At 49.5% G+C, this 69142-nt stretch overlaps 2 protein-coding genes across 3 annotated transcripts; both read right to left on the bottom strand.

The window, feature by feature from the left end:
* Positions 1-16632: 16632 nt before the first annotated feature.
* Positions 16633-22638, bottom strand: RGS21 (regulator of G protein signaling 21). The gene is made up of 4 exons (XM_054165006.1): positions 22628-22638; positions 18462-18538; positions 17461-17627; positions 16633-16836 (listed from the first exon to the last, which is right to left on the bottom strand). The coding sequence occupies exons 1-4, from the start codon at positions 22636-22638 to the stop codon at positions 16633-16635; spliced, it is 459 nt and encodes a 152-aa protein (XP_054020981.1).
* A 13880-nt stretch (positions 22639-36518) lies between these two features.
* RGS18 (regulator of G protein signaling 18) lies at positions 36519-46653 on the bottom strand. Of its 2 annotated transcripts, none has more exons than XM_009909104.2 (5): positions 46501-46653; positions 44839-44940; positions 40359-40423; positions 37714-37880; positions 36519-36883 (listed from the first exon to the last, which is right to left on the bottom strand). In XM_009909104.2, exons 1-5 carry the CDS (start codon positions 46617-46619, stop codon positions 36629-36631), a joined length of 708 nt encoding a protein of 235 aa, XP_009907406.1. In that variant the 5' UTR covers positions 46620-46653; the 3' UTR covers positions 36519-36628. The 2 variants fall into 2 exon arrangements, with proteins under 2 accessions (XP_009907406.1, XP_009907407.1); XM_009909105.2 differs by having other exon boundaries at positions 40359-40420.
* Between the last annotated feature and the right edge of the window lie 22489 nt (positions 46654-69142).

The raw sequence follows: 69142 nt of genomic DNA, 5'->3' as shown, positions 1-69142 counted from the left end.
CAAGAGCCTCTGTTTACATTTGCTGTTGCTTTATATTTTAGCTTCATGCAAGCTCTTCAGTTTGGCCTATTTTGCATTTTCATGTCCTTGCCAACCTTAATCAATTGGTGCAATGCATAACCTCCACAGTGTCACAGGGTATTAGAGGCTGGAAGGGACCTCCAGAGCTCACCCAGTCCACCCCTCTGCCAGAGCAGCATCACCCAGGGCAGGCTGCACAGGAATGCAGCCAGGTGGGGTTGGAAAGGCTCCCCAGAAGGAGACTCCACAGCCCCCCTGGGCAGCCTGCTCCAGGGCTCTGGCACCCTCACACCAAAGAAGTTTCTCCTCATGTTGAGCTGAAACCTTCTCTGTTCAAGCTTGAACCCTTTGTTTCCTGTCTTATTGCTGTGCAGCACCCAAGAGAGCTTGGCCCCCTCCCTTTGCCCCCACCCCTCAGCTATTGATAGGCATTGATCAGATCCCCTCTCAGCCTTCTTCTCTCAAGGCTAAACAGCCCCAGGGCTCTCAGTCTCTCTTCACAGGGGGGATGCTCAAGTCCCCTAAGCATCATGCTATTTCCTTTGGGGTACAGCCAGAAACTAGAAAGTGAGACACTGGAACTCAGTCCTCTCAGAGCCAAAAGCCTTTGCTTCAGACTGTCTCCTCCATGCCCCCTTTCTGTGCCACTTTTACATCTTTTTCACCCTGAACCGCTGCTTGCAGTTAGTGAACAGAACAGGAGCACTTCTGAGCTCAAGCTGGAATGCAGCAAGCTGCTTCAGACCTCAGACATTAATCTGAAGAAACCCAGAGCCTTCCTTGTACACACAATAAACCCCCTGCTAACTACCACTGTCAAACAAGAGAAGCTCTTCTTCCTGCTCTGTGTTTTCAAATCAGTCAAGGCTGCGAGAGATAAATTTGTGCCTGAACTTCAATGCTCTGAGATGGACCTGAACCAAAACACAAAGTCTAAACAGAAGGTACATCTTGTTTAGGAGCACAAAGCTCATTTCCTGCGCTGATGTGGAAAGGAGGATGAGGAAGGCTGCGGGAGAAGCAGAGCAAAAGGTCCTTGAAGCAGCCCTGTTTGTTATACTTCATGTCTCTATGAAGAGATTCCAGACCAGAAGGGTAGAGAGGGGCTAATTAGCTCTTGGCCCAGCTAGGCCACCTAGAGTAAGTGCTTTTCCAGCCTGATTTCTCCAGCTCACTTAGCACTATCTGGATTGCTGTGGGGCTTTTTTCCTTTCCAAAAGCTGATCTTCACCTTCTGGAGTTTTCCATGCCTTCCTCTAATCTTGACATCATGACAGCAGAAGCTGCTGGCTTCCATCTGTCACCTCTCTAGGTACCTCTTGGTGGCTTCCATTTCTTTGCAGACCTGTTGAGGCAACACAGACAACCTGGGCTCTTGCATGGCTGTTAGTTCCCTCTTGTGTTGCTGCTGGCAGCCTGCTCAGCAGCCTCCTGGGCTTGCACAGACAGGAATGCAGCTGCAGGAGCTGTCAGTCAGAACCACTGGAAGATCTGCCCTGGTGGCTTCTCCCATCAGTGTGCCTCCAGTGAAGTTTGGTTTTGTCTCTGGAGCCCCGTTGGGAATGCAGCCATTGATCCCTCAGCCTTGATGGCAGCAGGAAATTCCCTTGTTCCTGGGGTATTTGCTTCCTAGATTTGGCAGTATTTGAATACATGCATAGCTCCAGGCCTAGAATATGCAGCTGAGTTCTTACATGTGTGTGTGTGTAAATGTGGAGATGGTGGAGGAGGAGAGGAGGAAAGGAGTGGAGAGAGGAGGGGAGAGGAGGAAAGGAGAGGAGAGAGGAGGGGAGAGGAGGAAAGGAGAGGAGAGAGGAGGGGAGAGGAGGAAAGGAGAGGAGAGAGGAGGGGAGAGGAGGAAAGGAGAGGGGAGAGGAGGAAAGGAGAGGAGAGAGGAGGAGAGGAGAGAGGAGGGGAGAGGAAGAGAGGAGAGAGGAGGGGAGAGGAGGAGAGGAGAGAGGAGGGGAGGAGAGAGGAGGGGAGGAGAGAGGAGGGGAGAGGAGGAGAGGAGAGAGGAGGGGAGAGGAGGAAAGGAGAGGGGAGAGGAGGGGAGAGGAGGAAAGGAGAGGGGAGAGGAGGAGAGGAGAGAGGAGGGGAGAGGAAGAGAGGAGAGAGGAGGGGAGAGGAGAGAGGAGGGGAGAGGAGGAGAGGAGAGAGGAGGGGAGAGGAGGAGAGGGGAGAGGAGGGGAGAGGAGAGAGGAGGGGAGAGGAGAGAGGAGGGGAGAGGAGAAAGGAGGAGAGAGGAGAGAGGAGGAGAGGAGAGGGGAAAGGAGAGGAGGGGAGAGGGGAGAGGAGGAAAGGAGGGGAGAGGGGAGAGAAGGAAAGGAGGGGAGAGGAGGGGAAAGAGATATAGACCATTAAGTGGCTTTCTAATAACGCTGGAGCACTGAAATGCCACCTCCGGTGAAACACATTTGAACTTCACTTGGACTGTTCTGCAGCACAGACACCTATAAATCCACAAAGTGCTTTAGCTGTTGGGAGGATGCAAATGGTTCTGAACGTAGCTGGAAACTTTAATCAGAGCAAGTGCTCCTTGTTCTCCTTGTTCTTCACTTCTGGAGCAGCCATTGGGTCTGAATGCCAACTGTGCTATCTAAAAAGCTGCCACGAGGTGGTACCACAGCTTTTTGTAAGGTCTCGAGGTGGTAATGTCAAGACAGCGATTTTCTTAGTATGTGTGCCATGCAAAATAAGCTTGGACACAAAGCAGCACCTTTCTTTGAAGGTAATGCCCTTTGGTGCTGCCGAGGAGCCCTCTGCAGGGCTGTGAGCTGCTCCTGTAGCTGCACTAGCAGCTGGATCCCTCTGCCGAGGTTGATCCGACAGCACCCCACTGTTTGGGATGTGCTGACAGCACCCCACTGTTTGGGATGTGCTTCCAGGCCCGTTGTTACTCAGGATTGTTTCAGTGCTGCAAGGACAGCAGATCAAATGTTTTCATGAATTACTAAGTAAGCAAATTAATCTTGAATGCCTCTGTTGACTTCTCACCCTCCTTCTCCCCTCCTTCTCCCACCGTACCACAGTTAGCTGCTGTAATCTTTTCCAGTTCTTGGGTACAGCCTACTGTGTCTGCACTGTGCGAAGGAGATTCCTTCAGAGGTCCTTAGGGGTTAAGGGAACAAGAAGCCTGGGCTGCTCTGCTGTGTGGGAACTGAGCACCAGCTTTGTGTTTGGTGGCTGCTGCAGTGGTGGGATCGAACATCCAGGTGGAGTGAACTATGGGCAGAAAAGAATTCAGTGGTGGAACTCTTCTGCTGTGTCAGTGAAGGTTTCTTCTCTGCTCCATTATTTGTTAGTGCAGTGAGTATCCAATTTCATGGGAATTCTGTCCTTTTCCTTGGGACACACAAGGGAAAATTCCTACCCTATTTAATGGGAATGCTGTCCCTGGGACAGGTGGTGACTCCACCACCTCCCTGGGCAGCACATCCCAATGGCCAATCTCTCTTGCTGGGAAGAATTTCTTCCTAACATTTCCCCTGGCACAGCTTGAGACTGTGTCCTCTTGTTCTAGTGCTGCTTGCCTGCAAGAAGAGACCAACCCCCACCTGGCTACAACCTCCCTGCAGGGAGCTGGAGAGAGCAAGAAGGTCTCCCCTGAGCCTCCTCTTCTGCAGGCTAAGCAACCCCAGCTCCCTCAGCCTCTCCTCCCAGGGCTGTGCTCCAGACCCCTCCCCAGCTTTCTTGCCCTTCTCTGGACACCTTCCAGCAGCTCAACATCTTTCCTAACCTGAGGAGCCCAGAACTGCACACAGGATTCCAGGTGTGGCCTGAGCAGTGCTGAGCACAGGGCAGGATGACTTCCCTGCTGCTGCTGGCCACACTGTTCCTGCTGCAGGCCAGGATGCCCTTGGCCTTCTTGGCCACCTGGGCACACTTCTTTACTATCCCCATTGTAGCCAAAGCCTAAAGGGACATTGTATAAACATTATTTATTAGTTTAGCCCTTTGAGAGTTAGTTTTCATAAGAGTTATCTGAGTAATCAAGCTCTTAGTGGCACTCAGCTGATTGGATAGGGCTGGGTGATAGGTTGGATCTTGGAGGTCTCTTCCAACCTGGCTGATTCTGTGATTCTATTGTACCAAGGTGCAAAATGTCCTTCAACACTCCTGCTAGATCTCACCTGTCCAATGGGCTGCATTTCAAGCTGCCTTCCCTTCAATATGCATTAGGTTAGCACTTATGAAGCTGAGTCTCCTTGCCCTTTCCCCCTGTCATCGCTCTGCTGCCTCTGCGCGGTTTCTCTGCCATTCTGTTGTGCCACCTCCTGTTGTAATGCCTGCAGACTTCATTTGCATATGAATTTCACTCGCTCTTAGATAATTGAAGAGCTTACAGGCGCTCACTAATGGGCTGTAATTACTTTTGTCCTTTCTCCTTCTTCGCGTGGACTGCCAACAAAGGATCAGTCCCGGGGCTAATGTTAAGTGCACAATTAACGTTAGAACGAACAATAACGCCGAGTTTACTACAAACCTATTATGTGGGAGACAATTGGCTTTAAAGAACTAGAACCAGATGATTTTGTGGCACAGATGGCAGCGCTTCCATAAGCACTCTGGTAAGCAACAACTCACAAGGAATCGTCTGATGAACTTCATTTCCCAATGTCTAAAAGCCTGTTTTCATGGAGTGTGCTGAAGGATGAATTCATTCATGCTTCCATCCATTCCAAAAGGAGAGGCTGAGGGAGCTGGGGTTGCTTAGCCTGGAGAACAGGAGGCTCAGGGGAGACCTTCTTGCTCTCTCCAACTCCCTGAAGGGAGGTTGGAGCCAGCTGGGGGTTGGGCTCTTCTCCCAGGCAAGCAGCACTAGAACAAGAGGACACAGTCTCAAGCTGTGCCAGGGGAGGTTTGGGCTGGATGTGAGGATGAAATTCTTCCCAGCAAGAGAGATTGGCCATTGGGATGTGCTGCACAGGGAGGTGGTGGAGTCCCCATCCCTGGAGGTGTTCAACAAAGGCTTGGATGTGGCACTTGGAGCCAGGAGGTGTTAGGTGATAGGTTGGACCTGATGATGTCTGAGGTCTTTTCCAACTTGCTTGGTTCTATGATTCCATGAAAACAAACAACCACAACCTCCCCTTGGTTTAAGAAACGAACCAAAAAGGGTTCATTGTATTAATTGTGAAGTCCATAGATCTGTTTGGCCTGGAACTGCATTTTTAGAGGATCACAGCATCACAGAAAGCATCCAGTTGGAAGAGACCTCAAAGATCATCCAGTCACAGGGTAAAGTGCTTAATGGTGGTAGGCATTTTCTATTGGTTCACTCCAGGGGACTAGACAAAGACCTTTTAGAAGTGGAATCCCCTTTAGCATTCCTCTAACTCTAATTTCAGGCCATAAACCAGACTTCTATTACCTAGTCATGTGTGGCAAAAAAAACCCCCAACCAAAAACACAACCAAAAGAAACAAACCAACCACAGAACCAAACAAACAAAACCCCCAAACAAGCCAACAAAAACCACAACAAAAAACCCCACAGAACAAAACCACAACCCCCCCAAAGTGTTCTGCCTAATAAAAATGTTAGAACAGGATTGGGAGGATATTGTAGAGAGGCTGCTGCTGGTCTCTTCTCACAGGCAATTAGTGATAGAACAAGAGGGAATGGCCTCAAGTTATGACTGGAGCCAGGGCAGAGCAGGGCAAGGAAGCTGGGAAGGGCCTGGAGGATAAATCTGATGAGGAGAGACTGAAGGAGCTGGGGATGGTTAGTGTGGAAAAGAGGAGGCTGAGGGAGACCTCATTGCTGTCTACAGCTCCCTGCAAGGACCTTGTGGAGAGGCTGCTGCTGGTCTCTGCTCACAGGGAATCAGTGACAGAACAGAGGGAATGGCCTCAAGCTGCCACTGGGGAGGTTCAGACTGGACAGGAGGAAGAATTTTGTGATGGCAAGAGTGGTCAGGGACTGGAATGTGCTGCCCAGGGAGGTGGTGGAGTGCCCAAGCCTGGAGGTGTTGGAAGGTGGTTTGGCTGTGGTGCTTGGGGCTCTGGTTTAGGATTGAGCCTTGTAGAGCAGGGTTCTGGGTTGGACTTGGTGATGCTGAGGCTCTGTTCCAGCCTGAGTGTTGCTGTGACTCTGTGATAAAGAGACTGCAACCAGCCAGCATAGTTTAAAAATATCTGATTTTCCTGGGTTAGAAATTATGCAACAGCTCTCAGAAAACAACTGTGCTCCTGGCAGCAGAATGCAGCTCCAACTTGGCACATGATTGTCACTGCAGAGAGATGCACATGAAGTGTGGGAGCTCCTGAAAGATGACAGAAACCCTGGAAAGTATGGATCCAAATCCAATTGACTCTAATAATTCTTGTCTCAGAATATAGAATTGCCAACAGGGGCTCATTATCAACAGTGGGGGAAAAAAACCCACTTAAGGCTGTAGAAGATGTCAGTATTAATGAGCCTGTCTAGTCTGGAATATGTCACAGCATTTGACATGAAAAAAGATCTGTCTCAAAACCCCTTTTTAAGCCATTTAACAAGCCACATTTTTCACTTTATTCTCCTAAAAGGCTCAGCTCTGGTAAGGAATTCAGTAAATGAAAGGGCTTTCCTCTGCTGCCTTTTGATCTCATTACAACAGGCAAAATGATTGCCTTTGGATCAAAACCCTGTCCATTTGTTCTGGAAATGAAATTCAAATCAGTTTGAAACTCAAATCAGTTAGAAACTCTTCCTGTTGTAGAGCTGCTGGTGGCACTCCAAGGGAAGGGGTAGCACAATGCAAGCTTAGAACAGGCATGAAGCAGCACAAGTCCCTTCAGACAATCATAGAATCAACCAGGTTGGAAAAGACCTCAGAGATGATCAAGTCCAACCTAGCACCCAGCACCTCCTGACAACTAAACCATGGCTCCAAGTGCCACATCCAAGCCTTCCTTGAACACCTCCAGGGATGGGGACTCCACCACCTCCCTGGGCAGCACATCCCAATACCAATTACTCTTTCTGGGAAGAACTTTCTCCTCACCTCCAGCCTAAACCTCCCCTGGCACAGCTTGAGACTGTGTCCTCTTGTTCTGGGTGCCTGGGAGAAGAGACCAACCCCCATCTGGCTACAACCTCCCTTCAGTTGTGGACAGGAAGAAGGTCTCCCTTGAGCCTCCTCTTGGGTAAAAGACAAAGCAGAATGCAGAGCTTAGGAAAATGTTAGCAATAAACCCTTAGTGACATAGTGCCTGCCCATGGCATTTTGTCTGGCAGCTCCCACTTTGTGTCAGTGTCATTTTGCAGTGTTTGGAGCATTTCAGAGGTTTTCTGATGCCAGCCCAGTTGTCCTGAATTTGCCTATGCAACTTGTCTACTGAATGGGATGTTTTAAATAACAAACTAGTTCAGCCTTCCAAAGGAGCTTCCCCTCTTTCAAGGTGTGAAGAATGAGCTTTCTTGAGTTCCTGGGATTTATACTCATCTACATTCTTTGTCTTTTATCTGTTTACAAGAAAATAGCCCTTGAGCCCTGGATGCTGGGTGTTTGTTTAGGGTGGTTGCAGAAATGCTCTACCTAGATCAGAATTGTTAATAACCTTGCTTGTGTGTGATGGCAGAACCACAGAACTGCCAGGGTTGGAAGGGACCTCAAGGCTCAGCCAGTCCCAACCCCCCTGCCATGGCCAGGGACACCTCACACTGCAGCAGGTTGCTCACAGCCACCTCCAGCCTGGCTGCAAACACCTCCAGGCAGGAGGCTGCCACCACCTCCCTGGGCAGCCTGTGCCAGGCTCTCACCACCCTCCTGGGCAACAACTTCTTCCTCACATCCAATCTCAATCTCCCCATTTCTAGTTTTGCTCCATCCCCCCCAGTCCTATCCCTCCCTGACACCCTCAAAAGTCCCTCCCCAGCTTTCTTGGAGCCCCCTTCAGACACTGCAAGGCCACAATGAGGTCTCCTGGGAGCCTTCTCCTCTCCAGCCTGCACAGCCCCAACTCCCTCATTCTGTGCTCACAGCAGAGCAGCTCCAGCCCTCTGCTCCTCCTTGTGGCCCTTCTCTGGACACCTTCCAGCACCTCCACATCCAATGCAACTTAATTTCCAACAGAACAAGAGGACACCGTCTCAAGCTGTGCCAGGGGAGGTTTAGGCTGGAGGTGAGGAAGAAATTCTTCCCAGCCAGAGAGATTGGCCCTTGGGATGTGCTGCCCAGGGAGGTGGTGGAGTCCCCATCCCTGGAGGTGTTTAAGAAGAGCCTGGCTGAGGCACTTGATGCCATGGTTGAGTTGATCAGATGGTGTTGGGTGAGAGGTTGGACTCAGAGATCTCTGAGGTCTTTTCCAACTTGGTTAATTCTAAGTCAGAATCATTTGATTTTTTTCCCTTTCTTTGGAGGGTTAAAGACCTTGAAGTTTTAACCATTGTACTAGGAAAAAAACCCCAACAAACCAAACCCAAAGCCCCAGCCTGGTTTCCCTACAGTTTTTACTGTACTTCTTTTGTTTGTCTTTCCAGGCCTGTTATGCATAGTAGGGAAACTATTGGTAGAAGTAAAAATAGCCTGCATGCAAAACTCCCTGGAAACAGATAGGAATTGAGAGACAAATCCAGCTCTACTCATTTTACATGCAAATAGCTAAACCCATGCAATAGAGAAACAAAAACCAACAAAAAGAAAATGAACAGCAACCACCAAACCCAACAGGAAAAAAAACCCCCACAAGATAATGTCTCATTTAAGACAGAGAAATTCTAACTCAGGAGCTGGAAACAAAGGCAATAATAGTAACAAGAAAGGCAGGGGATTGTTTCCTCTAGTTTTGTCTCATTTTTCTTACTAAAGATCAAAGCATCCAGGGCCTCTCTGCCTCTCTGACAATGCACTGAGTCCAATTTCCAAGCCCTAATATTGTAGAAGTTGAAAACTGGGGGGGAAGGAATAGAAAAAAAACTTTTCTAGGGGGTGTTGTTTCTCAGAATGAACAGCTTAGGAATACTTCAGGTGGAGGGGTTAGAAATCATTTGAGGGTCATTTGTCCATTTCCTGCAGCTGGGGAGGAAGAATAACCTGCAGCAGGACAGGCTGGGAGGGGATCTGCTGGAGAGAGCCCTGTGGAGAGGCACCTGGCAGTGCTGGTGGATCACAAGTTATCCATGGGACACCAATGTGCCCTGGGGGCCAAGGAGGCCAAGGGCATCCTGGGGGGCATTAAGAGAAGTGTGTCCAGCAGAGCCAGGGAGGTTCTCCTCCCCCTCTGCTCTGCCCTGCTGAGACCTCATCTTGAGTGCTGTGTTCAGTTCTGGGCTCCCCAGCTCAGGAGGGACAGGGATCTGCTGGAGAGGCTCCAGGGGAGGCTACCAGGATGCTTAGGGGACTGCAGCACTGCCTGGGGAGGAGAGGCTGAGGCGCCTGGGGCTCTTTAGTCTGGAGAAGAAAAGACTGAGAGGGGATTTAATCAATGTCTATCAATAGCTGAGGGCTGGGGGTCAGGAGGGAGGGGACAGGCTCTGCTCACTTGCACCCTGGGATGGGACAAGGAGCAATGGATGGAAGCTGCAGCGCAGGAGGTTCCACCTCAACACAAGGGGGAACTTCTTTCCTGTGAGGGTCCCAGAGCCCTGGAGCAGGCTGCCCAGAGAGGTTGTGGAGTCTCCTTCTCTGGAGCCTTTCCAGCCCCATCTGGATGTGCTCTGTGTGACCTGTGCTGGGTTGTATGGTCCTGTTCTAGCAGGGGGCTTGGACTGGATGATCTCTCTGGGTCCCTTCCAACCCCTGACATCCTGTGAGCCTGTGATGCATTGTTCCAGTCACTTTTGATCACTAAATGAGTATTTCAAATTAAAAGTATTAAATTACAGTTCCTAGCTTGAACAGTTCCTAGCTTCAGTTCCTAGCTTGGGGACTCCACCACCTCCCTGGGCAGCACATTCCCATGGCCAATCTCTCTCACTGGGAAGAACTTTCTCCTCACCTCCAGCCTAAACTTCCCCTGGCACAGCTTGAGACTGTGTCCTCTTGTTCTGGTGCTGCTTGCCTGGGAGAAGAGCCCAACCCCCACCTGGCTACAACCTCCCTTCAGGGAAAATAATTACAATAATTCTTCTCATAATGGATATTTTGGCATTTCTTGGACTTATAAAAGGGGGGTGGGGGATGACACCACCACCACAACAAAGCTTTTCTTTGTTTTCTTTTCTTTGCTTTCTTTTCTTTGCTTTCTTTTCTTTGCTTTCTTTTCTTTGCTTTCTTTTCTTTGCTTTCTTTGCTTTCTTTTCTTTGCTTTCTTTTCTTTGCTTTCTTTGCTTTCTTTTCTTTGCTTTCTTTTCTTTGCTTTCTTTGCTTTCTTTTCTTTGCTTTCTTTTCTTTGCTTTCTTTTCTTTCTTTTCTTTGCTTTCTTTTCTTTGCTTTCTTTTCTTTTTTTATTTTGGAGGGCTTTTTTTTGTTTTCCTTTGAAAGCAAATGGGAAGGTTCAAGTACAAAAGTGGTTTCTAAGGAGTGCTTTCTGTTTAGTTTACAACAGGTTTTTCTTCCTCTTTTTATTGTGGGCTAAGAAAAAAAAACCCGCCACCCCCAAAAACAGACAAACAAACCCCCAAACAAAAATACCCCCCCAACCACCAGCACTCTAAAAGCTCCCTACAAATCCCACCATGACTCCTGCACGTGATGTTCGACATCCAAGGTGCTGCCCTGCGCTTCCATCATCACCCAGAGCTCTCAGTAGGGTAAACAGTTCTGCTCCTGTGTTAGTGCTTGGGGCTGACAGGAACAGGTGGTGCACAGACTTACAAGAGCAGTTGTGTACAGCCTGGTAAGAGCAGTTGTGACTTACCAGAATAGCTGTGATGGCTTCTCTACAAAGTTTATATCCAGGGTTGGGGTTTTTGTTTCCAACCTCAGTGGTTTTGACAATGAAAAAGCTGCTCTGGTGTTAGGTGGCTTTGTCTGAGGCATTGCTCTGAAGCCTCAGCAAAGAGCCTGCCTTCTGAGGGGGTCTCTATGCTCCCAAAATATTAAAGGCCATGAGTTCATTACAGCTTGATGGAAGATGGAGTGAATTCTCTAATGCTGGAGCAGGTGCAGAGAAGGGCCACAAGGATGAGCAGAGAGAGGGCTGGAGCACCTCTCCTGTGGAGACAGACTGAGGGAGTTGGGGCTGATGCTTACATGTGATAACTTACATGAAATTTAAGCAACTCTCACCATCCCTGGAGGTGTTCAAGGGGGGATTGGATGTGGCACTTGGTGCCATGGTTTAGTCATGAGGTCTGTGGACAGGTTGGACTTGATGATCTTTGAGGTTTCTTCCAACCTTGGTGATTCTATGTAGATTTCTTCCTGAGTAGGGCATGAGGCTGAGAATGTGGGATTCTATTTGGTAACTGAGGTGCATAGTCTTGAATTGAAAAGGCAGATAACTTACAAAGGCAGAAGACTTTGGGGGGGGGGGGGGTGTCCTCAGAACAAGTGAGATCTGGAGGTGCTGGAAGGTGTCCAGAGAAGGGCCACGAGGAGGAGCAGAGGGCTGGAGCTGCTCTGCTGTGAGCACAGACTGAGGGAGTTGGGGTTGTGCAGGCTGGAGAGGAGAAGGCTCCCAGGAGACCTCATTGTGGCCTTCCAGGATCTGCAGGGGGCTCCAAGAAAGCTGGGGAGGGACTTTTGAGGGTGTCAGGGAGGGATAGAAATCGGGGGGATGGAGCAAAACTAGAAGTGGGGAGATTAAGATTGGATGTGAGGAAGAAGTTGTTCCCCATGAGGGTGGTGAGAGCCTGGCACAGGCTGCCCAGGGAGGTGGTGGCAGCCTCCTGCCTGGAGGTGTTTGCAGCCAGGCTGGAGGTGGCTGTGAGCAACCTGCTGTGGTGTGAGGTGTCCCTACCTGTTGCAGTTTGAAGGGGGAACTTCAGCCTAGTTCCTGACTGCAAAGACTGAAAGTCAGGTGAGTTGCCATTGGATTCAAAAGGAAACTAATGATAGGCTCTATATAATTCCTTGGCTTGCTACAGGACATACAGAGGAGAGTCATATTCCTTGCATTTCACATTTCTGGACTGTAGTTTTGCTTGTAAATAGCTAGCTTCATTTGCTCCCACCCCAAACTGAGCTGGCAATTTTATTTTGGGGGTTGCTTCTCCAAATTAGCTGGGGGGGGGGGGGGGTTCCTTTCACCCCACCACACTGCCCCTGGCACAGGGGTTGGAGCTGGGTGATCTTTGAGGTCCCTTCCAGCCCTGACAAGTCGGTGTGATTCTGTGTGCATTTCCCAAGTGCTGCACAGCAGGGTACACAACTGAGCTGAACTGGCTCTGGAAGCCCTTGGTAAAGCTCTGGGATTTTAGCAAAGTTCAGTCTAAATCTTCTGAGTCACGCTGCAGTGCCTGGCCTTTCCCTCTCAGATTATCAGAGCTTGAATGTTAGGCCATAACCTTTGTTTCTCTTTTGGTGGTGTTGGTGGATGAAGCATCAGCTTTAGATGTAGAAAATGAAGGGCAATAAAGACTGCTGGCTCCCATCCTTCACACCTGGCTGTTTCCAGATGCTGTCTGAAGTGGATCTTTAATACCACTTAACAATCAGTTGTGTTATGGGAATGTACAGAAGTGTGGTAGTTAAGCTCCCAAACAACTTCAGTGTGCTGTAGATTCTTTTGTTGGATTTCATAGGAGGTACAGAATACAGAATTAACCAGCTTGGAAAAGACCTCTGAGATCATCCAGTCCAACCTCTCACCCAACACCATCTGATCAACTAATCCATGGCACCAAGTGCCTCAGCCAGGCTCTTCCTAAACACTTCTAGTGATAGGGAAATTTAGGCTGAAGGAGGTGAGGAGAAAGCTCTTCCCAGAAAGAGTAATTTGCCATTTGAATGTGCTGCCCAGTGAGGTGGTGGAGTCCCCATCCCTGGAGGTGTTCAAGAAAGGCTTGGATGGGGCCCTTGGAGCCATGGTTTAGTTGTCAGGAGGTGTTAGGTCATAGGTTGGACTTGATGCTCCCTGAGGTCTTTTCCAACCTGGCTGATTGTCTGATTCTCTGCTATGAAGGATGAGATGATCTCACTTACTCCTGCCCTGGGAATTTTCTCTACTGAAAATGAGAATTGGGTTTGTAAGAAGAGAAAATGCCTGGCTGCATTTTGGGGTGAGTGAGGTAACGTGAGCAGTCCTGGCTGCTGCCGCTGCTGTGAGCTGCAGCAGCAGAAATCCCCCGGGGCAGGCAGGACACCGAGGCTGCCCTGCAGGAGGAAGCTGCAATTTTCCACTGAAGCATCGTTGCCAAATGAGTGGTAGCTGTGGGGCTGCAGAGCAAACCCACATCCTCCTTCTAGCTCAGCCTCAGTGGTGGTGCTCATCTCTCTGCCAACCACTAGGGCTGGGGAAGGAAGAAAAGAGTAAGAAATGCTGGCAGCAAGAAGGAAACAGCCAGGTGGTAGGATAGATGATGGCTATCAAAGAATTGATTATTATCAGCCTACCTAGCTGCTTAAGCTGTAGCAGGACTGCAATTGATGTACACAAGCAGCTTTCAGACTGCTTAACATTATTTGTTGTCTAAATGGATTAGTTCCTTGATGTAGTTTGATGAAACAGAGAGGACCTCTTGCAGAGGGTGTGATGGTAGGTCGAAGGCATCAACAGAGTTCCAAGCAAGGAGAGGTTCCTGGAAACCCAGAGCAGCTTAAAGGCAAAAGAATTAACAGGATCAAATTCATCTGAAATGAAAAGATTGGGGTTTTTAATCTTATTGCTGTTTCTTACATGTAGAATTATTTTCCATGGTGAACATTCTTCCTGCACAATATAGCTTACAATATTACTTGCTTCTCTGCTATGCCACAGCTCCTTCCTTCACATAAATATGCATCAAATCCTCTAATAGCAAGGAGCAAGATCCATGTGTGCATTTGGAGGTGCCTGAAGCTTGCTCTGGAACCTGTGGCAGTCTGAGGCTAGGTGTCTTTAAGAAATCACAAAGCTGCAGATCTCCAGAGTCTCCAGGAGGTAGACCAGAAGACATGTTTCATGCCCATAAGTCCTGCACCCCTATCAATTTGGCTGCAAAATCAATTTTCTGCCCTTTTCCCTCCCTCTCTCATCCCAGGAAGGACACCCAGGCTCTTATCTCCCTTGGTGGGGAAATGAGACCTGGTGGCAGCCTTGGCAATGCTGCCAATTAGGCTCTACAGGCTGGGGACAGAGTGGCTGGAGAGCAGCCAGGCAGAAAGGGACCTAGGGGTACTAGTTGACAGTAGGCTGAACATGAGCCAGCAGTGTGCCCAGGGGGCCAAGAAGGCCAATGGCATCCTGGCCTGCATCAGGAAGAATGTGGCCAGCAGGAGCAGGGAGGTCATCCTGCCCTGTGCACAGCACTGCTCAGGCCACACCTTGAGTCCTGTGTCCAGTTCTGGACCAGTTTCCTTTGTTTAGGAAAGAGGTTGAGCTGCTGGAAGGTGTCCAGAGAAGGGCAAGAAAGCTGGGGAGGGGTCTGGAGCACAGCCCTGGGAGGAGAGGCTGAGGGAGCTGGGGTTGCTTAGCCTGCAGAAGAGGAGGCTCAGGGGAGACCTTCTTGCTCTCTACAACTGCCTGAAGGGAGGTTGGAGCCAGCTGGGGGTTGGTCTCTTCTCCCAGGCAAGCAGCACCAGAACAAGAGGACACAGTCTCAAGCTGTGCCAGGGGAGGTTTAGGCTGGAGGTGAGGAAGAAATTCTTCCCAGCAAGAGAGATTGGCCCTTGGGATGTGCTGCCCAGGGAGGTGGTGGAGTCCCCATCCCTGGAGGTGTTCAGGAAGAGCCTGGCTGAGGCACTTGGTGCCATGGTTGCGTTGATCAGATGGTGTTGGTGATAGGTTGGACTTGGTGATCTCTGAGGTCTTTTCCAGCCTGGTTTATTCTGTAGCTGCCTGATTGGGGTGTGGAGTTGCCAAGCTGGATTTGTGCAGTGTCACACTGGTGTGGTATGGAGGGTAGAGAGGCTTGGTGGAGAGGGGGCAGGAAGGCTTCTGTTTGTTAGCCTGGTTTAAAGGGAGTTTTGTGTGAAGCTTTGGCTTAACGAGCTCCTGTGTCAAGCCCAGCCTAAGGATTTTGGTGTATTTTAGATGCTTTGTGCTGTTGCATAGAGTTGTGAACAGCCTTTCCATTTAAGCTTTGCAGCCCTATCCAATCCCCTGGGTGAGCAATTTTCTTTTGCCCCTTTGGAAGGGGCAGAAGAGCAAATCTGTCCTGCTTTAGAATACATAGAATACATAGAATAAACCAGGTTGGAAGAGACCTTCAAGATCATCGTGTCCAACCCATCAACCAATCCAACACCGCCCAAGCAACTAACCCACAGCACCAAGTACCCCGTCAAGTCTTCTCCTAAAAACCTCCAGTGATGGTGACTCCACCACCTCCCCAGGCAGCCCATTCCAATGGGCAATCACTCTTTCTGTATAGAACTTTTTTCTAACATCCAGCCTGTATCTCCCCTGGCGCAGCCTGAGACTGTGTCCTCTTGTTCTGGTACTGCTTGCCTGGGAGAAGAGACCAACATCCGTCTGTCTACAACCTCCCTTCAGGTAGTTGTAGAGAGTAATAAGGTCACCCCTGAGTCTCCTCTTCTCCAGGCTAAGCAACCCCAGCTCCCTCAGCCTCTCCTCGTAGGGCTTATGTTCCAAACCCCTCACCAACTTTGTTGCTCTTCTCTGGACTCGTTCCAGCAAGTCAACATCCTTCCTAAACTGAGGGGCCCTTTAAACCACAGCAGAGCCCTATCATATTTTGCTTGCTTAAAAAACAACCCTCTGACCAAATGCTGATTCACCTGCTTGTTTGCCTGAAGTTGTCTCCCTGCTGCTTGCTGATCTGTATTTCATTGGAAAAATGGTAATAATTATTGACATGTGGTGAGTGCAGAGGAACACTGTCCCTGGTGCACTTGGAAGAGCTAAGAAAACCAGCTATTAATTGCCAAGGCACAGAGGAAGAGTCCCCTCTTTTGTTTTTATTCCCCAAATGCCTCCACAGTTAATAAATGAGCCTTTTCAATTAAGAAGAATTAATAATCAATTAAATAAACACAAAGCAATGTGAAGCTCATCAGATGGGAGCCAGCTGTGTTGTGAAACATTCAGGTGCTGGGAGTGCCAGGAAGCTTTCTCATAAAGCAGCTGCCTAGTAATTAAATATTAGCACAACCTGCTCTCAGCCATATTGCTGCTTTTCCTGCTTGAATTGCTCCCAAAGCAGGGCTGAAAGGGGGGGTGGGGGTGGGGGGTATCCATGGCTTTGTTACCAATAAGATGATGAATGGATTGAGCAGATGCATGCAGGTGGCCTGGAAGGAATTCAGGTTAGAGGAAAAATCAGCAGCAACCCAGAAAGGCCAAAACATTCTGCTGGGAAAGGTGTAAACACTTTGAGAAATAAAGCAAGCACTGGGGGGTGGGGGTGGGGTGTGTGGAATGTCAGTGGCAAACTTCTTCACTCAAAAGGTAGCTCAAACACCCTGGCATGTTCCAACCTGCTCCTGGAACCTTCCTCCCTTCTTATTTGAAAGTATAACGTGCACCTAGCACTCAAGAATAAGGTGGCAAAGGCAACTCTTAGATCTGGTTTGTTCAACCACTTTGCAGCTCAGCACAGATGATGTTTCCTCAGTGGGAACCCTCCCCCTCAGATGTTTGCTTACAAGAAGGGGAGCCACCTCCTCTGGTTCCTGCTCTTTTGCTTCTTTACCAGGTCTTTGTACTCCTCCGACCTCAGAAACCTGGGGAAAGAGTCCTTTGCCATGAGGCTGTAGATCAGCCTCTGAGCATCATCGAAGCAGCTGAGAGTGGGCTCAGATATATTCTGAGAGATGTCGTTTTTGGTGTGGAAGTCAATGTTAATCTGTAGGGAGAAAGGAAGCATGAAGCCAGTGTCAGTTTGATTGGAAGGCTGAGGTCTGTTCAGGTGCAGGACATAGCCCACATTTGAATTTCCTCCCAAGTAACCTGGCTGATGCAAAGCAGCAGGAAGGCCTTCCCTTCCTTTGCTAGCGTACTCTGGAGAGGAGAAGGCTCCCAGGAGACCTCATTGTGGCCTGCCAGGATCTGAAGGATGCTACAAGAAAGCTGGGGAGGGACTTCTGAGGGTGTCAGGGAGGGATAGGACTGGGGGGGATGGAGCAAAACTAGAAATGGGGAGATTGAGATTGGATGTGAGGAAGAAGTTGTTGCCCAGGAGGGTGGTGAGAGCCTGGCACAGGCTGCCCAGGGAGGTGGTGGCAGCCTCCTGCCTGGAGGTGTTTGCAGCCAGGCTGGAGGTGGCTGTGAGCAACCTGCTGTGGTGTGAGGTGTCCCTGCCCATGGCAGGGAGTTGGGACTGGCTGAGCCTTGAGGTCCCTTCCAAGCCTAACAATTCTATGATTCTATGACATAAAAATGCAAGCACAGCAACATTCAATTGCATTTTCTGTACCCCCCCTGGACTCCCATCCTCATTAAGCAAAGCACAAGCCAAAAAGCTGCTTACCTCCTTTGGAGCATCAGCTTGTATAAATTCAGAATAAATCTTCTGGGCTTTTGCAGCCATCTTGGTAGAGGACCTGGTTCTCTTGAAGTCTTCACAGGCCAACCAGAACTCCACATTCTCCTCACTAAACTCTGACTTCAGAAATGTCCTAAAAGCAGCCAAACCGTCTGGGGGGAAATGCATGAGATGATAGGTAAACTGAAAGAGCAGTGCAGATTATATGTATGCATACACTTGTGTCCATGTCTGAGTTTGAGGAGTGGACAGAACATTATATTTTACACACACACCCCCAAAGGAAGTAAAATAAAATCACTTTCACACAGGGTTGGAAACAGCTGGAAGAAAAATGGAAGTGCTGTTCCCAACTATATACAGAAATTACACAGGTTGGAAAAGACCTCAGAGATCATCAAGTCCAAGCTGTCACCCAACACCTCCTGGCAGCTAAACCATGGCTCCAAGTGCCACATCCAAGCCTTTTTTGAACTTCTCCAGGGATGGGGACTCCACCACCTCCCTGGGCAGCACATCCCAATGGCCAGTTACTCTTTCTGGGAAGAACTTTCTCCTCACCTCCAGCCTAAACCTCCCCTGGCACAGCTTGAGACTGTGTCCTCTTGTTCTGGTGCTGGGTGCCTGGGAGAAGAGACCAACCCCCACCTGGCTCCAACCTCCCTTCAGGCAGTTGGAGAGAGCAAGAAGGTCTCCCCTGAGCCTCCTCTTCTGCAGGCTCAGCAACCCCAGCTCCCTCAGCCTCTCCTCCCAGGGCTGTGCTCCAGACCCCTCCCCAGCTTTGTTGCCCTTCTCTGGACACCTTCCAGCATCTCAACATCTTCCCTAACCTGAGGAGCCCAGAACTGGACACAGGACTCCAGGTGTGCCCTAACTAATGCTGAGCACAGGGCAGGATGACTTCCCTGCTCCTGCTGGCCACACTGCTCCTGCTGCAGGCCAGGATGCCAGTTGGCAAGTTTTTAAAGCAGTTTTCAGCTTCTTACCTTTGTTAGCTAGCAGCTTGTCCACAGACTCGGAGCAGGCCATAGCTTCACCAGCTCTTGACCTGTGGAAACAACATCTACCCTTGAAAATAGCATTGTGGTCTTCTGCCTGTGCAGTCTGTGGTAGCTAGTCTGTTACCTGGCTCTCCCCTTGGAGGAGCAGGGTGGGTAATTCCAGGTTACCCTCTGCACTGAACAAAGGGAAGGCAACAAAAAGTGTGGCATGGAGTTTTTAGAGTGTAGAGAACCACACTGATCACGTACAGCATTACTTCACAGAATCACAGAGTGTTAGGGGCTGTAAGGGACCTGGAAAGCTCATCCAGTCCAAGCCCCCTGCCAGAGCAGGTCACACAAGAATGCATCCAGGTGGGTTTTTAATGTCTCCACAGAGGGAGCCTCCACAGCCCCCCTGGGCAGCCTGTTCCAGGGCTCTGCCACCCTCACAGGGAAATAATCTTCCTCCTGTTTCCATGGCACTTCCTCTGCCTCAGCTTCCACCACTGCCCCTGGTGCTGGCATTGGGCATCCCCCAGCAGAGCCTGGCTCCAGCCTCTGGGCACTTACCCTGCACATCTTTATCAACATGAATGTGGTCACCCCTCAGTTTCCTTTTCTCCAGGCTACAGAGTCCTCAGCTCCCTCAGGCTCTCCTTGTGAGACCTTGGCAATTTGAGGCAGCAGTAATGCTTGCCAGTGGTTGAACTATAATTAAAGCATAGCAGCTGTGTAATGAATTTCCTCTTGAGATCGATTGGATTGACCTCTGTTTTACATGACACTTTCTGCTTGGAATGAGCAGGATTATCTGCAGTGTTATCATGCCAGCAGTGGTAGGAGGCATGGGTGTTATTCCAGCTTGCCAGGGGTATAAAAACTGCAGTAAAGTCCTAGTTTTGGTTCTTCCTTTGTAACCTGCTGTAGGTTTCTGTTAGAAGTGAGACATGGAGCAAAAAGGGCTCTTGCTCTTACAGATCCTGGCTGCTCTGAAGCTGTTCCAGCAGGTTCTGAAGCAAGGCTAAGTGTGCAGGCTGCAGTAGAGTCCTAGTTTTGGTTCTTCCTTTGTAACATGCTGAAGGTTTCTGTTAGAAACCATGGTGTAGTAGTCATGGTGCCATGGTTTAGTAGTCATGAGGTCTTGGGTGACAGGTTGGACTTGATGATCTTTGAGGTCTTTTCCAACCATATTGATTCTGTGATTCCAAGTGAGACATGGAGCAAAATGAGCTCTTGCTCTTACAAATCCTGGGTGTTCTGAAGTTGCTCCAGCTGGCTCAGAAGCAAGGCTTAGTGTGCAGGCTAGCAGAGGACAGCCACATGGGTTGGACAGGCAGGAGGATGTCAGATCAGGGAACTGCAGGCAAAGTGTGTGGAGTATTTTATTCCTGTAGCTGGGGTGGGATGCTCTTGCTGAATCCAGTTCACAGACACAGAGATAAAAGAAACCTGTCTCTTATTCCTGCAAAAATTATGCTTTGATTAAAAACCACTGTTGTATGAGTTGTTTTAATGGAAACATCCAGCAGAGAGCAAGAAGCTCCTTTACCAGCACTGCTGGCAGTGCTTGCACTTTCTCTCAGGAAACCTTGGCAGGATATGAATACTTGGAAATGCAACACCTTGTGGAAGCAGCAGAGCACATCCAGGAGTCAGGATGTGCTGCTCTGCTCTCCTGCAGGGCAGCTTTTCTGTTGGGTTTTTCCTCAGGGTTCTTGGCAGTTGGCCAGTTTGCAGCATCCCCAAATAAACCTCAGTCTTACATCTGCTGGGTCCACTTCTGGAGCCTCTGTGCCAGGAAGGATCTGGAGGTGCTGGGAGGTGTCCAGAGAAGGGCCACGAGGATGAGCAGAGGGCTGGAGCTGCTCTGAGGACAGACTGAGGGAGCTGGGGTTGTGCAGTCTGGAGAGGAGAAGGCTCTGAGGTGACCTCATTGTGGCCTTCCAGGATCTGCAGGGGGCTGCAAGAAAGCTGGGGAGGGACTTTTGGGGATATCAGGGAGGGAAAGGACTGGGGGGGATGGAGCAAGACTAGAAATGGGGAGATTGAGATTGGCTGTGAGGAAGAAGTTGTTGCCCATGAGGGTGGTGAGAGCCTGGCACAGGTTGCCCAGGGAGGTGGTGGCAGCCTCCTGCCTGGAGGTGTTTGCAGCCAGGCTGGAGGTGGCTGTGAGCAACCTGCTGTGGTGTGAGGTGTCCCTGGCCATGGCAGGGGGGTTGGAACTGGCTGAGCCTTGAGGTCCCTTCCAGCCCTGGCAGCTCTATGATTCTATGATGTACTGTTTGACAGTAAGCAGGAATAAATCTGGTCATTTTAGCTCAGATTTTGGTTTAGAATAAGGAGCCTATTTTTTTTCCCAATAAGCCTCAGCTCAGGGGGCCTGTAACTTTGGGGAGTTATTATTATTTTTTAAGGGAAAATTTTGAAAGCAAAATGCAAACCTTACAAAATTATGAAGCAGCCAAAATGATTGAGTTAGAACTTTCAAGGGTTTATCAGTTCTTGTTGTAACCTCTGAAGACAGGCAGTAAAAGATGAGGCATGTGAGCTGGTACCCTATTATTTACTGACAAGAGAGGCAGTGGAAGGTTTTATCCTCAGTTATTTGAAGTTTTAGTAAATTTAGTTTAATTTTTAAAACCATAAAAGTTTCAAGAGAATGAAGACTGTTATGGTAGCTTCTGGCACTTGTGGAAGGTCTTGAGAGAAAACAAACACATCAAAGTGCGAAGCCAGAGTAACTGATTTTTCTTTCCTTCTCTTTCTTTCCCTCCCTCTCTTTCTTTCCCTCCCTCTCTTTCTTTCCCTCCCTTTCTTTCCCTTCCTCTCCTTCTTTCCCTCCTTCTCCTTCTCCTTCTTTCCCTCCTTCTCCTTCTCCTTCCTTTCCCTCCTTCTCCTGCTCCTTCTTTCCCTCCTTCTCCTGCTCCTTCTTTCCCTCCTTCTCCTGCTCCTTCTTTCCCTCCTGCTCCTTCTTTCCCTCCTGCTCCTTCTTTCCCTCCTTCTCCTTCTTTCCCTCCTTCTCCTTCTTTCCCTCCTTCTCCTGCTCCTTCTTTCCCTCCTTCTCCTTCTTTCCCTCCTTCTCCTTCTTTCCCTCCTCCCTCCTTCCCTCCTTCTTTCCCTCCCCCCTCCTTCCCTCCTTCTTTCCCTCCCCCCTTCTTCCCTCCTTCTTTCCCTCCCCCCTCCTTCCCTCCTTCTTTCCCTCCCCCCTCCTTCCCTCCTTCTTTCCCTCCCCCCTCCTTCCCTCCTTCTTTCCCTCCCCCCTCCTTCCCTCCTTCTTTCCCTCCCCCCTCCTTCCCTCCTTCTTTCCCTCCTCCCTCCTTCCCTCCTTCTTTCCCTCCTCCCTCCTTCCCTCCTTCTTTCCCTCCTCCCTCCTTCCCTCCTTCTTTCCCTCCTCCCTCCTTCCCTCCTTCTTTCCCTCCTCCCTCCTTCCCTCCTTCTTTCCCTCCTCCCTCCTTCCCTCCTTCTTTCCCTCCTTCTCTACCCATCCTGTACTTTCTCTCTTCCCCTTCCCTTCTCTCTTTCCTCTTCTTCCTCATGGCCCTTCTCTGGCCACACTCCAGCAGTGAGAGCTGTTCTCCACAGCCATTTCTCAGCACCACCAGTTGCAGTATTTTCCAACTGTGAATTTATGAAAGAGAATCTCTGCTAGTGTCAGCACATAGCACACCTGGAGTTTTCATTGTTTCAGCAAACTCTGCCATTGCCACCTTTAGCAAGCAAACTGCTTTCTACCTGTCATTTAACTCGTACTCAGACTGCACAAAGCTGTATTTAAAGAGTCAAGATTAGCTATATATATATATATATATATATATATGCACAGGGGGAACTGGAGTGCAAATATAGTCAGTCTGCATTGAAACCACAGAGGAAAACTTCAACACAGCATTATGTGGCAGCGTGTGAGCCAAGGTGTGTGGATGGAATTAGCAGAGGATGTACTCCCTGTAAATATTTGCTAGTGAAATTGAAGACCAGGATAAACCAGGCAGCGTGAACCTAACGCTGCTTCTCTTCCTTCTGGCTAATATTACTTGGTTTGGTACTTACTTGCAATGGGAAAGGCAAGCAGAAGTGACAAGAATCAAAATGGCCATATCCCTCTGAAGGGGAAGGAAGAGAGAAGCTGATCATCCTATGCATGATTAAAATAGCCATAAACCACTCACTTCACTGGCATTTTGTTTGTTCCACTGTCACAGGTAGGGCAGAATTTCCTTGCTCTGACTGATCTTCAAAGCTGAAGGCAATGTGACAGCAGGGAACGGTACGATTAGCACGTGAATTCACCGAGCAGCACAATGCAAACCGACAAACTCCCTCGCTCGAGAGACGTTTTGCATTCCTTAAGCGTGCCTATTCTAACTCGATGTACCCACAGTCGTTTGAAGTGAAAACAATTCACATGCAAATAGCTCTTAAGGCATATCTGTGTTTTGAACGACATCCTAACAGAGAAACAATCCTGTGACTGTTGTTTTTATCTCCTTGACCATTTGGCTGACCGGCTGTGGAAAATCAAAGAGGAACATGGGCTCAGTGCACAGAACTGACAGGAAAATCCTTCACTCAAATCCTTTGCTCTCACCTTGTGTCTGCAAAGCTTATCCATCACCTTGTATGCCCTGAAGTTCTGAGGCCCTCCAGCCATCCTGCTTTGTGCTTACCCACACAAGACTACCACAACAGGACCAAAAAGTACCAGGGTGACCATCATTTGCACATTGATGTTTGTACAGACCAGGGCCTCGTGCAGTATTTGATCATTTCAACACAGGGATATTTTTTTACCCCTACTCATTGAGATTTCCCTCTGGGTGCCATCTTCTGGGAGCATCACTCTCCCCCAGAAATATTTTCATGTGGTCTTGCTTTTTGCTTTAGATAATTATTCTTTCCTCCCCAGCTCTCTTCTTTCTCTGTGTGCTCCTTGCTGCCCCTCTCTCTCTCTGTACAAGCAGGCTTACAGACTGGCCTCTTGCCTTCCTCCAAATCTTGTCCTGCTGCCTAATCCTTTGCTTAGCTTCCTGGTTCTCAGTGTCTCCACCTGATATAAACAAACTTCCAGTGGTTCAGGAACTGGGATCCAGCTGTCCCAACCTGTAGAATAAAAGATTTTGTCTTCTCAGTTAAAATGTTTTGCCCTAAGTAGAGCAGCTTCAAGAGTTTAGGTCCAATTTGAAGTTCCTGTGTGGTATAGTTTCATACAAAGCTGCCTCCCATCTGACTGAGGGCAGAGTCTTTCTTATTTTAGCTGCTTCTGTCATCTAAGGAAGGAAAACCTGAGCACCACACACCAGATTTTGGCCTCAGCAGTGTGAAGGGGTTGTTCTTTATCCTCACCTTTTGTTGGATCTGTAAAGTAAGCTTCAGGCCAGACTATGTGGGGAACTTCACATTGGACAAAAAGGAGTGAATCTGGTCAAAAGTGCTTCAGAAAGGTGAGATCAGATGGGAGCAGGGAGAGAGAAGTGGGTTCCTGGGATGATCAGGAGTACTGAACTGTCCTGTAGGATAGTGAAAGACTTCAGTTTGCCTGTAAAATGAAAGCAAAGAGGAGCTATGATTGCCAGCTGAGAATACAGAGGGGTCACCCACACAAGCTGCAACAATTCTTTTTTCCTAATGATCATATTGGCAAAAGAAAGGAAAAAACATTACATAAACAGCCACTGAATGCCATTTAGGCTGAAAATCAAAAGAAAGCTTCAGAAAAGGGGTGGTTTTCACAGTCTCCCAGTAGAATATTGCCCTCTCTACCCCTCTGTACTTCAGAGATAGAGCTTGAAAGGAAAAGAAAGGAAAAGAGAAGGGAAGAGAAGAAAAAAAGAGAAGAAAAGAAAAGAGAGAAGGAAAGAAAGAAGAGAGAAGAGAAGGAAAGAAAGAAGAGAAGGAAAGAAAGAAGAGAGAAGAGAAGGAAAGAAAGAAGAGAAGGAAAGGAAGAAGAGAGAAGGGAAGGAAAGGAAGAAGAGAGAAGGGAAGGAAAGGAAGAAGAGAGAAGGGAAGGAAAGGAAGAAGAGAGAAGGGAAGGAAAGAAAGAAGAGAGAAGAGAAGGAAAGAAAGAAGAGAGAAGAGAAGAGAAGGAAATAAAGAAGAGAGAAGAGAAGGAAAGAAAGAAGAGAGAAGAGAAGGAAAGAAAGAAGAGAGAAGAGAAGGAAAGAAAGAAGAGAGAAGAGATGGAAAGAAAGAAGAGAAGGAAAGAAAGAAGAGAAGGAAAGAAAGAAGAGAGAAGAGAAGGAAAGAAAGAAGAGAAGGAAAGAAAGAAGAGAGAAGAGAAGGAAAGAAAGAATAGAAGGAAAGAAGAGAGAAGAGAAGGAAAGAAAGAAGAGAAGGAAAGAAAGAAGAGAGAAGGAAAAAGAAGAGAGAAGGAAAGAAAGAAGAGGGAAGAGAAGGAAAGAAAGAAGAGAGAAGAGAAGGAAAGAAAGGAGAGAGAAGAGAAGGAAAGAAAGAAGAGAGAAGAGAAGGAAAGAAAGGAGAGAGAAGAGAAGGAAAGAAAGGAGAGAGAAGAGAAGGAAAGAAAGGAGAGAGAAGAAGAGACAATTACTCTCCTCTGGCTTTACACTTTGAACTGCTTGTTGTATCTCAAGATCTTCTACACAGGACTGAAAGGAGTGTCTTGGGTCATTATTCCTAGTCTGCTGTTCTCAAAGGCAGCAAGGCAAAAGCACATGAAAATATCATATTCTAAAAAAGTTCAGTTCCCTCCAGATTCCTCGGCGTGATGCCAGGAAAGTGAGGGCAGTCATGAGCACAGAGGTGACACCAAGTTAGCAACAAATCCTTCTTGGGTGGCTCCACTCCTCTCTCAGTTTAACTTGTGTCTAATGCCAATGATGCTGCTGTTCATCCACCTTAGAACTGCCATTAGAAAGGGTCTTATCTGAATTTTCCTGAGGAGGTAACATCATTCTTGCTGTGTAATCAAGTTGTAGCAAATGTATTTATTTCTTTAAACATAATAGTTTAAAGGGAATGGAGAATATTATGCTAGCTTTAGGCATGTGTGAAAGAGCTTGAGATGTAACAAGCAGTTCAAAGTGCAAGGCCAGAGCAATTGATTCTCCTCTCCTTCTTCCCCCCTCTCCTTCTTCTTCCCCCCTCTCCTTCTTCTTCCCCCCTCTCCTTCTTCTTCCCCCCTCTCCTTCTTCTTCCCCCCTCTCCTTCTTCTTCCCCCCTCTCCTTCTTCTTCCCCCCTCTCCTTCTTCTTCCCCCCTCTCCTTCTTCTTCCCCCCTCTCCTTCTTCTTCCCCCCTCTCCTTCTTCTTCCCCCCTCTCCTTCTTCTTCCCCCCTCTCCTTCTTCTTCCCCCCTCTCCTTCTTCTTCCCCCCTCTCCTTCTTCTTCCCCCCTCTCCTTCTTTTCTTTCCCTTTTTCCCCATTTTGCAAACAGATTATGTTTAATAAGGAGGCCAGGGGACACCAACTCTGGGATACCTGCAAGGATAGCTGGAGAGGTAAGTAGTAGTTCAATAGAGGGGTGTCTCGTGCTGCTATAGTGGAAACTTGTGTTTTATACAAAGAGCAGAGAGGTATTAACCAGACAAAGAAAGAGGAAAGCAACTTTCTGATTCTGTGCTTGTGTGTCAGCAGGATTTGAGGTGGAATTTACACTCTACATGATCAGAGCAGTGACCTGGATTCCTGGCAGCTCTGCAATGATTCCTATGCATCTTCTCTCTCATTTGCTGGCAAGGAAGGGGAAACTGGAAGTGTTGGAAGCATTTTGTTTTGTTTCAGTGACAAATCCAAACCAGCTCCAGGAGCTTTGGATGGAAACAGAAACCCTTTTTTCTTTCATCCCTGACTTGGACCTTGGTTTTGTTCCAAACCTCAGCACTTTATTTTCCTTCTGTACTGAAAGGCTTTTCTCACTCTTTCTTGCTTCAGACAAGCAAATTCTGAAGAGACAACATCATTCTTGTTACATTCTTGTTCCTGCAGCAGGAGCAGTGTGGCCAGCAGGAGCAGGGAGCTCATCCTGCCCTGTGCTCAGCACTGCTTAGGCCACACCTTGAGTCCTGTGTCCAGTTCTGGGCCCCTCAGGTTAGGAAAGATGTTGAGATGCTGGAAGGTGTCCAGAGAAGGGCAAGAAAGCTGGGGAGGGGTCTGGAGCACAGCCCTGGGAGGAGAGGCTGAGGGAGCTGGGGTTGCTTAGCCTGCAGAAGAGGAGGCTCAGGGGAGACCTTCTTGCTCTCTCCAACTCCCTGAAGGGAGGTTGTAGCCAGGGGTTGGTCTCTTCTGCCAGGCCCCCAGCACCAGAACAAGAGGACACAGTCTCAAGCTGTGCCAGGGGAGGTTTAGACTGAAGGTGAGGAGAAAGCTCTTTCTAGAAAGAGTAACTGGCCCTTGGGATGTGCTGCCCAGGGAGGTGGTGGAGTCCCCATCCCTGGAGGTGTTCAAAAAAGGCTTGGCTGTGGCACTTGGAGCCATGGTTTAGTTGTCAGCAGGTGTTGGGTGACAGCTTGGACTTGGTGATCTCTGAGGTCTTTTCCAACCGTATTGACTCTATGATTCTATTTTACTGACACTTCATGAGCAAAGGAGAACTGTCTTAGTATTCAAACAAATGCATCAGCTGCTAGTGCAGATGTGTTGGGCACTCACAATAAATAGCAGCAAGCAAGCAAAAGGAAATCTGAACATGTGCAAGAGATGGCTGGAAATTGCATGTAGAATTATCTCTAAACCTTTTTGAAGGTCTGGATCCTGCAGGCACTGCTGCAGTCTGCTGCCTCAGCTGACTGATAACCCAGGCTAGGCTTGCAGTGTAAGTCAGGCCCTTATCTGCTCAGCTAACTTCAGAGTATTTTAAAAGCTCTGTCTGTGAGGCCTCTGATTTAACATTTCTGTAGCTCTGAGGATTCTGCTGTGGGTTTTTGGTTTGATTCCTCCTCCTCTGACAAGGAATATGAGAGCTAGAACTGTCAGAAAGGAAACATGGATCTGTTGATTGGCTGTTTCCACCTTTGCCAATACCACTTGCTAAGGACTACCGTTTATGAAATATTTTAACCTCCTGGTCCTGCTTCCTGCTTGACTTTTCATGGCACTTATCTTTTATTCTTTAGCTACCCTCCATCATTGCTTTCACTGAGTTGCCTTCCTTTATGAAAAGATATTGGCTCTTTAGGGGGGAATAAGGCATGTCCTTTGTAGCTAGTGTCCCACATCTGAGCTAGATACTTCACAGGCAGCATGGAACAACTCTTTGTGTTCAAACTATTGGTGCTTTAACCTGAGAAATCCCTTTGCTTTCTATATGTCCCTAAAAGGGTTGCCTTGTACTCACCTGAGTGCAGTGTGAGGAAAGGCTCACACTCTCCAACAGCTGGTTCGGTGTCCTGCTGTTTCCCCTGGGTCAGGTTCAGTATGTTACTGCCCTTCAGCACTTGAGCTCTGTTAAATCCATTCCATACCCAGCTTTGCTTGGATAGTGCTGTCTTGGATAGTGCTGTCTTGGATAGTGCAACCTCATCAGGAAAGAAAAGTTAATGTTCTGCTGCTCCAAACTATTCCAGCAAACAGAGACTTGAGTGAGCTGCTTGCGCTGGGAGAGGCCAAGATGAGCTGAGCGCTGCTGGCATCTCAGTACCGTGGAGGGGCCTGCCATATGGGATGCAAATACATTTTAATCACAGCACTATGTAAATGCCTGCTTCCAACAACGCTGCACAGCCTGGTCAGCCCAAAAAGAGCATCTTTTTTGTTTCCATATGAGCAGCTCCATGTGCCTCCAGCGGGCCACGGAGCTGGTTTGCGTAAGAAAATGAGCTGCTATTTTCTACCTGAGCAGAGGATGCCCCCCAGGAGAAAGGCTTTGATTTCAAGGACAAGCTGCCCAGCACTCTGGCCTCCTCACACACAGGATTTGCAAGCACTGTGCAGACACAAACCTACGTCAGAAGAGAAATGGAAAGAATTCCCCCCCCCAAAATATGCAACTTGTAGATTCTCCTTTAGCAGCAACCAGCAGGGAATTTGGCACTGCTCATGCCACAGTGTCACAGGACATAAGAGATTGGAAGGGACCTCCAGAGTTCACCCAGTCCAACCCCCTGCCAGAGCAGCATCACCCAGGGCAGGCTGCACAGGAATGCAGCCAGGTGGGGTTGGAAAGGCTCCAGAGGAGACTCCACAGCCCCCCTGGGCAGCCTGCTCCAGGGCTCTGGCACCCTCACACCAAAGAAGTTTCTCCTCATGTTGAGCTGAAACCTTCTCTGTTCCACTTTGTCTCCATTGGTCCTTGGCTTATTGCTGTGCAGCACCCAAGAGAGCTTGGCCCCCTCCCCTGGCCCCCCAGCCCTCAGCTATTGATAGGCATTGATCAGATCCCTCTCAGCCTTCTCCTCTCCAGACTAAACAGCCCCAGGGCTCTCAGTCTCTCTTCAGAGGCCAGATGCTCAAGCCCCCTAAGCATCCTCCTGATTCTCCCTTAGACTCTCTCCAGCAGGTCTCTGTCTCTCTTGGATGCATGCACTGCCATTTATGCAGCATCAGCCTTCACACAGCTTCCTACAAGCAGCCTGCATAGCACAAGCTCGTGGAACCTATTATGACCTTGTGCCTGGAGAGAGCTGTAAATCACTCCAGTGTTGAATAGTGCCTTCTGGGTGCTCTGTCCCAAGCCAAGCTGTCCTAGAAAAGGAAAACCAACAGACCATGTTCTTGGTTACCTCTCTTTTGTAAATGACTGCTGGACTCTGGCTTCTCCAGTGTGCCCACACCCAAGTAACCCAGGCAAAACACATGTATAATGTGGGAGAGCTCCTGCTGAGTCCTCCTGGGGGGCACAAATCCACGTGAGGGTTTAATTCTTGTTTTCTTGAGGGGAAGAAAACTGGAGTAGCATTAAGTGCTGCTCTGGTAAATGGGGAAGGCATGAGGCTTTCTGAAATGCAAGCAAATTGCCTGGAGATGGAACAGCAGTTCAGGGCTGTCCTTCTGTTAGGCTTCAGCTTAATCTTCTTCCCTGTTTGGAAGCTAAACTGAGTGCCATGGAATTGTATTTCACGCTAGTTAGTTTTAGTTCCATTTCACAGAGAAGGCAATGACAGAGGCTAGGCTGCAAGTCTTGGCCTCTGGATGGTCTCTTGTAAAGAGAGTTGTGAGGAGGTTAGAAAATAGATGCCATTGAGGAAAGAATCATAGAATCAACAAGGTTGCAAAAGACCTCAAAGGTCATCGAGTCCAACCTGTCACCCAACACCTCCTGACTTACTAGACCATGGCTTCAGTGCCACATCCAATCCTTTTTTGAACACCTCCAGGGATGGGGACTCCACCACCTCCCTGGGCAGCACATCCCAATGGCCAATTACTGTATCTGGGAAGAACTTTCTCCTCACCTCCAGCCTAAACTTCTCCTGGCACAGCTTGAGACTGTGTCCTCTTGTTCTGGTGCTGGGTGCCTGGGAGAAGAGCCCAACCCCCACCTGGCTACAACCTCCCTTCAGGTAGCTGTGGAGAGCAATAAGATCTCCCCTGAGCCTCCTCTTCTCCAGGCTAAAAAGCACAGATAAAAGCTTTGGTGTAGAAGCACAGGGAGCTTTCATGAGGTGAGCCCTAAACGATCAGGGTGGGAGATGACAACAAAACATTAGCAGGAAAGCAAAGCAGGGATGGAGGCAAGCCGGGTGATGTACAGAGGAAACAGAGAGCCAGGCAGCAGCTTGAAGGCCATTTGATTTGGTCATTTGACTAAAATGCAAAACACACAGAGTGAGGTCTAGGCCAGGCATCTGAGGAAGGCTCAAGTTTGTGAGCACATGAATCACTGGAGAGAGGAAGCTGATTTCATGCTGTTTTGTTGTTTGTTTGTGGAGTTTCTTTTGAGAGTGTGTGTGGAAAGGAGAGGGAACTGCATTCAGAGCAGTGGTTAATTAAGGCAAGATGAGCAGCTGGGGCCAGAATGGAGAGGAAAATGCTCTGCCTTTTGTGATTCATTTAAAAGCTGGGGTGTGTAAAGCTATGTAAGAGCCCTAGCACCCATCACCTACCCTAGTGGAAGATGGAAATCTGTTTGAGATTCCTCCTCTTAGATTTCATTCCTCTTGTTTCTCTTCAGTACAAAAATTAATCAGGCTGCTTTATTCACAGTGCCAAATGTCAAAAGTCAAGGAGAACACACACATGCCTGGCTCCATCTCCTTCAAACTAGACAGGAACAGCCAATAATAATTCAGTTAATTTAAAGCCTCTAATTTGACCTAGGTATTGAAACAAGAGACAAATCCTTGTACTTTACAAGTCAGTAGAATAATTCCCTTGCACTACAGGTCTGGAGACTTTCATATGTAAGGAGTAAAGCAGTAGAGTGAATTGTTTGTGTAGGTTTGGGAGCTCTTGCTGAGAGCTGAATGGCACTTACAGATCCAAAAAAACCTGCTCCATAAAGTCATAGAGTCACAGAACTGTCAGGGTTGGAAGGGACCTCAAGGCTCAGCCAGTCCCAACCCCCTGCCATGGCCAGGGACACCTCACACCACAGCAGGTTGCTCACAGCCACCTCCAGCCTGGCTGCAAACACCTCCAGGCAGGAGGCTTCCACCACCTCCCTGGGCAGCCTGTGCCAGGCTCTCACCACCCTCCTGGGGAACAACTTCTTCCTCACAGCCAATCTCAATCTCCCCATTTCTAGTTTTGCTCCATCCCCCCCAGTCCTATCCCTCCCTGACACCCTCAGAAGTCCCTCCCCAGCTTTCTTGGAGCCCCCTGCAGATCCTGGCAGGCCACAATGAGGTCTCCTCAGAGCTTTCTCTTCTCCAGCAGAGCAGCTCCAGCCCTCTGCTCATCCTCATGGACCTTCTCTGGACACCTTCCAGCACCTCCAGATCCTTCCTGGCACAGAGGCTCCAGAACTGGCCCCAGAGCTCCAGCTGTGGTCTCAGCAGAGTGGAGCAGAGGGGCAGAATCCCTTCTCTGGCCCTGCTGGCCACACTTCTCTGTCTGCAGCCCAGGCTCTGCTTGGCTCTCTGGGCTGCAAGTGCTCACTGCTGGCTCCTTCTGAGCTTCTCCTCCCCCAGCACCCCCAAGTCCTTTTCTTCAAGTCCCTGCCCAGCTTATCAGTGCAAAATAATCCTGAAGAGAAAGCCTTGTTCAGTAGGCTTTGCACATGCACTGGTTGCACTAGCTCAGCTAAACAGGGGGCTTCACATAATTATGGCATAGATTCTGTCAAAGCTGGAGAAGCACAGCTGTGTTCTCTGGCACTGCTCTAGGGTGCAGGGTTAGTCTGATCAACCCTGTCTAACTCATCCCTCGCACAGCATGGCAGGCTTGTACTAAGTCCATGTTTAGTTCATCTGCAGAATTAGAGCACTGAATAGTAGAGCACTCATTTTCCTCTGCTGAAAGGGGAAAAATGCTTTGCCAGCTCATTATGTCATTTTGGGTTTATCTTTGTGTCCTTTGCCTTCCTTTCCCTGCATTTATCTTGACTTTATTTTTGCAGTAGTTCCCATGGCATTAGTCTGCTGCAAATTCAGCTGTGCTTCATAATTATCTTTGAGAAACAAACATGCATAAATAGCTACCAGGAATATCTCCCTGGTTTGTTTTCATTAGAGAACTCCTAAGAGGGACTAGCACTGTCAGTACCACAGCCTGATGGTTTTGAGGGAGGCCTCCCTGGAGATAAGCAAAATTTTCCATGTGTCTGTGAAATGAAACAGTGGCAGCCTGCTGACTTGTACTTGTCATTACAGACCCTTTGGATGAACAGCTGGGGTATTGCTGAGGAGGAAATGTCTTACTCAAGGAACTAAATTTGGCATTTGTTTGGATTTCAGAACAGGGTTAAATATACTTTTTTCTACCCCTCCTTTCTTCTCCTCCTCTCCTTTCTTCTTTTTCTCCTCTTCTTCTTCTCTCCTCCTCTTCTCCTCCTCCTCTTCTTCTCCTCCTCTTCTTCTCCTCCTCCTCTTCTTCTCCTCCTCCTCTTCTTCTCCTCCTCCTCTTCTTCTCCTCCTCCTCCTCTTCTCCTCCTCCTCCTCTTCTTCTCCTCCTCCTCTTCTTCTCCTCCTCCTCTTCTTCTCCTCCTCCTCTTCTTCTCCTCCTCCTCTTCTTCTCCTCCTCCTCTTCTTCTCCTCCTCCTCTTCTTCTCCTCCTCCTCTTCTTCTCCTCCTCTTCTTCTCCTCCTCTCCCTTCTCCTCCTCTCCCTTCTCCTCCTCTCCCTTCTTCTCCTCTCTCCTCCTCTCTTCTCCCTCCCCCTCATCTCCCCTTATTTATTTCATACATGGCTTTATTAAGAGTGCAGATTCCCAGCTAGTATGAAGGAGCATCATCACATCAGGGCACAACCTAGCTGCAAATATGTAGGTCTTTTGCCTGTGTTGCAGCAGCCCCACAGGTAGCACTCAGGTGGAGCTGTTCTCAGATCTGTTCTCTTTCTCTAACAGAATCAGTAATGCAAAACATAGGGACGTGCACACTTGGGATACCTGGCAGCTCCTGCATCCAGACACTGCTGGTGACATTAGAGATTCCCTAATCAGAAACAGGACTGCTGCTGGCAGAATTGCCTCCTGGTGAAGGGACAGACAGGGTAAACAACCTATCCAGAAAAAACCTGTGCTGTCTTCAGCAATGAAGTTAGGTTAGAAAGTTGAGAGACTTGTCTTTCACTGCATGCACTCCTGCCTGTCACACCTGTGACAGTGGCAGTAGGAGCCTGTAAAACACGAGGCTGGCAAGTTCCATAGCATTAGATAGTCAGAAAGAGAACAAAATGCAGCATCAGTGCTCCTGAAAACACTTGATTTATTCCTGAGTCACTGTGCCCAGGCTCTCTCAGTCAGAAATAGTCTGTGCTTGTAACTTTGGGGATCAGGAGAGGCTAATGGAATAAACCAGTGAGAATCATACTCTTCATAGTTAGAAAGGAGTTCTCTGTCTGTTCCACAAGATGGTTCCCAGCTCATTGCAGCTCAGCAGTGTTTGCTGGGTGACTTCAGGTCGCTCTGCACAGCAATGCTCTGATACTTGACTGAAGTGGTAAATAAGATCACAGCCACTCTTGAGTTACAAGTGAAGCTGAAGCCTTCCCACTTGCTCATCAGTGGACCAGTGATAAACTGAATCCTGACAATGTTTGAAGCTGATCACTTCAGGTTTATTGAAAAGTGAGTAAAGCAGCCACAGAAAACCCCCAGATCAAGCAGCTCATATAAACCCCCAGATCAAGCAGCTCATATAAAGCCTGGATTAGTGATGAACACGAAGTCCCATCCTCAGGAAGTGCACCTCCTCACTTTTGACCACTTACAGAAAGGGGAAGGCATAGGGAGAAGGTTTACATTTCATGCAAGGCAACTGAGCATACAAGTCATAGTTACAATTAAGTCCTGCAGCCACTTGCTGAACTGAGCCAATGTTTAAGGTTTTAAGAATTCCCCTGTGCTTCAAGGGGGAATCAGTGCTGACATAAAAGAACAGGGGGACTGTGTACACTGACTATGGAGAGGATATGCATGAAGTCATAGAATTATTAAGGTTGGAAAAGAGGTTGTAGCCAGGTGGGGGTTGGTCTCTTCTCCCAGGCAAGCAGCACCAGAACAAGAGGACACAGTCTCAAGCTCTGCCAGGGGCAGTTTAGGCTGGTGGTGAGGAAGAAATTCTTCCCAGCAAAAGAGATTGGCCACTGGGATGTGCTGCCCAGGGAGGTGGTGGAGTCACCATCACTGGAGGTGTTTAAGAAGAGCCTGGGTGAGGCACTCAGTGCCATGGTTTAGTTGATTAGATGGTGCTGGGTGAGAGGTTGGACTCGATCTCAAAGGGTCTATCCTATCCTATCCTACCTTACCCTACCCTATCCTATCCTATTCTATCCTATCATCAAGTACAACCTTCTACCCAACACCTCCATGCCCACATGTCAGCGGAAAAGAAATCAAAGGGCTGATTTCTCTTTCCTCATCTGCAACCACAAGCTGCAACAATGACCAGAGGAACTGAAGGGTGGTCTGCTTGGGTCCAGCAGCTGTTAATCTTCCAGGTTCTTGTGGTGGGTTTAGGCTGTGCCTTTAAAATTCAGTTACAGATTTGGAGCAGAAGAGTAGAAAAATGTGAATAAATCCCTACTGGGTGTAAAAAGGAAAACCAAAAGGTTATTCTAAACAAATTCATTGGGTAAATATCCACAGTAAGAGGAGCTGTACCATAACAATTCTTCCCTTCTCCTTCTCCTCTGATCTCTGGATGTTTTGCTTCACTTGGGAGAGAGAACCTGCTTATCAGCTGGGTTTGGTTATGTCTAACTTCTCTGCTCCTTTCTCTTGTCCCTTTTGTACAGGGGGGGTAAGGTGGGGCAGGGAGGGAGAAGCTGGTAGCTTCCCCTGCTCCTTGGCCAGGGGGGTCCTTTCATTGGCTGTTTATTAATTGTAACTATCTGTATAGTACTGTAAATCCTGGCTATTCTGTACTCATTGCAGTCCACTGCAGAGTGTAGATTTTGCTTACAGATACAGCTCCATTTGCTTCTATCTGAGTTGGTCTGGCAAAGTTAATGGTGGGGGAGTGGGGAGCTTCAACCACACAATAAGAGGAAGGGGGGGAAAAAAAAAGGAGAACAAAGTTTAGTAACAAGTCTGGGATGCCAGGAATGTTTATAAATAGCAGCAGATGTATTTTATATACATATATTTTATACACAACCACATGTAATACCATGCATTGTGTTAAGATAGCATTTGTGGCCCCTTGATGGGGCTCTCTGGGTTGCAAAAACCACCCCTCCCAACCATTACAATACAAGTGTTTGATGGCAAAGCTCAGCTGTAAAGCATGACTTAAATACAGAGCACAGACACAGGTAATAATAATCATTAAAAAGAAGTACAAAATTTAACACCCCCCCCAAAATTAAACAGGGCTTTTTAGGCTCCTCATGAGACAGGCAATAGCTAAATGTTAATTAAGCAGTGGCTGGAGTTTCAGTCTTTGCCTTATACCTAATAAGGCTCCCGTGTGGTTTGCAGCATGAGAGAATGCCACAAATACTCTGTGCTTCGTGTAGAAAACATTGCAGAGACATAAACCTGTGCAAAGGTTAAGTGTGTGGATTCTGCCTGTGATCAAACTCTGTCCCACATAAAACAGGCCCAGGGTACATGGTGGATATTCTCAAATGGCCTTGGATACAAGAGGTCTATCTAGGAAACTCAATTTTTTTTCCCCCTTCAGGTATGTTTAGGCTGGAGGTGAGGAGAAAGTTCCTCACAGAAAGAGTAATTGGCCATTGGGATGTGCTGCCCAGGGAGGTGGTGGACTCCCCATCCCTGGAGGTGTTGACCAAAGGCTTGGATGTGGCACTTGGAGCCATGGTTTAGTTGTCAGGAGGTGTTGGGTGATAGGCAATATGTTGGACTTGATGATCTCTAAGGTCTTTTCCAACCTGGCTGATTCTATGACTACAACTTGTTGTAGGTTAAGGGAAATCAAGAGCTAATTGGTATAGCCATAAAGAAAAGTTCCTCCAGAGGCTAGAGAGAGTCCATGGAGGACCAGCAGTTCCTCCCAGGCTGTTGTAACCTGTTACTCTATTCTGGTTTTCCTCTATTTCTCTATTTAAGGGAGTGTACAGCCAGAAGTCTCTCTCTCTGGCTGGGATGTGCATGTTGCTAGCTTATGGTTTGTGGGGGAGAGCTTTTCACTTGGCCTTGGCTGACAGAGAATTTGCAGCTATGCAACTGAGCCTGTCAAAGCCTGCAGTGGGCCTGGGTCTAGTTTGGGAGGGGGATAGTTTGGCTGCTCTTGGGCTTGCTGAGTCTGAGTGGGGTAGCAGTTTCTGGAAGGCTTTAGCCTGGTAGGCTCAGCTGCATTCCTCTTACCTGAATCACAGAACCAGCCAGGTTGGAAGAGACCTCCACAATCATCAAGTCCAACCAATCACCCAACCCTAACTAATCCACTAGACCACGGCACTAAGTGCCTCATCCAGGCTTCTTGCTTGGGTTTTATATATACATACAATGAAAACTTGAGGTGGTAGAGCCTGCCAATATGTTGCCTCCTTCTCTGTAACAGAGATTGATCACTGCTGACAGAGCTCTGACCTGTTAGAAGCGCACAGAACTTTGGCTTCCACTCGTTTGCATCTGCTAAGGATAAGGATTTGGCTTTTAAGACACATTGGAGCTGCTGCAGTAGGCAGGACTGGTGCAGGCTGAGCTTCCCTGCTACCAAACAGTGAAGTCTGGTCGTACCCCCTTGAAGTCGTTGACGGTAAAGGAGCGTGATCGTCTCCTCAGGGCAGGGCGAGTGGGAGTCCTGCCCTTAAGCAAACTTAGGTATGGGTCAGACCTCAGGAAGCGTGGGTAGCTGTCTTGCTCCATCAGCCTGTAGACAGTGTTCTGTGCTGCATCAAAGGTGGTGAGGATGGGATGCTCCATGCTCTGACTTGTGGCTTCTTTGGTCTGAAAGTCCAGATTCACCTGGAGAATGAGGGGAAAGTGCATCTCTGTAAAGGATATGTTTTTCCTGGGTTGTTATCCATAGGTGAAGCTTTAAGGGGACCTTGAATCGTAGAATTGTCAGGGTTGGAAGGGACCTCAAGGCTCAGCCAGTCCCAACCCCCCTGCCATGGCCAGGGACACCTCACACCACAGCAGGTTGCTCACAGCCACCTCCAGCCTGGCTGCAAACACCTCCAGGCAGGAGGCTTCCACCACCTCCCTGGGCAGCCTGTGCCAGGCTCTCACCACCCTCCTGGGGAACAACTTCTTCCTCACATCCAATCTCAATCTCCCCACTTCTAGCTTTGCTCCATCCCCCCCAGTCCTACCCCTCCCTGAAACCTTCAAAAGTCTCTCCTTTGTATCCCCCTTTAAGATCCTGGAAGGCCACAAGTAGGTCTCCTTGGAGTCTCTTTTAGCCTTATGGTTTGTTTAAAATAGAATCTTCTGCATCTCGTTTGTGCAATAATTTAAGAGATGATTGCAGTGTTCTGTGTTCTGCTGATTTCAGGGGAAAGGAGGACAGACCACTGGGAATCCCTGATTCCCATGATGTAGTATTTAAACTCCTGTTCTGCACCTGGAAGAGTGGTTTGGGGATGGGGAAGGCATTGAGGGAAGTAGAGAGGACAGGGAGAATAATCCACACAGTTGCTTCCAGCTTCCCTTCCAGAGCTTTGACATTTGAGGTGCAGCAGTCTTACCTCAGAGCCTGCATGATTAGCTGTTGGCCCTGCTTCTGTGCATGCACTTCTTAAAAGCAAATCCCATCAGAGGCAGTGTTGCATTCAAGGAGCTTCTTACTGTACCTCTTTTGGAGCATCTTTCTGTATGAATGTCTCGTAGATGGTCTTAGCCTTTGGCAGAAGCTCATGTGAAGTTTTGCTTCTCTTGTAATCCTCACAAGCTATCCAGAACTCAATGTTCTCCTCGCTGAACTCGGTCTTCAGGAACTTTGTAAAGGCATCCAAGCCAGCTGCAGAAGGGATGGACAAATTGCAGTTAAAAAACCAACCTACCTACCTACCTACCATCTATCTGTCTGTCTGTCTGTCTATCTATCTATCTGTCTATCTATCTATCTATCTATCTCCTTATACACAATTAACCAGGTTGGAAAATACCTCAGAGATCATCCAGTCCAACCTCTCACCCAACACCATCTGATCAACTCAACCATGGCACCAAGTGCCTCAGCCAGCTTCTCTTTAAACACCTCCAGTGATGGTGGCTCCACCACCTCCCTGGGCAGCACATCCCAGTGGCCAATCTCTCAAGTGGGGAAGAATTTCTTCCTAACACCCAGCCTAAACCTCCCTTGGCACAGCTTGAGACCGTGTCCTCTTGTTCTGTCACAGGTTGCCTGACACACAGTTGGTCCAAGGTAACAGAATAGCTTCCCTCTGAATTACATAATGTTATAGATAATAATTTTAAAGACATAAAGGCTTTTAAATTTCTCCTCCCCCAGCACCCCCAAGGCCTTTTCTTCCTGGCTGCTCACAAGCCAGTCCCTGCCCAGCCAGTCTCAGCCAGTCTCAGGCTGTGCCAGGGGAGGTTTAGGTTGGATGTTAGGAAGAAGTTCTATACAGAGAGAGAGATTGCCCATTGGAATGGGCTGCCTGGGGAGGTGGTGGAGTCCCCATCCCTGGAGGTGTTCAGGAGGAGACTTGATGGGGTGCTTGGTGCCATGGGTTAGTTGTTTGGGTGGTGTTGGATTGGTTGATGGGTTGGACACGATGATCTTGAAGGTCTCTTCCAACCTGGTTTATTCTATGTATTCTATGTATATTCTATTCTATATCAGTGCCTGGGATTGCCCCAACCCAGCTGCAGGACCTTGCACTTGGTCTTGTTGAGCTTCATGAGGCTGCCTTGGTCTCAGCTCTGCAACCTGTCAAGGTCCCTCTGGGTTGCATCCCTTCCCTCCAGCTGCACCACACAGCTTGGTGTCATTGGCAAACTTGCTGAGAGTGGTGGAAGCCTCATCCCTGGAAGTTTTTAAGGCCAGGCTGGATGTGGCTGTGAACAACCTGCTGTAGTGTGAGGTGTCCCTGCCCATGGTGGGGGGTTGGAACTGGCTGCTCCTTGAGGTCCCTTCCAACCCTGGCAATTCTATGATTCTATGGGATAAGTGCAGCTCTTCCATTACAATCCTGAGTGCCATGAGTCCTGTTAGAGAATTCTCAGCAGCTGTAATAAAATGCTACTAAGGTCTTGCAAACTTAATAGAAGCAATGAAAATATGTGGCTGTATGTGGAAGTGATGGGCTTTACTCCAGACCAGTATCACTTTCAGTTGAGCTCAGCAGTGCTTGAATCCTTGCTGACAAGCTGCCTGTTCTCCACTAACAACCTGAAATGAAAGGTCTGTGGCATCTTTACAGTTTGCTTTATCTTACTGTTATTATGCTGAAGGTAGTTTCTTTGCCAAGCACACTTGGTCTGCAGTGGTGATACAATTGTGCTGATGTCAACTGCTCAAGGAACAGGTTTGGAAAGCACACAGTCTCCAGCACTGTCATGTATCCCCCCCAAAAAATGAAAGGAGGGACATATGTCCCTTTGGTGTAATAAACCCTTCCAAATGATGGCCACCTTTGATCCTGTTGCTGGTTTAGAAACAAACTGCACCAGAAATGACAGCCCTCCCTTAGAATCACAGAACTGTCAGGGTTGGGAGGGACCTCAAGGCTCAGCCACTTCCAACCCCCTGCCATGGCCAGGGACACCTCACACCACAGCAGGTTGCTCACAGCCACCTCCAGCCTGGCTGCAAACACCTCCAGGCAGGAGGCTGCCACCACCTCCCTGGGCAGCCTGTTCCAGGCTCTCACCACCCTCCTGGGGAACAACTTCTTCCTCACAGCCAATCTCAATCTCCCCATTTCTAGTTTTGCTCCATCCCCCCCAGTCCTATCCCTCCCTGACACCCTCAAAAGTCCCTCCCCAGCTTTCTTGGAGTCCCCTTCAGATCCTGGAAGGCCACAATGAGGTCTCCTGGGAGCCTTCTCCTCTCCAGCCTGCACAGCCCCAACTCCCTCAGTCTGTCCTCACAGGAGAGGTGCTCTTACCTACACAGAACCTGTTGTGATTTCTAAGGTCTTTCAGTCAGGAGTGTTCCAGCAATATTCAAATGAAATACTACTGTACCTTGGCAGAACTCTTTGCTCTCTGGTATTACTTTGCTCAAGCAAAAACCCATGAAACTTAAAAGAGCTCTTTTCAGCTCTTTCCAGTAGCTGAGAGCTGCTGCTGTGCCTGAGCCCATGAGGAGAGCAGAAACACACGCTGCTCTGAGTGACTCATCAGACCTAGTTTAGGCAACTGCCAGCCCCATTTCGGTGCACAACAGGATTTTACCATTTTCTATCATTTCCCAGCCATTTTCCCACCCTAACAGTCCACAAAGAGAGAAAAAAAAATACATATATACAAAAAAAAGCAAACTAACCTTTCTCAGAAAGCAGTTTGTCAAAAGATTCTCCCCATTTCACTGCCTCTTCAGGAGACACACTGCTTAAGAAACAGAAAGTGGGGTTGAAGAAATTCTTCCTTGGCTGTATTTAGGAAGCTGTTGTGACCTGTGTTTGTTTGGTGTCATTGTTATTGCTCAGGACTGTTTCCCAAAGCCTGGGGTTAGATGACATTACTGAAGGAGCTCATTCCCTTAGGGGCTTCAGAGATACTCAGTTGAGTTTGGCCATTCCCTTAGGGGCTTCAGAGATACTCAGTTTAGTTTGGTCATTCTCTGAGGGGCTTCAGAGATACTCAGTTTAGTTTGGCCATTCTCTTAGGGGCTTCAGAGATACTCAGTTGAGTTTGGTCATTCTCTTAGGGGCTTCAGATACTCAGTTTAGTTTGGCCATTCTCTGAGGGGCTTCAGAGATACTCAGTTTAAGTTTGGGCATTCTTGTAGGGGCTCCAGAGATACTCAGTTGAGTTTGGTCATTCCCTTAGGGGCTTCAGAGATACTCAGTTTAAGTTTGGTCATTCTCTGAGGGGCTTCAGAGATACTCAGTTGAGTTTGGTCATTCCCTTAGGGGCTTCAGAGATACTCAGTTTAAGTTTGGTCATTCTCTTAGGGGCTTCAGATACTCAGTTGAGTTTGGCCATTCCCTTAGGGGCTTCAGAGATACTCAGTTGAGTTTGGTCATTCCCTTAGGGGCTTCAGAGATACTCAGTTTAAGTTTGGTCATTCTCTGAGGGGCTTCAGAGATACTCAGTTGAGTTTGGCCATTCCCTTAGGGGCTTCAGAGATACAGTTGAGTTTGGTCATTCTCTTAAGGACTTCAGAAATACTCAGTTGTTTTGGGTGTTTTTTTCCTGACCTTGTTTTCTTCAGAGTTGTTTTTTTGCCATTAAAAAAAAGGTCAAACAAAAAGACCAGCTTGAGAGTAGAGATTCTTGTCTCGGGTGTTTGTGTTGCACTACTGTTCTCTAAGGGAACTGAGATCATGCAGGATGGTAAAATTCCTAAGACAACCACCTCAGTCAGCTACCTAAACTGAAAAGCACTCTTGCAGAGATGTGGGTTTGGTTGCACTCGCTGGGAGGCTGTTGCCACAGTGCCTTTGCAATGAAACATGGAAAACTCCATAGCCTGGAGACAGCGTCAGGGCAATAGAGTTTAGGCAATAGCCTTGGGGCTGAGTGAGGAAGTGATGGTCTGTTAAAAGGGGGAAACTCTTGCGAGAATAATTGGCTGCTGTTGTCTCTGGAAGTGCCTGTTTACAGCTCGTGAGGATGCACTGATGGCTGCCTGCTTTGTACCAGATACCCAGGGGGGGAATCGGCCACCCAGCGCTGCCTGCACCCAGGTGGCACGGAGGCTGTGCTTCCTCTTTTTAGATGCAGTCTTAGCATGGGTTTGAGTGTCTGGAGCGAAGAAATGGGGAGGGGGGCAAAAAGGACTTTGTTCATCGTTGCAATACTTTGTATTCCTGACTGAGCTGTAAAATGATTGCATTTGGCAGCAGGAAAACAAGAAGGGAAGGAAGAAAGGCAAGGAGGGAAGGAAGAAAGAGGCAAGGAGGGAAGGAAGAAAGAGGCAAGGAGGGAAGGAAGAAAGAGGCAAGAAAGGAAGGAAAAAAGAGGCAAGAAAGGAAGGAAGAAAGAGGCAAGGAAGGAAGAAAGAAAGGCAAGGAAGGAAGAAAGAAAGGCAAGGAAGGAAGAAAGAAAGGCAAGAACAGAAGGAAGAAAGGCAAGAAAGGAAGGAAGAAAGAGGCAAGAAAGGAAGGAAGAAAGAGGCAAGAAAGGAAGGAAGAAAGAGGCAAGAAAGGAAGGAAGAAAGAGGCAAGAAAGGAAGGAAGAAAGGCAAGAAAGGAAGGAAGAAAGAGGCAAGAAAGGAAGGAAGAAAGAGGCAAGAAAGGAAGGAAGAAAGGCAAGAAAGGAAGGAAGAAAGAGGCAAGAAAGGAAGGAAGAAAGGCAAGAAAGGAAGGAAGAAAGAGGCAAGAAAGAAAGGAAGAAAGAGGCAAGAAAGGAAGGAAGGCAAGGAAGGAGGAAAAGAAGAAAGGAAAGGAAGAAGGAAAGAAAGGAAAGGAAGAAAGAAGGAAAGAAAGGAAAGGAAGAAGCAAGGAAGTAAAAAGTAAGTAATGGAACCACCTGTGACCATAGACTTAGAAGGGACCTTATCACTCTCTACAACTACCTAAAAGGAAGTTGTAGTCAGGTGGGGGTCAGGCTCCTCTCCAGACAACTTGTGCCAGGGCATGGTATGAAGCTGTGCCAGGGGATGTTTAGACTGCATATTAGGAAGCACTTCCTCCCAGCAAGGCTGATTAGGCACTGGGATGGACTGCCCAGGGAGGTGGTGGAGTTGCCATGGCTGGAGGTCTTAAGAAAAGTTTGGATGTGGCACTTGGTGGCAATGGTTTAGAAGATGTGGTTAGGTCACAGGCTGAACTTGCTGCTCTCAGAGGTCTTTTCCAGCCTCAATAATTCTGTGATAGTGTTTAAAGTCTTCCAGATCATGAGTGCACTCTGTCATTTGGATGGGCATGAGTTTGGGACATGTTAAGCAGCCAAGATTGCCTCTTTCTCCAGGTGCATAAGAGGTGGTTTAGATACCCACTTTGTCATGGGCCCCCACACAGCTTCTGCTGTGTGTTCACAATTAGCAATGTCTTGCAGAAGCAGTTCTGCTCAAAGCAGGCATCTTGGTCCCAAAGATACTAACTGCTTCATCAAGCTTAACAAGACAAAATGAGCACAGGAAGCACTGAAGCATTCTGGAGTGAACTGTGGTGGGGAGAATGGAGAGGTGAATTTTCCAGGCCATGGAGGACTTTACACATTCCTTCTTTTCAGTCAAGATCTACAACTGAATAGAACAGAATAGAATTAACCAGGTTGGAAAAGACCTTCAAGATCGTGGAGGTTGGTCTCTTCTCCCAGGCAAGCAGCACCAGAACAAGAGGACACAGTCTCAAGCTGTGCCAGGGGAGGTTTAGGCTGGAGGTGAGGAAGAAATTCTTCCCAGCAAGAGAGATTGGCCATTGGGATGTGCTGCCCAGGGAGGTGGTGGAGTCCCCATCCCTGGAGGTGTTTAGGAAGAGAGTGGATGAGGCACTTGGTGCCATGGTTGAGTTGGTTAGATGATGTTGGGTGAGAGGTTGGACTGGATGATCTCAAAGGTCTTTTCCAACCTGGTTTGGTTTATTCTATCCTATCCTATCCTATCCTATCCTATCCTATCCTATCCTATCCTATCCTATCCTATCCTATCCTATCCTATCCTATCCTATCCCATTCCATTCCATTCCATTCCAACTGCAATTCCTAACAGATCAGTGTGATCTGGGTACCCCACTGAAGTTAGGAACTAAACTCTTACTGAAGTCAACATTTGGCCTTTCATCTTTATGAGAAATATTATAAAGGGGACAATATTATAGCTGTGTTGAAACATCAGCATCTGGACTTTAGAGACAACTGCTGTAAGTACTGAGGCACTATGCACTCCGTGTTTGACATGCAGCTGGCACTTGTGCATCAGAGGATTAAGTGGGAAACCTGCTTTGCAAAGAGCTGTATCATTTCCTTGTAAGCAGTAATGTTGTCTGCCACATTTCTGAGTGGATGCTTGCTCAGTGTAGGCAGCAGACTGATAGATAAAAATGCTGTTGGCAAGCTTCAAACACATCTGCAAGTGTATGGGGACCAGCCTACACTTAGTGGTGTGAGAACACCACTGCCAGGTTGCCTGGATGCCTACCAGGTAATTCTGCAGTGCTTCATAGAATCACAGAACCACAGAAACATGCAGGTTGGAACAGAGCCTCAGCATCACCAAGTCCAGCCCAGAACTTTACTCTGCAAGGCTCACCCCTAAACCAGAGCCACAAGCACCACATCCAAACCACCTTCAAACACCTCCAGGCTTGGGCACTCCACCACCTCCCTGGGCAGCACATTCCAGTCCCTGACCACTCCTACTGGGAAAAAATTCTTCCTACTGTCCAGTCTGAACCTCCCCAGTGGCAACTTGAGGCCATTCCCTCTTGCTCTCCCTCTCTGGGAGAAGAGACCAGCACCAGCCCCTCTACCATGTCCTTTCAGGTAGGACATTGTAGACAGCAGTGAGGTCTCCCCTCAGGCTCCTCTTTGCCACACTAACCCTCCCCAGCTCCTTCAGTCACTCCTCACAGGACTTGTTTCCCACTTCAGGCTCACAGAGTCACAGAATGGTCTGGGTTGGAAGGGACCTCCACAGGCCACCCAGTCCAACCCCCTCTGCAGCAAGCAGGGGCATCCTCAACTAGACCAGGCTGCCCATGCTTGGGTTAGGTTGCTGACCTGTGTGTGAAATAGAGGAGGAAAGCTTTGCTCTGCCGAGGCTGAAGCACACAGAGAGAGATGCAGGAAACGTCCTGAGTCACAGTGGCACTGCCTGCAGGGAATCCCCCATCCACTCAGTGCCTCATGCTGCTTACCTTGCTGCTTTTGCCAAGCTGCCAGGTTTGCCCAGATGCTCCCCTTCATGGAATTCAGACTTCTGCAGGAGAAGGCTCAGCCTGTTTCTCTTCTGCTTAGCTCTAGGGCAGAATTAGGGAAGCCTTTCAGGCAACCTTCTTGACATTTGTTGTGGTTTTTTTCTCCCCCTCACCCATTTCCTTTGACCTAATCTCTCTCCTTCTGCATCAGAGGCTCCTTAAGTTCACTGACAGGAATGTTGATGTTCCTTCTACAGGTATCATTCACATGACTCTTTATTTTCTTACACAGTTAAGCACAGCTTTACATCTGCAGCACTGCCAAAGAGAAATGGAAACCTTCTCAATTTCACTATCTTTTTCATTTCTCTTCAAGATGAAGGGGGAAAAACTTCACATCAGAGAACACAAGCAGCTGGCTCAGCATCTTCTGCTTTTAATGTTTCACAAAGACAAAGGAAGCACTGCTTCCTGTCTCTTGAACTTGCCCAAACCAGACTTTCCCAGATCACTTTCAGGCTTTAGAGAAGCATTTATCAGAAGTTCTGGAAACCTCCCTTTCTTCTTTACTTAGTTTATTATTTGATTAGAATCACAGAATTGTCAGGGCTGGAAGGGACCTCAAGGCTCAGCCAGCTCCAACCCCCTGCCATGGCCAGGGACACCTCACACTGCAGCAGGTTGCTCACAGCCACCTCCAGCCTGGCTGCAAACACCTCCAGGCAGGAGGCTGCCACCACCTCCCTGGGCAACCTGTGCCAGGCTCTCACCACCCTCCTGGGGAACAACTTCTTCCTCACTTCCAATCTCAATCTCCCCATTTCTAGTTTTGCTCCATCCCCCCCAGTCCTATCCCTCCCTGACACCCTCAGAAGTCCCTCCCCAGCTTTCTTGCAGCCCCCTGCAGATCCTGGAAGGCCACAATGAGGTCTCCTCAGAGCTTTCTCCTCTCCAGCCTGCACAACCCCAACTCCCTCAGTCTGTGCTCACAGCAGAGCAGCTCCAGCCCTCTGCTCCTCCTCCTGGCCCTTCTCTGGACACCTTCCAGCACCTCCAGATCCTTCCTGGCACAGAGGCTCCAGAACTGGACCCAGAGCTCCAGCTGTGGTCTCAGCAGAGTGGAGCAGAGGGGCAGAATCCCCTCCCTGCCCTGCTGACCACACTTCTCTTGCTGCAGCCCAGGCTCTGCTTGGCTCTCTGGGCTGCCAGTGCTGACTGCTGGCTCCTGTTGAGCTTCTCCTCCCCCAGCACCCCCAAGTCCTTTTCTTCAGGGCTGCTCTCAAGCCAGTCCCTGCCCAGCCTATATCAGTGCCTGGGATTGCCCTGAGCCAGCTGCAGGACCTTGGCCTTGGATTGATTTCTTGTTCTTGAAAAGAATGCTTCTGTGGTATGTCAATATTTGGTGGATACAATGCCTAGGGATGGCAGTTCAGGAGTTTTCATACATATATGAGGCTCTGGCCAGCCTGATCTAGAGTGGGGTGTCCCTGCCCATGGCAGGGGGGTTGGAATTAGATGATCCTTGTGGTCCCTTCCAACCCTGACTGATACTGTGATATATATATGAACCACAAATACAATGATCTGTGCCCTAAATTCATGCCCACAAGCTATGTTACAAACCAGAACACTCAAGAGTCTCAGCATGACCTTAAAACTCACCCAGGCTTGCTTGCTTTATGAGGCTCCTCTTTCACTGTTGGCTTCATGACTTTGTAATAGGGTTTCTCCTTTGAAGCAGAAATGTTGAGTTGGGGAAATAAAAGAAGTGGGCTCTCCATCTTCCACTGAAAATCTTCACAGCTTCTGGAAACGTTTCTTATTTCTTCCTTACAGCAGTTGGAGTAAGTGCTGTGCTCAGGGGAGCTCTCACATGCTGTTTCAGGCTGGGCTGTCCTCAGTTGGCCATCGAGTGGTTTCCAGGGCAGGTAGTGGGCAGGAGGAGGCTCTCTACCCTCGCTGCCACTGCAGCTGCACTTGCAGAGGGCTGTATGTGGAGCTCTGGTTTTGCAGTCGTCATTTGGGGAAGTGAGATTGCACATTTGTGGCCATTGGCCACCCAGACAAACAGCTGGCAACAGAGGGCAGCTCCTGAGTTTCTGCTTCCAGATCTCAGCCCCTGAGAATCATAGAATCAAACCAGGTTGGAAAAGACCTCAGAGAGCATCAAGTCCAAGCTGTCACCCAACACCTCCTGACAACTAAACCCTGGCTCCAAGTGCCACATCCAAGCCTTTCTTGAACACCTCCAGGGATGGGGACTCCACCACCTCCCTGGGCAGCACATTCCAGTGGCTAATTCCTCTTTCTGGGAAGAACTTTCTCCTCACCTCCAGCCTGTGCCAGTGAAGGTTTGGGCTGGACGTGAGGAGAGAGTTCTTCCCAGCAACTGCCCATTGGAATGTGCTGCCCAGGGAGGTGGTGGAGTCCCCATCCCTGGAGGTGTTCAGAAAAGGCTTGGATGTGGCACTTGGAGCCATGCTTTAGTTGTCAGGAGGTGTTAGGTGCTAGGTCATAGGTTGGACTTGATGATCTCTGAGGTCTTTTCCAACCTGGTTGATTCTATGAGTTCTGTGATTTTAAACTTCCCCCTGCACAGCTTGAGACTGTGTCCTCTTGTTCTGGTGCTGCTTGCCTGGGAGAAGAGACCAACCCCCACCTGGCTCCAACCTCCCTTCAGGGAGTTGGAGAGAGCAAGAAGGTCTCCCCTGAGCCTCCTCTTCTGCAGGCTAAACACCCCTAGCTCCCTCAGCTGCTTCTCACAGGGCTGTGCTCCAGACCCCTGGAAGGCTGCAATAAGGTCTCTTTGGAGCCTTCTCTTCTCCAGACAGAACAGCCCCATCTGTGTCTGTCTCCAGACAGAGATGTTGCAGTAGTTAATTGATTAAGAATTAAATAATCCTCCTTTCTTACTGCCAGTGCTGAGCTGTGCTTGTTCAGGGAAGCCACCAAACCTTGGGGAGGAGACAGGACCTCATCACCTTCCCACAGCTTTGCCCAGCTCTGCACAATTGCTGCAACGTGGGGCAACCTCTGGTTCACTGTGGCCACCTTCTTGTGGAGCTGAGGAGGACAGGAGATGCTAATACGTAAAAGAACCAAAACCAAGCCAACACCCCCCCCAAAAAAAACCTTCCCCCCTCTGTTGGGACTCCAAATCCCTGACACATCACCAATAGGATGTTCTCTCTTGGGATTTTATTGAAGAGATTGAGAACTGAAAGGAAACTCAGAGGCAGTGCATGTGTGACACACGCTTTCAAGTCAGCCTGAGTGGGGGAATGTTCGGTCTTGCAGCCTGAGAGCCCTGAAGAAGCAGGACTGGGGTTTTAAACTGCATTTTCAGTTTCACTGTAGGCTTGCATTGGCAGCCTGCTGCTTTTAAATTGGCTTTAACCACCTCTCTCTGTTACAATCTACTCTGCCTTCCACTGATAAGTGAATAAATACAGCGTGCATGCTTGAATTCCACCCTTCTGCAGCACTGCTACCCAGCTAAGCTTTGATTATCTCGCCTGGTGCTGTGGGGTGGTGCTGTGTTCATCTGCCACAAGTTTATTACCCAGTGATTTCCCTCTCTAAAAAGGGTTCATTTGCAGCCTCCAGAGCTCCTCTAAGCTGATGTAGGAAAGATCTACAGCGTGAAGCACTCAGAAAGGAATGATGGTTGCCACTGCAACATGGAATTCATAGGTGGAAAGGAGCCCATTCTGTCATCTCCAGCAGCACCCACCAGGGTACCTCTGTCCAATCCACTCTCGAATGACTCTGAAGCGAAGGCTCTTACATCCTAGCTGCTTGAAACAACCCTGGACTGTGCTGAGACAGCAGGACCAGGCCTGAGTGCAGCACCGTGCCGTGGACCTCCTGAAAATTCATTGGCAAATTGAACAAGCCTTTGGCTTTCCCTCTCCTTTTGGTTTTTCCCCTCAATTTCTCCTCATTTGCGGTATTTCCCCCCCCCCCCTCCTTTTGGGGTTTTCCCTCCTTTTGTGTTTTTTCCCCCCTCTTCTTGTTTCCCCCCCTTCTTTTGTTTCTTTTTCTTTTTTTCCCCCCCCCCTTTTGTTTTTTATTTTTCCCTCCTTTTGGGTTTTTTCCCTCCTTTTCCCCCCCCTTCTGTTTTTTTTTTCCTCCTCTTGTTTTCTTTCCCTCCTTTTGTTTTTTTCCCTCCTTTTGTTTTTTTTTCCCTGCTTTTCCTGCTTTTGGTTTTTTTTCCTCCTTTTGTTTTTTTTTTCCCCCTCCTTCCCCACCCCCCCCCTGTTTTTTTCCCCCCCTCCTTTTGGTTTTTTCCCCTCCTTTTGGGTTTTTTCCCTGCCTTTTGGGTTTTTTCCTCCTTTTGGTTTGTTTTTTTTTGCCCCCTCCTTTTGTTTTCTTTCCCTCCTTTTATGTTTTTTCCTCTCCTTTTGGTTTTTTCCCCTCCTTTTGTTTTTTTTTTCTCCTTCTTTTTCCTCCTTTTGTGTTTTTTTTTGTTGTTGTTGTTGTTTTTTCCTCCCTTTGTTTTTTTCCTCCTTTTTTTCCCCCCCCTCCTTTTGGTCCCCCCCACACCTTTGTGTTTTTCCCTCCTTTTGTTCTTTCCCTTCCTTTTGTGTTTTTTCCCCTCCTTTAGTTTTCCCCCCTCCTCTTGTCTTTGCCCTCCTCTAGGTTTTCTTCCCCTCTGCTTTGTTTATTTTGGGGGTGGGGGAGTGGTGGGGCTTTCTGGTTGTTTCTTTGGGGGTTTTGTTTTGGTTTTTTTGTTGGTTTGGATTTTTGGGGTTTGGTTGGGTTTTGTTTTATTTGGTTTATTTGTGATTGGTTTAGGTGTTTGGGTTTTGGGGGTTTGGTTTTGTTTTCTGGTTTCTTTGGTGGGGAGGTTGTTGTGGAATTTTTTCCCCCCCCATTAGTAGAAAGCTAATATTAAATCCAGACCCTGAAGAACCCAAATTGCATCAAAGCCAGGCTGTGTTCTGTCAGCACTGCTGCTGGTGCTAACAGGCATTTCTGGTTGGCACTGCAGGCTGCTGTAGTTATGGCAACAGTGTTAACGACCCTGCAAATGCTGCTGAGCTGTTGGGCATGCTGCAAGATGATGATATAGAAAAATGAGTGAGTTATTTTAAGCCAAAAAATGCAGATGCAGAGTATTATGTTGCTGACATGACTGGAGACCTAGAAAGGCAATTTGGGATGACAACCAAACGTCCAGATTCCCAACCATTTCTCTAACCACTAAAACATACTCACAGATCTTTGGGTGAGACCACACCTGGAATATTGCATCCACTTCTGGGCTCCCCAGTTCAGCAGGGACAGGGATCTGATGGAGAAAGTCCAAGGGAGGGCTACAAGGAGGCTGAAGGGACTGCAGCACTGCCTGGGGAGGAGAGGCTGAGAGCCCTGGAAGTTTGTAGTCTGGAGAAGAGAAGACTGAGAGGGATCTGATCAATGTCTATCAATAGCTGAGGGCTGGGGGTCAGGAGGGAGGGGACAGGCTCTGCTCACTTGCACCCTGGGGTAGGACAAGGAGCAATGGATGGAAGCTGCAGCACAGGAGGTTCCACCTCAACATGAGGAGGAACTTCTTCACCAGGAGGGTCCCAGAGCCCTGGAGCAGGCTGCCCAGAGAGGTTGTGGAGTCTCCTTCTCTGGAGCCTTTCCAGCCCCATCTGGATGTGTTCCTGTGTGACCTGTGCTGGATGGTCCTGCTCTGGCAGCGGGGATTTGGACTGGATGATCTCCTGAGGTCCCTTCCACCCCCTAACATCCTGTGAGCCTGTGGGAGCAAGGCTAGTGATTATTGAGCTCTGAAATGGAGATCATCTCTGGACATGAGAACAATATTGACTTAATGATTTATCACTTGTGGAAAATAACACATGCATTTGTCAAGAGCCTAGGTTGTTAGGTGAATAGAATGTGTCTTTCCAAACCAATCTTGAAGTGACAAAAAGGCAGAACTGAGTAGTTCATGAAGTGCAGCAGGAAGTTCCTTGGCGTGTTGTCCTGCTCTCTTTGGGTCTGTTCTCCAGCTGGAAAACATCTGCACTGCCTGCTGTTAGTGTTTGATAAGGTCCAATCACAGCTAATGATCAAATCATGCTTCACCTGCACAGACACAATAGCTGTCCTCTGTGAAAGAGGTATTGACCGATCCCACCAGCAATGAGGGCATTGCATTAGCCACTGAATATGTCATGTTCCTTTTTTAAAGGCAAGCACTGCAAGAGTCAGACTCTCAATTCAGATGAACAGAAATGGAGCCCTGATGGAGTGGTACAGCTCAGCACAAAGAACAGGAACACAATGAGAAGTTCTCCTTTCTGAGTAATCCTGCTGCATCTCTCTTCAAACACTTTCTGCTCCTCACCACCAGGTAAGCATAAACTTTGCCTCCACCACGTCCCTGCTCATGTTCTAGCACTGCACCCAGGCTCCTCTGCAGCTGAGCAGAGGAGGAGAAATCCAGTTTTCCCAACGTGGCCTTGGTGGATTTATGTCTGTTTTAATTTCTGCTGAAGGAAGGCAATATTCCACTTTGTGAGGGGGAAAAAAACCCCAACCAACCAACCAAAAAGCAAAGCAAACCAAACCACCCCCCAAGCAAACTAACAAAACCCCACAACCAAAACCCAAACCCCACAGCCCAGTCTCTTTGCTGCCCTGGGAAGGACATGCATGGAAAGAAACTTCCCTGAAGAGCATGGGCTGAAAAGATGAATTTCCTTATGCATTGCCTTACTTCTCTTTAAGGAAATATTTCTCTTTAGAGAGGGCAGAAGATGAAAAGTAAATGTTTTGAATGAATTTGCCTCAATAAATAACTCTGCTCTTCAGGATCTTCATAATGGATCACCCCCTCATTAATTAGGGCATTTATTCCTTATTGGAAGCCATAATTGGACCTAAAATTTGATACCACTATGATCCAGCCTATGGCTGCTTCATTGAGCTGCAGCTAAACCCCCATTTTTTTTCTCCTCCTGGCTCAATAGCAAAAGAAAGAGAGTTCCATTGTAAATCTCAAGCAGAGGAGCCTGCAGCCTGTTAATTCATTGACTTTCTCTAGTGGTGCACTTTAAAGTTTCATCCTGGTGGAGGAACTTGGCCTGTGGGATGCTTTAGAGTCAGTGGAAGAGATTCCTTATAGCACCTACACAGACCATGTGAAAACCTCTCCATTTTTGCTGCTGTTTAAAAGGAAAGAAACAAAACTGCATTGCTTCAGGCATGGGTTGCTGACAACCACAACAGAATCACAGAATCACAGCAACAGTCAGGTTGGAACAGAGCCTCAGCATCACCAAGTCCAACCCAGAGCCCTGCTCTGCAAGGTTCACCTCTAACCCACAGCCCCAAGCACCACAGCCAAACCACCTTCAAACACCTCCAGGCTTGGGCACTCCACCACCTCCCTGGGCAGCACATTCCAGTCCCTGACCACTCTTGCCATCACAAAATTCTTCCTCCTGTCCAGTCTGAACCTCCCCAGTGGCAGCTTGAGGCCATTCCCTCTGTTCTGTCACTGATTCCCTGTGAGCAGAGACCAGCAGCAGCCTCTCCACAAGGTCCTTGCAGGGAGCTGTAGACAGCAATGAGGTCTCCCTCAGCCTCCTCTTTTCCACACTAACCATCCCCAGCTCCTTCAGTCTCTCCTCATCAGATTTATCCTCCAGGCCCTTCCCAGCTTCCTTGCCCTGCTGTGCCCTGGCTCCAGCACCTCCACATCTCTCTGGGATTGAGCTGCCCAAGCCTGGACACAGCACTCCAGGTGTGGCCTCCTCAGAGCTGAGCCCCAGGGGACAATCCCCTCCCTGCTCCTGCTGGCCACATCATTGCTGATCCCAGCCAGGATGCCTTTGGCTTTCTTGGCCTCCTGGGCACACTGCTGGCTCATGTTCAGGTGCCTGTAGATTAGACCCCCCCAGGTCCCTTTGTGCCAGCAGCTTTCCAGCCCCACTGCCCCAAGCCTGTAGTGCTGCTCGGGGTTGTTGTGACCCAAGTGCAGGACAACATAACCCTTTCCATCCAGGGTCTGGGTTCTCAAAAGCCTTCTAAGAGGCATCTGTGGTGAAATGCCAAGCTCAGTGCAGGCTTGGGAATCTCTGTAGTTTCTGCAGAACCTCTGTGAAAAGTGCTCCCATCTGTGCTAAACTAAATTAGCTCATCCTTTTGAAAGGTCAGAACAAGAAAGTGAGTCTGCAAAGTTCTCAGCTGTATTCATTTCCTGCCTGCCCCGCGGCTGGGTGGCCGGCACCTCTGATTAGTGCTGTTTACACACTGCACACATCACTGCCACAATTAATCTACAGGAAGCTGCTTTCTCAGTTGAGCCACTCGGTGTTTACAGCCAGCTCTCCACCGGCCTGCAGCAATGACATCAGTGCTCATTAGACAATCGCCGTTCAACGACCTGCTTCCCCAAGTGCTCACCTAGGGCAGCCTCAGCCTTTTCAAATGTGAGGTTTCATTCAGTGTGGGGTTGGCAGGAAATGCTGAGGGCAGGAATGGACACTGAATCCTGCCCCAGGATACCTGACTGAAATGCTGAGGGCAGGAATGGACACTGAATCCTGCCCCAAGATACCTGACTGAAATGCTGAGGGCAGGAATGGACACTGAATCCTGCCCCAAGACACCTGACTGAAATGCTGAGGGCAGGAATGGACACTGAATCCTGCCCCAAGACATCTGACTGAAATGCTGAGGGCAGGAATGGACACTGAATCCTGCCCCAAGATACCTGACTGAAATGCTGAGGGCAGGAATGGACACTGAATCCTGCCCCAAGACACCTGACTGGAATGCTGAGGGCAGGAATGGACACTGAATCCTGCCCCAAGACACCTGACTGGAATGCTGAGGGCAGGAATGGACACTGAATCCTGCCCCAGGATACCTGACTGAAATGCTGAGGGCAGGAATGGACACTGAATCCTGCCCCAAGACACCTGACTGGAATGCTGAGGGCAGGAATGGACACTGAATCCTGCCCCAAGATACCTGACTGAAATGCTGAGGGCAGGAATGGACACTGAATCCTGCCCCAAGACACCTGACTGAAATGCTGAGGGCAGGAATGGACACTGAATCCTGCCCCAAGACACCTGACTGAAATGCTGAGGGCAGGAATGGACACTGAATCCTGCCCCAAGACACCTGACTGAAATGCTGAGGGCAGGAATGGACACTGAATCCTGCCCCAAGACACCTGACTGAAATGCTGAGGGCAGGAATGGACACTGAATCCTGCCCCAAGACATCTGACTGAAATGCTGAGGGCAGGAATGGACACTGAATCCTGCCCCAAGACACCTGACTGAAATGCTGAGGGCAGGAATGGACACTGAATCCTGCCCCAAGATACCTGACTGAAATGCTGAGGGCAGGAATGGACACTGAATCCTGCCCCAGGATACCTGACTGAAATGCTGAGGGCAGGAATACAGAATACAGAATTAACCAGGTTGGAAAAGACCTCAGAGATCATCCAGTCCAACCTCTCACCCAACACCATCTGATCAACTCAACCATGGCACCAAGTGCCTCAGCCAGGCTCTTTTTAAACTCTTGCAGGGATGATGACTCCACCACCTCCCTGGGCAGCACATCCCAGTGGCCAGTCTCCAGGCAGGAGGCTTCCACCACCTCCCTGGGCAGCCTGTGCCAGGCTCTCACCACCCTCATGGGGAACAACTTCTTCCTCACAGCCAATCTCAATCTCCCCACTTCTAGTTTTGCTCCATCCCCCCCAGTCCTATCCCTCCCTGACACCCTCAAAAGTCCCTCCCCAGCTTTCTTGGAGCCCCCTGCAGATCCTGGAAGGCCACAATGAGGTCTCCTGGGAGCCTTCTCCTCTCCAGCCTGCACAGCCCCAACTCCCTCAGTCTGTGCTCACAGCAGAGCAGCTCCAGCCCTCTGCTCCTCCTCGTGGCCCTCCTCTGGACACCTTCCAGCACCTTCAGATCCTTCCTGGCACAGAGGCCCCAGAACTGGGCACGGTGCTCCAGGTGGGTACTATCTTGGGGATGCTGCAGCACAGCTTGAACTGCAGGGGCAGGCATTGCCAAACCTCCACAATGCAGAGCTAGGGGAGCTGGGAGGAGCACTGCTTATTGAAAAGGCAGCTCTGTGGGGAAGAGAGCTACCCCAGGGCTGGGAGAGCACTCAAAGCAGGTTCTGAAGGTCACACCTAGGAATGTAAGATGAGCTTGAAGTCCCCCTTGATGCTGCAGTGCTGCACCACGTCCTGCCTCATTCCTGGCACCTAACTCTGCCTATTTAAAGCACAGCTAAGATTTCTGCAACAACACTTTCTTCAGCTTGTGTGTCATTGTCTTTTGTTCACTGTTACTTCATCCTGATAAGTGCATTGTTCTGATGGCCTAATTTAGCTGATACAAGCAGTCCTAGGGCTCACAAAGCAGTACAGTGGGGTGTTCATCAAAGCAGCAAAAAATGGGTGCCAAAAAGAACACCACCTCAAAAATCAACCTCTCAGTTCTCACTGAATACACAGAGAAATAGATGAATATATGTGCATGTACAAAAATGAGCCTATAAATATATAAATAACATATATGTATATGAATCTAGAAATATCCTCAGAGCTTGCCAAAGGCAGAGAGCATCTGGAGATTTTAAAGCTACCAGTCACTTTGATTTTTCTCTCCAGTGATTACCCAATGAAGTTCAGCACTAAAATTAGCTCCAGCATCATAATGGTGCCAGGTCAAATCTGAGTGAGTTCATGAAGTCTGCAGGATGAATGAGAAGCTTTTTCAGGGAGGCTCAACTGTTCTTTTTGAGGGTCAAGGAAAGCTGTAGTCTAAAATCTAAGTTGGGGAGGTTGTAGTCCCTTGCAGTAATTGTTTCCTTTTCCTCTTCCCAGGCTGTTATGCATCTTCTCTGATGAGGAGGCTGCTGTCAGTGTTCACCAGGCAGCCTCTCTTCTTTTTATCCAAGGCCAGAATTTCCAACAGAAGTCCTGAGTTAGAGTCATAGAATCGATCAACCAGGTTGGAAGAGACCTCAGAGACCATCCAGGCCAACCTATTACCCAGCCCTATCCAATCAACCAGACCATGGCACTGAGTGCCTCATCCAGGCTCTTCTTAAACACCTCCAGGGGTGGTGACTCCACCACCTCCCTGGGCAGCACATTCCAATGGCCAATCTCTCTCTCTCTGAAGAACATCTTCCTAACATCCAGCCTGAACCTCTCCTGGCACAGCTTGAGACTGTGTCCCCTTGTTCTGGTGCTGCTTGCCTGGGAGAAGAGACCAACCCCCAGCTGGCTACACCCTCCCTTCAGGGAGCTGGAGAGAGCAATGAGGTCTCCCCTGAGCCTCCTCTTCTCCAGGCTAGCATCAGGGTTACACTGCCTTTCCCAAAATCACCATCCATTTTCCCCTTCAGATTTGCAAGAATCTTCAAGGAAATCTTTCTGGTTGCCTACCACAGCACTCTGCTGAGGGCTGTGAATCTTGCTTAGCCTGCAGAAAAGCTTCAGGCACCATGGAGAGAAATCTCACCTCTAACAAAATACTTCTGTGCCTGTCTCGTTTCAGTCATGCAAGAAACCTCATCTGATGAATGTGCTGTGCTGGATGGGAGACTGTGTGAGCTGGCTAAGATCTGAGACATTTAGAGATGCAGCAGATGTGAGCAGCAACACAAGGAGGAACTGAACCCTTCTGGACTCCAGGCAGCAGTATGGATTTTATGGCTTACTCACTGTCACATTTGCTGTCATCTTCATGACAAAAACCCCCTTGCTGTTTGGGCACTGACCACTTTTTCCTGGGTTTTAGCCTGAGTCATGGTGTGCTTCACAGGATCAGAGGAGGTTAGGAGTTGGAAGGGACCTCTGGACATCATCCAGTCCAACCCCCTGCCAGAGCAGGAGCGTACAATCCAGCTCAGCTCACACAGGAACACATCCAGATGGGGCTGGAAAGGCTCCAGAGCAGGAGACTCCACAACCTCTCTGGGCAGCCTGCTCCAGGGCTCTGGGACCCTCACAGGAAAGAAGTTTCCTCTTGTGTTGAGGTGGAACCTCCTGTGCTGCAGCTTCCATCCATTGCTCCTTGTCCTATGCCAGGGAGCAAGTGAGCAGAGCCTGTCCCCTCCCTCCTGACCCCCAGCCCTCAGATATTGATAAACATTGATTAAATCCCCTCTCAGTCTTCTCTTCTCCAGGCTACAAACCCCCAGGGCTCTCAACCTCTCCTCCCCAGGCAGTGCTGCAGTCCCTTCAGCCTCCTTGGACTCTCCCCAGCGGATCCCTGTCCCTCCTGAACTGGGGAGCCCAGAAGTGGATGCAATATTCCAGGTGAGGTCTCAGCAGGGCAGAGGGGGTCAGGAGAGCCTCCATTATTACAGTTTGGGTTTGAGACAGCTCATAGCTTTTGCAAACATTGGCCTCTGCTTTTCACTGCAGCATCTGAACCAGGTTTCCATCAGGCCCAGCCTGCTGCTCCTGTCTCCCCCAGCTGACTTTTTCCATGGCAGCTAAGTGTGGCTGGAGTCACAAAAATAGGTTTTGCAAAGGCTGCCAGAAACACTTCCCCAAAAGGCAGGAGCTGTGTTATTTGTGCCTGTGGTATGCACACCAGGAAGCAAGCTGTTCTGGGCTCTCTGCTGAGCGAAAGCAGGTGAGCATGGACCAGGCTACACTCCCAGTTTGTTAAACACACAACTTGCAATGGCTTTGATTCTGCTGTGGTCACCAAATCTCATGCAAATGTTGCCAATCAGCCTAGACTGCCCCAGGGTAGAAACCCTGGGTCTGAACCACCTCCTTGTGACATGTGAGAAATTAGTTCCATTACAACTCACAGTGACCACAGGTCATGATGTGCAGCTCCCAGGGAAGGTCTGCAGCCTGCTTTGGGGGTAGTGGTTGGCAGCAGCTCAATATGAGCCAGCAGTGTGCCCAGGTGGCCAAGAAGGCCAAGGGCATCCTGGCCTGCAGCAGGAGCAGTGTGGCCAGCAGGAGCAGGGAGGTCATCCTGCCCTGTGCTCAGCACTGCTCAGGCCACACCTTGAGTCCTGTGTCCAGTTCTGGGCTCCTCAATTTAAGAAGGACATTGAGAGACTTGAAGGTGTCCAGAGAAGGGCAACAAAGCTGGGGAGGGGTCTGGAGCACAGCCCTGGGAGGAGAGGCTGAGGGAGCTGGGGTTGCTTAGCCTGCAGAAGAGGAGGCTCAGGGGAGACCTTCTTGCTGTCTACAACTCCCTGAAGGGAGGTTGCAGCCAGGTGGGGGTTGGTCTCTTCTCCCAGGCACCAGAACAAGAGGACACAGTCTCAAGCTGTGCCAGGGGAGGGTTAGGCTGGAGGTGAGGAGAAAGTTCTTCCCAGCAAGAGAGATTGGCCCTTAGGATGTGCTGCCCAGGGAGGTGGTGGAGTCCCCATCTCTGGAGGTGTTCAAGAAAGGCTTGGATGTGGCACTTGGAGCCATGGTTTACTTGTCAGGAAGTGTTAAGTACTAGGTAATAGGTTGGACTTGATGGTCTCTGAGGTCTTTTCCACCCTGGTTGATTCTATGATTCTAATCCATGAGTGTCTTTCAAACCCTAACTTTAGAGATGGTCACTGTGGCTAAGACTTCTTCTTTCTGCCTTTCTCTTTTTCTTTTCCAGAATGGTCTCCAGCTCTAAAGATCTTTGTTCTCTGCTGGCCAAGTTGTGCCTCGCTCCTGAGGGTGTTGATCTATCTTGCCCATAGGATGGAAGGTGAGGACAGCCACACGGGCATCCAGATGTTCCAGCCCCCAAGTAAGGCACCTTCGATGATCGATGGGCAGTGCAAGGGCCATGGCTGTCTTGCTGCTCCCTCTGTTGGAGAGATTCTGACATGTCCCTGCTCGTTTCCCTCAGCAATGGGGACAGGAGCGGCTGCGCTTGGAAATCACTGTCCCAGGTCTTTCCCGGTCCAATCCAAGAGAGCTGTGTGCATGCCTCTGCTGCTGGCACCCCCTGCCTCCCCCCCTCACCATCTAATCCTGATGCAGCCCAGCTCAGGGTTTGCTTTGGTTCAGTTTGGAGTAGCAGAAACTTATTTTAAGGGCTGAAAAAAGAACTAGCAAAATACTCTGATCCTTTGCAACTGTTCTGCCTCAGAGGGTCTCTGGTGCAAGGAGCTAGATGGCTGAGGGGTTTATTCCAGGAAGCAGCACCCCTGGCCTGTTTCCAGCTCAGGACAAAGGCTGAGGTGCCATGATGGCATTGGCTGCCTAGCTGGGCCCCCTGAGGAGCAACAGAGCCTTAGTCTCAGGCACAGCAGTGCCCCACCGGGCCTCATTTAGCAGCACAGCACACAGAGCACCTTGGCCGTGGGGCCACATTGGCTGGCAGGAGCGATGGTGGAAGCTCTGCTGGGCAGGAGCAGGCTGCCCCCAGGACTACATCTCCTGGCACTTGCTGGGCAGGACCTGCTGACAGAGCTGCTGCTGCTGGGAGCTGCCAGTGGGGCTCCTGCTGCAGCCAGTGTGCTTTAGCAGCCGGCAGTGATCTGCCTCTGTGCCTGCCCTGCTCTCCTCTGCCTGAGGTGGGCAGGGAGGGCAGCAGGTGGTGGCAGGGCACAGGCTGCAGAGAGCCTATGGATTGCATCATGGGCATAGGAATAGTGTGCTGGCCACTGGGGTGCCTGCAGCGAGCAGGTGAGGGAAGGCCTTGTGCCAGCAGTTGTTGCTGTTTGTAGCTACCCAGACCTGTGCTAGCTGTGCCCATGGGCAGGCAGACTGGGTGTCCTGGCTCTGCTTAGTCTGCCCCTTTTACTTACTCCATGCCACATGCCATTTCTAGAGGTGCTCTAACCACACTCTGCCCTGTTCTTCAGACAGAGAGACTGCCCTTTGGGATGGGCTGCCCAGGGAGGTGGTGGGGTCAGCATCCCTGGAGGTGTTGAAGAGCAGCCTGGGTGAGGCACTCAGTGCCATGGTCTGGTTGATCAGTTAGGGTTGGGGGATTGGTTGGACCTGGTGACCTTGGAGGTCTCTTCCAACCTGGTTGATTCTGTGGCTCTGCTCCTTTCTGCTCCTCTCACAGCAGGGCTGTGCAGACGTGGCAACAGGCACGGCTGCTCTCCCAGCACCTGGGGTCATTAGCCAGCAACTGAGTGTGTGCAGGAGCCTGCATCATCTCAGCAGCAAAATAACAGGTGACTGGCAGCTTGGGTGCCTTGTCTGCCTTCTGAAGAATCATTTGTCACTGCTTTGCCTCTGTACCTGCCATGCTCTATCCATTTAGCCAGAGCAAACTGTGATGGTTATCTGAGCAGAGCTGGAACCCCAGAAAGCCCTTGGGGCAGAGCCAGAGCAGACACTTTGAAGTAAAGCAGAATCACAGGATCAACCAGGTTGGAAGAGACCTCCAGGATCATCAAGTCCAACTGATCACCCAAGCCTAACTAATCAACCAGACCATGGCACTAAGTGCTTCATCCAGGCTGCTCTTAAACACCTCCAGGGATGCTGACCCCACCACCTCCCTGGACAGCCTGTTCCAAAGGGCAGTCTCTCTGCCTGGGAAGAACTTCTTGCTAAGATCAAGCCTGAGCCTATGACACGTGAGGGAAAGCCACTGGTGGGCAGGTGAGCCTCTCTGAAGTACCACTTGGGCATTTCAGGTGATTTCTTTATCTGCACTTTCTTCTTGTCATCACTTGAGGGCAGTTAAGCTCATGCCAGGTCTTCCTCTAGCTAGGCATGGTTGGATCAAATTTCAGCATTGTAGCTGTAAACTGATGGAAAACCCAGGACAGGCAAGGAAAAACTCATGGCTTGGAGGCTGGCTGAGTCTCTGTTGTGCTAGGGAAGCTGTGTTAATCATGATGTGGCTCTAGTGTGAGGTGTCTGTGACCCATGGCAGGGGGGTTGGAACTGGATGATCCTTGAGGTCCCTTCCAACCCTGACAATTCTATGATCCTCCTGAGAGGGAGAGGGTGCTCTCCCTTTGCTTGAACACCATCTGCTTCAGCAGAGCAGCTGGTGAACCCTGAGATCATGAGTGCTAGGTGTGAGGCTGTCCTGTGGTATTTCTTGCCACACTCTGACCTATCCAGGGCTTAGGCTCTTAGAGAGAAGCTGCTGGCAAACAATGGCAGTCACATGGGGGGGAAAAAAGGTCATTCAGTGACCAATGTTCATCTCTGAGTGATGAATTGCAGCTGAATGCCACAGCAACAACAACAGGAGGGCTGTGTGAGTCCAGAGGAAGTTAGTTTCTTGAAGAGGATGGAAATTCCTTATCTCTCATCACCAGTGGGAGTGACTCAGTGGTTTTGTGTGGACACCACGCTGGGCATGTGTGCAAAGACAAGAAATGAGCACCAGAACTCCCCAGATGGAGGGACACAGTGTGCCAGAGAGAAAGCTGAGGAGTGTGCAGAGCAGTGAACCTTCAAATCACAAGCATGTGGTGAAAACCAGCCTGAACAAGAGTGGAGCTCAGGGGTCCTGATCCCCCCCATGACCCAGAACTCAGCTCGCTGTTGCCTTCTTGCTGTCCTTCTGGCAGTGGTGGTAGTCCCTCTGCCCTGGCTTCCCTAGGAGAATTTTTCTCCTGACATTTTTCTCTCCCTCTGTTAGCAGCCCTGAGCTTTGGGAGTAGAAGTGTGGGTGAGGGCTGCACACATTGCCTGGCCCTGACCCTGGCAGTGAACGCTGTTGACAAAGTGCAAGATAGAGTTGTCAGGCATCATCTGAGCTGACACTGCAGCATTGCTGTGCCTTGCAAAGCTCTGAGTAGGCTCATTAGCCAGGGTGATGGCATGGCTAATTGGACAAGGCTGGGTGTGGTGTTGGTGCATACAGGAAGGAAGCCTTCTTGATCAAACTACTTCTAGGGCCTCCCTAACACGTCTGGTGAGGTTTCCTTTTGGTGGGACCAGATATCAGCTGATCCATGGAAAGGATGCAAGATGTCCAAGCTGTCCTTGTGTGGTGTGTTGACCAGACAGATCCTGACTCCTTTCCAGCCTCAATTACTCTGTGATTCATAACTCACCAAAGCACTTAGGAGTTTCCCCCAACACAAACAAGCCACCAAAACACAAACAAGCCACCAAACTGTGCCCAGAAAACTGCAAAGCAGTGACCAGCACAAACCCTGCTGGTCTTTGGCTCAGTCCAGCATAGTAACTGATAGGGAGCCGTACCTTGGACTCCCTGTCAGTTGCTCTGGGAGCTGCAGGTCCCTGGCGTGAGGGGGAACAACGGCTGCTGCCCTTGCATCTGAGCAGTCGGCAGAGATGTGTGCTGCTGGCAGCAGCTGCTGAGCAGAAAGGGCCTCTCAGCTGAAGTGGAAGCAGAATCAAAGCATAGCCTTTGCCGGAGGAGAGGTTTCGCTGCCGGCGGAGCCGTGCCGTGCACGCCGGCAGTGGGCAGTCGAAGTCCGCTCCAGCGCCCGCGCAGCGAGCAGCCTGCCCCGAGCGGGGGCGGCTGGAGCGGTGGCCCCCGCAGCCAGGGGGGAACGGTGATTCTTGCCTCCTGTTAGAAGCCAGATTCCCCCTTGGTCTCGGCACTGCCCTAGGAACTCGCAGCTGAGTCTGCAGGTCAGGTAGGAGCTGGGAAGAAGGTTCGATATAAGGGAAGAGGTGAAGGAGCTTTGTGCTTTGTTTTCTGAGACAGATAAGATCATTCCTTTCCCCCCATGTCACAGTCCTGGGCTCTTGTATTTTTCATGCTTCATTATAAGTGTTTGTAATTATATGAGTGGCTTCAGAGGCCAATTAAGCTTTCATTTGGAGGCTGCTCAGGGTGCTGGAAGCCCTCCATTAGCCTGGGCTTCTGCCAGGGAAAAACACTCTGTTGTCTTTAACAACTGCACCAGCTCCGATCTGCTTAATGTTGATTTTCCTATTAGGTTCAGCTAATACTTTTCTAATTGTGTGAGCCGGGCCTAAAGCCAGGCTGGGTGGGTTTTGGCAGCTGCATCCCAGGCTGAATCAGAGATGAGCAAAACCCTCACAATCACTTCACTCTGCACGTGTTCAGTTGCACCTAATCAGGGGCTGCTCTCCCCAAAACTGACTCAGGCTTTGGCTTGTGCTCCCTGCACTGCTTCCCAGGGCAAGCCCCGCACAGACAGGAGGTGTGGACACTAGAAAAGATAGCCCCTGGAGCACCAGGGGCTTACACCTTGAGGTACCAGAGAGAATGTCATGGAGTCTCCTTCTCTGGAGCCTTTCCAGCCCTGCCTGGCTGTGTTCCTGTGTGGCCTGTGCTGGGTTCTATGGTCCTGCTCTGGCAGAAGGGTTGGACTGGATGACCTTCAGAGGTTCCTTCCAACCCCTAACATCCTTGTGAGCTTGAGATTGAAGGTCAGCCCACATAACTGTTTGTGGATGATCAGGATCATCCTGGTCTCTGCCCAGGAGGAGGGAATAGTCACCAATGGAATGACTTGTTATATCCACAGGTCTGGGAATCCACACAGCTTCAAAGGGAGGAGACTGACATCATGGTAGGGTCAGAGATCTCAGCCAGAGTGCCAAGGATGCCACTCAGCTGCTGGGCATCTGTTACTCACAAGAGGGTCTTACAACAAACCCACTGGGCCAGTCACTTCTCACAGTGATTGAGGCAGCACAGGAGGTTCCACCTCAACACAAGGAGGAACTTCTTTACTGTGAGGGTCCCAGAGCCCTGGAGCAGGCTGCCCAGAGAGGTTGTGGAGTCTCCTTCTCTGGAGCCTTCCCAGCCCCATCTGGATATGTTCCTGTGTGAGCTGAGCTGGATTGTATGGTCCTGTTCTAGCAGGGGGGTTGGACTCGATCTCTTTGGGTTCCTTCCAACCCCTGACATCCTGTGAGCCTGTGAGGCAGAGGTATGATGTGGATCCCCCTTCCCTCACTACCTAACCAGAGAGCTGCCACCTGGTTGCAGTCTGGGAATCTCTGTCCAGGAGCTAGTTCTGGAAGCCTTAAGGAAAGATGCTTTAGATGTTTTTGGTTTAGGAACAAATGTAAAGGCCATGTCCAAACACCAGATGTGGTGTATCACACAGGCATTGGCATGTGCTGCCCAGGGAGGTGGTGGAGTGCCCCAGCCTGGACGTGTTTGAAGGTGGTTTGGCTGTGGTGCTTGGGGCTCTGGTTTAGGGGTGAGCCTTGCAGAGCAGGGCTCTGGGTTGGACTTGGTGATGCTGAGGCTCTGTTCCACCCTGGATGCTGCTGTGGCAGATTCTGTGGCAGAAGAGAGGTTGTCTGTCCTCTGAGAATCCTGCTGGGAAATAAAATGAGTGGCAGCCATTGCTGGAGGAGCCCCATGGTCTGCATGTGTCCTTCTCAAGCTTTTTTCTCTCATCCTCTGCTTGATAACTTACATGAAATTTAAGCAAGTGTGTAGATTTCATCCTGAGTAGGGCAGGAAGCTGAGAATACAGGATTCTGTTTTGTAGCTGAGTTGCTTAGTCTTGAACTAACAAGGCAGATGAGTTACAAAGGCTTACTGCATTTACACTTGCTCTGAGTAATGGCTGTGAGGGAGTTGGGGCTGTTCAGTCTGGAGAGGAGAAGGCTCCCCAGGAGACCTCATTGTGGCCTTGCAGTGTCTGAAGGGGGCTCCAAGAAAGCTGGGGAGGGACTTTTGAGGGTGTCAGGGAGGGATAGGACTGGGGGGGATGGAGCAAAACTAGAAATGGGGAGATTGAGATTGGCTGTGAGGAAGAAGTTGTTCCCCAGGAGGGTGGTGAGAGCCTGGCACAGGCTGCCCAGGGAGGTGGTGGCAGCCTCCTGCCTGGAGGTGTTTGCAGCCAGGCTGGAGGTGGCTGTGAGCAACCTGCTGCAGTGTGAGGTGTCCCTGGCCATGGCAGGGGGTTGGAGCTGGCTGAGCCTTGAGGTCCCTTCCAACCCTGACAATTCTATGATTCTATCCCTTCAAATGAAGACATCCAGAGGACAGAAAGCACAAGGTTTCAACTGTTCATTTCTAAACCCTTGCAGCTCTGGCACCAGTGTTACACACCAGTCAAGTTTCAAGGCTTTGTTAACACCCCAGCAGTGAAAAATGTGAAAGAAGTTCACCTTGTGCCTCAGCAGGTTGTGTGTGGAGCTCATTTGCTTCTGAGTGCAACAGCTGATTGCTTCAAGCCCCTCATAAACCTGCCTCTGGGCATGGCTGCAGCCACTGCACAGTGCTGTGGGACAGCACCTGATGTGCTGGCTGGGGCCCCAGGGGACAGCAGGCCACCACAGCTCACTGATGGCCACAGGACCACCTGTGTGTGTTACATCAAAAGGTAACCTGGCAGAAATGGCTCCGTTCCAGCTCATGCTCAGATGTCAGAGGGGCTGGGGCCAGCTGGTCTGTGATGCTGAGTGGCACCCAGAGCAGCACTGACTCTGGTCACGTTCAAGGTACCTGAAGTACCAGGACTGCAGATTCACTGATAGCTACACTGCACCTTCAGCTGTGCTCCATGAACTCACATGGCCAGGTGTGAAGTGTTTGGTTGTGTTCAGCGAGCAACTTTTATGGCTGCCTTAATGCTCAGTGCAGTTTATTGAAGCCACAGGAGCAGAGGTTCCTGTGGATTGCCAGTGATAAACAGCCTGCCTGCAAGGCTCGTGCACACATCCAGAATCTGGGTGAGAACAGCCTGGCTGCAAACATGCAGAGCCAGGAAACAAGCCCACAGAGGTTTCCAAGCTGCCTGGGGGAAGCACTTGGTGTAAAACAGAGTTCAAACCTTACCCGAAGGCATCCCTGTGGGGGGAGGGGAGGCTTAGCCCAGCAACTGACCCCAGAAGTTAGAGGCTGTCTCTGATGACCTCTTCCCTAATGTTCCACCTGACCCCAGAAGTTAGAGGCTGTCTCTGATGACCTCTTCCCTAATGTTTCACCTGACCCCAGAAGTTAGAGGCTGTCTCTGATGACCTCTTCCCTAATGTTCCACCTGACCCCAGAAGTTAGAGGCTGTCTCTGATGACCTCTTCCCTAATGTTCCACCTCTCTGAAGCCATGTTTTACCAATTTTAGTTTACAGGTGTAGCTTGGGTGACTCCAGTCACAGAGTCACAGAACCAGCCAGCTTGGAAGAGATCTCCAAGATCACCAAGTCCAACCAATCCCCCAACCCTAACTAATCAACCAGACCATGGCACTGAGTGCCTCACCCAGGCTGCTCTTAAACACCTCCAGGGATGCTGACCCCACCACCTCCCTGGGCAGCCCATCCCAAAGGGCAATTCTCTGTCTGGGAAGAACTTCTTGCTAAGATCAAGCCTAAACTTCCCCCTGGCACAGCTTGAGACTGTGTCCTCTTGTTCTGGTGCTGCTTGCCTGGCAGAAGAGACCAACCCCCAGCTGGCTACAACCTCCCTTCAGGGAGCTGGAGAGAGCAAGAAGGTCTCCCCTGAGCCTCCTCTTCTGCAGGCTAAGCAACCCCAGCTCCCTCAGCCTCTCCTCACAGGGCTATGCTCCAGACCCCTCCCCAGCTTCATTGCCCTGCTCTGGACATGGATGCCTTTGTTATCATTGGTGTAAAATTCTCTCTCTTTGCTTCAAAGGTAGAGACCAGAAGAAAATGCAGAGTGGAAGGTTGGTGAAGGATGGTCACACCTTGGAGGTGGGTAGCCTTTGGGAGGGAGGTGTGTTCTGGTATTACAAGGAGATTACAATGAGCAAAGTTCACACAGAGGACAGCATTTTGTCCAAAAAGCCCCAAACCCAACAGGTTGTTATCCCAGGAGAGCAGATCTGCAGCTTATCAGTAGCTTATCCACAGTACCATCCAGTTCCCATCCCCACAGCATTATCACAGAGCCTGGCCCTGGTGTCTTCACTCCACTCCCCCCTCCGTGCTCTTTCCAGGCTGTGTTGCTCAGGGAACCACCTCAGAAGGGATTCCTCACATACCAGCCACACTCAACCCTGGAGGCTTCTCCAGTATCATACCTCAGGTGTGAACAGTGCTGCACCTTTAATTCAAGCTGCATTTCCAAGTCACCTCCAGCAATTATTCCACACTGTGCCAGTCACCAGGTCTCATCCCACAGAGCTCGTGGAGCACTTGCTTGGCAAGGTTCAATCCCTCAGCTAAAACAGAATTAAGAAAATGAGAAAGCTTGCTGAAACTTGAGGGTAACTTCAGGCAGGAAAGAAGATCTGATGGCAAAAAAAATCATCATTATTTTTTTAAGCATTCTTTAACAAAAGATGGCCTCATTGAGCTGGAGCTGAGCAAACCTTTGAGACTGGCCTGCACCACGTCCTGCTCTCCAGGCTGGTGCAGGATGGGCTCCATGGATGGAGCACTCACTGGATACAGAACTGGCTTGATGGCTGCACCCAAAGGGTTGTTGTCCATGGGTCCAAGTCCAAGTGGAGGCCAGGGACAAGTGGAGCCCCTCAGGGATCAGTCCTGGGACCAGGCTCATTTAACATCTTTGTGGGTGCCATGGACAGTGGCATTGAGTGCAGCCTCAGCAAGTTCACTGGCAACACCAAGCTGTGTGGTGCTGCTGACAGCTGGAGGGAAGGGATCCATCCAGAGTGACCTGGACAGGCTGCAGAGCTGAGCCCATGACAACCTCATGAGGTTCAACAAGACCAAGTGCAAGGTCCTGCAGCTGGGTCAGGGCAATCCCAGGCACTGCTATAGGCTGGGCAGGGACTGGCTTGAGAGCAGCCATGAAGAAAAGGACCTGGGGGTGCTGGGGGAGGAGAAGCTCAGCAGGAGCCAGCAGGGAGCACTTGCAGCCCAGAGAGCCAAGCAGAGCCTGGGCTGCAGCAAGAGAAGTGTGGCCAGCAGGGCCAGGGAGGGGATTGTGCCCCTCTGCTCCACTCTGCTGAGACCACACCTGGAGTTCCAGTCTGGGGCCAGTTCTGGAGCCTCTGTTCCAGGAAGGATCTGGAGGTGATGGAAGGTCCCTCCCAGGGCTGTGGATGAAGCCTTAGTTGGTCTCTGTGCAGCCTGCCCTGCTCAGGTGCTGTGGAATGCTGTGGGTGCACCTCAGTGAGCTCACAGCCAGGGCTGGGGTCATCCTCAGTGCCTGACTTGTCCCCCTTCAGGAAGCATCTCCACTCCTGCTGCTTCCTAACAGCATGTTTTGCACTGGTGCCTCCTGAGAAGATGCCTGGATGCCTGATGAGCCACAGAGTGGCCACCAGACAGACCAGCCCCAGGAAGCAGGAACTGCTCTCCTGCCTTGTGGTCTGTCTTCTGGAGGAGAAAAGCTTTCTAGCTCCAGCAGTCAAAGCCATTTGTTTGTTGGAATAATGAGGTCTGAGTCCAGTGCTCCTTATTTCACATCATGCCCATCAGGGCTTGTTATAGCTGCTGGAGGCAGTGAGCTCAGGAATAACCCACGGGTCAGTTTTCTATCATTAGGCTGGAATTGTCTTTATTTACTTTTACCAACTTGGCCAAGGCTCAAGGCACTCAGCTGTTATGTATCCTTCAGTAAACACAATTAACTGGAAACTCAGAAACACTGAGAGCATCTTTCTCCCTTGGGACTGGTCACTGCTGAGCTGCTTTCTTCAGCCACAAAATCAACTTCCTTTCCCCCCAGGGCTGCAGAGTAGGTGGAAATCCGTTGGACTGGAAACAAAGAAACAAACAAACAAACAGTTAAAACAAGAATGAATCCTTTTGATTGCTGCACCCTAGCTCAGCTTACTGCAGGGGGCAGGGGGCAGCAAAGCTTGGTAAGGGTGGGAAGGTCTGGACTGCAAAGGGCAGCCGCACTGTGTTGCAGGCAGGTTGGACAGAACCGCTGGATCGCTGCTATCCCAGCAGCTCTTCCACAGCAGTTTTGTGTTTGTCTGTGAGGCAGCCAGGTGGGAAGGTGAGGAGCAGGACACGAGGTGCACTCAGCAGTTAAGCAAAAAGCCTTCCAGGTGTGTATCAAAGCTCAAATGTAGGCTCCTGGTTTTTCAGCCTCCTCAGTAAGTCCTGGCTGAGGGGGTGCAGAAAGGCTTCACCAAGGTCCAAGGCAGAGCCAGAGCACAGAATCATAGATCACATTCAGGCTTTAAAGAAGCATTTCTCAGAAGCTCTGAAACCTCCCTTTCTTCTTTGCTTAGTTTATTATTTGCTTAGAATCACAGAACTGCCAGGCTTGGACCTCAGGACCAGTCAGAGACCTCAAGGCTCAGCCAGTTCCAACCCCCTGCCATGGGCAGGGACACCTCACACCACAGCAGGTTGCTCACAGCCACATCCAGCCTGGCCTTAAAAGCCTCCAGGGAGCTACACAGGTAGTAGGAGCTTTTCCAAGCCCTTCCTCAGGTGATCCAGTTTTGTGTTTCATGGTGTTACAGCTAGAAAAGTCTTGCCTGCTGTCTAATCTAGTTGTTCCTTGCTGGAATTCAGGGCAAAC

The sequence above is a fragment of the Dryobates pubescens genome, chromosome 11 (assembly GCF_014839835.1).
Source record: "Dryobates pubescens isolate bDryPub1 chromosome 11, bDryPub1.pri, whole genome shotgun sequence".
NCBI classification, from domain to species: domain Eukaryota; kingdom Metazoa; phylum Chordata; class Aves; order Piciformes; family Picidae; genus Dryobates; species Dryobates pubescens.
The sequence above is the reverse complement of the archived record's forward strand: the minus strand, read 5'-3'. Positions and strand labels throughout refer to the sequence as shown.

What these genes read in the sequence shown, in the direction of transcription:
- RGS21 (XM_054165006.1), bottom strand. An exon ending in CAAGCTGCTAGCTAACAAAG is followed by an intron (nt 17,628 to 18,461) that starts GTAAGAAGCTGA and finishes ATTTCCCCCCAG; the next exon opens with ACGGTTTGGCTGCTTTTAGG. An exon ending in AAGCTGATGCTCCAAAGGAG is followed by an intron (nt 16,837 to 17,460) that starts GTAAGCAGCTTT and finishes TTCTCCCTACAG; the next exon opens with ATTAACATTGACTTCCACAC.
- RGS18 (XM_009909104.2), bottom strand. Translation starts at nt 46,619, where the DNA reads ATGGAGAGCCCACTTCTTTTATTTCCCCAACTCAACATTTCTGCTTCA. An exon ending in AGCTTGGCAAAAGCAGCAAG is followed by an intron (nt 40,424 to 44,838) that starts GTAAGCAGCATG and finishes CTGTTTCTTAAG; the next exon opens with CAGTGTGTCTCCTGAAGAGG. An exon ending in CAAACTGCTTTCTGAGAAAG is followed by an intron (nt 37,881 to 40,358) that starts GTTAGTTTGCTT and finishes TCCCTTCTGCAG; the next exon opens with CTGGCTTGGATGCCTTTACA.